The sequence below is a fragment of the Mytilus galloprovincialis genome, chromosome 8 (assembly GCF_965363235.1).
Source record: "Mytilus galloprovincialis chromosome 8, xbMytGall1.hap1.1, whole genome shotgun sequence".
Taxonomy (NCBI): Eukaryota; Metazoa; Mollusca; class Bivalvia; order Mytilida; family Mytilidae; genus Mytilus; species Mytilus galloprovincialis.
In genome coordinates, this window is record NC_134845.1 from 31,966,545 (window position 1) to 32,018,950 (window position 52,406).

General features: G+C 31.3%; 2 protein-coding genes across 3 annotated transcripts; both read left to right on the forward strand.

Moving 5' to 3' along the window:
* The first annotated feature begins 470 nt into the window (after positions 1-470).
* Positions 471-44,157, forward strand: LOC143085576 (glycine receptor subunit alpha-2-like). 2 transcript variants are annotated; one of them, XM_076262021.1, is made up of 9 exons: positions 471-694; positions 29,395-29,465; positions 31,207-31,274; positions 32,144-32,179; positions 37,253-37,479; positions 39,568-39,650; positions 39,932-40,066; positions 41,013-41,368; positions 42,374-44,157. In XM_076262021.1, the coding sequence occupies exons 1-9, from the start codon at positions 630-632 to the stop codon at positions 42,503-42,505; spliced, it is 1,173 nt and encodes a 390-aa protein (XP_076118136.1). In that variant the 5' UTR covers positions 471-629; the 3' UTR covers positions 42,506-44,157. The 2 variants fall into 2 exon arrangements, with proteins under 2 accessions (XP_076118136.1, XP_076118137.1); XM_076262022.1 differs by lacking the exon at positions 32,144-32,179.
* Positions 44,158-45,502: 1,345 nt separating this feature from the next.
* On the forward strand, positions 45,503-48,501 carry LOC143043006 (uncharacterized). Its single transcript, XM_076215502.1, has 2 exons — positions 45,503-45,650; positions 46,225-48,501. The coding sequence occupies exons 1-2, from the start codon at positions 45,636-45,638 to the stop codon at positions 48,226-48,228; spliced, it is 2,019 nt and encodes a 672-aa protein (XP_076071617.1). The 5' UTR covers positions 45,503-45,635; the 3' UTR covers positions 48,229-48,501.
* The last annotated feature ends 3,905 nt before the right edge of the window (positions 48,502-52,406 follow it).

Consider the following 52,406-nt stretch of genomic DNA (forward strand, 5'->3'; position numbering starts at 1 on the left):
ACACATTTTACGGTCATCCATTTGGTTCTTATGTGACAAATTAAAGAGGAGTTGTCGAAAGCACTCATGAAAGAGAAATCATCATTTTGAGACTTCGTGCAGTCTATCATGAACCAAAATAAGTACTCATGTACTATCTCAAAATTTCAAAACATTTATCAGAATGACTCAAATCAGAAATCTTAGTATCCTACATTGAATCAACAGTATTGTTTGTTAGTCTTTATTTACCTCTGTTTTTGTTTTACTTTTTAAGACACACCGGAAACATGTACACAATACCACTCGTATTTATTATTGAAGTTTTGCAATCATAGTTGGATTCAATTATGTTATTACACGAATCATATATAAGCAGTGCACATGTGACGTAGCAACCTGAGTGTTTGTACTTTGATTTTCAGCCAGAGACGAAACAACTTTTATACATAGTTTGTTATATGTAACAGCTCGAGCGACATGACATCAACTTTTCGCTTAACTTAATGCTATTATTGCATTATTGGCGATCAATACTTAAATTGAGTGTGAGAACTATACACTACAATAGCATATACAAACGGTCGATAATACTATTGAAGTTATAAGTATGTCTCCTCGCAATTAACTTCAATTACCGATTGAAGAGGATGGATATAATTGTTATAATTGTTTTCTTTGTTGGCTTAGTAAATGTAGAACCCAAGCTATCAAGGTAAGTTATAATTAATATAATTATTCAATTATATTGTTTACGATACACATATAAATGATATACAGTAAATGTAACAGATGCTATGAATATTACATATATATCTGGAATGTTTGATCCATATAATAATTCACATCTCTTGTTCTTCGCGCTGTAGTAAGCTGTGTGCGTAATGTGTGAAATAAATTGAGGTCGAATACTGAAAGAAAATTTCACGTCTAATTATCAGAATGCATATCTAACCTACAAAAATAGACATGACTATAGCCTTGAAACTCCTCTTAAATTTATGATAGTAGCTGCTACAAACATTATAATACACTTAGCTTGCTTTCTTCATACTAAAAAAAAATGTCCTATGCTGATGAAAACTCTGTTGTGGAGAAAGCCAAAGTTCTCGTATGTTAAAACGGGACAACAAATTTGCTGTCTTGTATGCAGGCTACGTACTATTTGACACAAAGTAAATCGACATTCCTTTCTAATGACATTTAAAATTGACTATTTCTTTACCAACAAAATCATACACAAGTGTATACACATTTTATATGCTATGTAAAAAAAAAGTATTTGTTTCTTGAAATATTTTCTAGTAGATGTAAAACAAATTAAGGCCACACCAAATTAATTTCTTGTTCTACGGATTTTTGGACTCCAAAATTTGGGGCGAGCGAGCGATTTGAAAATTTTAATAAAAAAATATTTAATTTGCAAATTTTTGAGGCGAAGCTTGAAAAGTAAAGGCGAGCGATTATATTTTTTTTTTGTAAACATAAAATAGTAGGTTTTGACAATAATAAAACTTGATTTATAACTTGTACTTTGACATTTCTTTAATTTCTGAAGTATTTTTTCCCTGTTCACCAAGAAATAATTTAATCTGGTTTATGTATGTGTGACTGACAATGAGACAATTCTCAATCCAAGTCATAATCAGTTTGGGGGCAACCCCTTAATGTTATAAATATCCCTTTTACATGTTTTATGAGGGATCAATATAGGTTATTATATATTTGTTTGTACAAAAGGGCTCATATTTTCTAAAAGAACTATATATCTATCTAGTATTAAATGGTCAAAACATGTCCAAGAATTTTGTAATATTCCTGGACTATAACCATGTTAAATTAACACATTTACTTTAACAGTTTAATATTATTCAAAATAAGTGGACCCCTCTTTTAGAAAAAGTTGTTTAAAATATGATGCAACTCTCCTCTTTTTGAGTACCAGATTTTAAGTTTTCAAAGGTTTTGTATAGAAGAACTATACAAATCCTTGGTAGTTCTATTTTCTTTTCTACATCAGTAAAATGACCCTTTGTCAGCTGAGGGAGGGTTGTTCTCAACCTGACAATAACAAACACAGGTCAAAGTACGGCCTTTTACACAGGGCTTTGATACAGACCAAGCTATAAAGGATCCCAAAATTATTAGCGTACACAATTCGAACAGGAAAACCAAGGATCTAATTTATATATCCAAACGGGAAAATACCATTGAACAACATCAACAAACGATAACTGCTGAACCGACGACAGGCCCCTGAATCAATCAGGACAGGTGCATAAACATGCAGCGGTTATAGATAGTTTTGTTTTGCCAGCATACAATATAATTGCAGTTGAAGGCAAATCCTTCAGAAGTTCTTTGTACTTTATTCTAACAACGTACATGTTTTGATAGGGAATATAAGTAAGGGGGAAAGAAACCAATGTTGATATCTTTTTATAATATTTACAAAAAAAACGGTGCGGGAAATAGACATGATTACATTTCCGGAAGCGGGAAGCGGGAATATAGAAAAAATAAAAAAAATCTGTTTTGAAAAAAATAGATGCGGGCGGGTCCGTCGAACAAGGAATCAAATTGGTGTGGCCTAAATATCAATAAATTAGTAAGTGTCCACTATATGAATGAGATACAAATACTGTTAAGATCGGTTTTAACCTCTTTTAAATATAACAGTAGAATATTTCGCATGCCACCTTGAACACTGTTTCTGAAAGGAGCTGTTCTACACTACAACATGTTATGACACTTTCACTCTATAGTAGAATTGACCATTTACAATAGAACAGATCATGAAAGTGCTATCCTAGAATATTTTCTGATAGTTCTACCTGAAAACATTAAAGACTGAACAGTTCTTTCATTTTTTTTTTTTGTCTTTCATTGGGCTGTTTTAGACAGTTTTTCCACGATATCAAATTTTGGCAGAGTGACCCCAAAACAGATTTTGTCAGTTGAAGCCATGATAGACAGTTCTACCAAATAGAAATTATATTTGTAGGTTGCACTAAATCAATTTGAGGAAAGAAAGACATCGCATGACTTATATCATTTTAAATGTAAATTATGCATGTATGTATTGCCATTGATCTTCAATCTTTTTCTCAATATAGAAGAGTAATATTGAATACGTTATTTATTCATGAGTCGTCATTTACTTAGATGCATATATCGACAGTGAGCTCTAAAACCAGAAAACAACTATGAGAAAAAATCTTTGTTAAAATAGTAAACAGATTATAAGACAAAACACCTAATCAAAATGTTTAAAGGTCCAACCATAAAGGGTTTTACATTTGTAATTTTGGGACCTTTTACAACTGACTGTACGGTATGAGCTTTGCTCATTGTTGAAGCCCGTACATTAACTTATATCTGTTAATTTCTGTCTCCTGTGAGAGTTGTGTCATTGGCAATCATAGTTACAACATCTTCTTTGTTATATGCAAAATTGATATAAATCAAATCGATCTAAAAAAAAAAAAAAAAAAAAAAAAAAAAAAAAAAAAAAAAAAAAAAAAAAAAAGCAGCTTAATATCTCGATAAGAAATATGTTGAACCATTTAAAGAGGGTTACATGATTTGAAGATGGAGCGACCTCTTTACAATAAGCGCTTACTTAGACTAAATTCAAGTATTTAACACTTGAAACGAAAATCTTCAGTCAAAATCTTAAATAAAAAGTTACCAAAGATACCAGGCTTTTGATTTTGGACGCCAGACTACTTGCAGAATTATCTATAAACTATATGGCAAAACAATTATAATCCTAAAAAAAGAGCAATGATTCTAATGAGCGTTTAACACAAATATGCAAAAAATAGAAATGAACAAATAGCTGACGCCGATATATTTGTTATCAACTCCCTAGGTGACGGTGCATGCATGATACAAAGAGGCGGGCAACATGAATTTAACCTAACGGGAGCGATGTATTTATTTATCTCAATCAGTTGCTATTACAAACAGTCACGAAAAGAGTTAGGCTGATCTCACAATTATTCATCTATAACATTCCACCCTTCGGGAAATTAATTTTCATTGGCATCAGGATCAATTTTAAAATATTACTATTCTTATTTAACATTTATAGACAAGACTCGGAACTATAAAACCACTGTTTTTGTTCTTAATAATTATCAATATCACATTTTATATATGAATGTTTTTTTTCAAAAACAGACTGAAATTTGACATTCTTGACACTATTTTTTATATTTTTTCTGTATCGTTATCATAATGTTTGCAACGGGTACATTGTTTGAAATCTAGTACACGAGAACAATGTATTCGTTAAAGCATAATTATTTTATTTCTTTTTATACCAGATTGATTGACTATTTAAGGAAACGTATGCATGACTGTCATAGCCAAAGTCACGGGAATTCATTGTGATATCGTTTACACAAATATAATAACGATAAAGAAGAGTATACCTCGAAAATAACATTTACTAGTTTATTTTGTACATTTGATTTCAATTATCTTACGACATAAGAGGATAATAATGTTATTTCATGGTCCTCGTTCTTGAAGGAAACAATATTTTTATGAAAGATCGTGTCCTCTGCAGCAACTATTTTAAATTTAAAGACATTAACATAATGTAAAGCATCATGTGTATTGTTATACATCGATTATAGTGAATACATATCTATAACAACTGCAGAATAAATGTCTTTCTTATCAGGATACAGAAATTTCCAGTTATCTCTAAAACATTGTAAAATTAATTTCTTAGTTTTATTACATGATTCATAATTTAGGAAAATAACCTCTAGATTTTTTATTGAGAATGTCGACTTTTTGCTAGAGTGTGGGTTTAAAAAAAACATAATGATCGATGTTAAAAATGGTACACAAAACATGTATATGATATTTCCGTTACAAGGCATAATGTATCCATGGAAGTTACGACAAGGGCTTCTAATTGCATAAATTCGGTTCCTTGTAATGTCAAATATACAGCATTCAACCACAAACTATAATAAATTATGCTTGTAAACATTTTAAAACGTTACTTGTTAATTTCAATATAAACACAAGATGTTGCACATAGTTATTTCAATGAACTCACGATTCAAAACTGAAATATAGCTAGAGATCAGCATTTTCAATAACTGTTTATCAATAGTGGACATGTCTCGTCCTGTTCATGAAGTATTTGCCACTGGGCATTAACTATAAGTAACCAACAATTATTTAGTGGCCTAACGTTTTTTCACAAGCTAAGTGTGTCTCCTGTTTTTGTATCAGTAGCTCCTTCTAACATCGATGGGCCTGTAATATTAACTTGCTTTAATTTTAATTGATTTATAAAGATGTAAGCCAGGGTATTATTTGGCTAGACGGGACATAATACCAATAGGTATAATAAACGCGTTGGAGCGACGCTATATTTCTGTATCTCACTATGACGCAATCTGAAAATTGCAGAGCGTATAGAATAATTAGTTTACATTATCAATAATATATATTTTACGACCTCTACCAATAAGCAAATCATTATAAAAAAAATTGCACTGACTGTCCTAGTGATAATTGCACTATTTTCTTCTTGATTTATACAAATTATCTTGAAAACCCTATATTACGACAGCTCTACAAAATGCATAATTTACATGATAATGATATAAACAGTTTATCATTAATAGTCGATTCAAACAAGAGACACAATCTTACTCTACCACTATAGACGATTTAATTTAACAGCTACTGAGTAAGAATTTATAGAGAACAAAACAATACAGCAAAATATTAATTAAAGAGGCAAGATCGTCAAAAATGACATTGTTATGGTTAGTTCATGATTAGAGAGAAAATCTGTTTCTCGATATATTGAATGCCATCACGAGTTGGTTGACCGTTTTTGAATATCTTTGTCAAATGACCACGGATATGTTCCAATTGTCTTTCCAACAAACCCGTCCTCTTTTCATTGAGTGTGACTTCACCAAACGAGACTTAGCACCGAATAGTTGCTTAACACGAGCTACATAACAGATGCATTAGTGCAGAAGGATTTTCTTTCCCTTCCGGAGTACCTGAGATTTACACCAGTTTTGTTGAGATTCCTGTTGCCCTGTCATTTGGGTTTCTAGGTGTTTCTTGGACCTGTTTTTTATTCGTTTTGTGAGATGACTTTTAGATTTTAACGAACGTATCTATGTATTACTGGTAAATTTCTAAGTCAGGAATTTCGTACCAACACATTACTTAAAACGCTTACTACATTCTTCCATAGATATAAATGTTTGGTTTTGAAGTTCGGTTGTACCTGTAGAAAACTTATTTCAAAGCACTTTCTAATTTGCATGGAGAATTTGTGCACAGTGCCTGGAAATTTCGAAACGATCTTGGTAAACGTATTGATCCTTTAAATAAACTTATTCTAAAAGGTTACCAATTCAACACTGTTATTTAATCTTTGAATATTGTTTTTATTGGTAATAATATTAATTTTGTCATCAGTACACTTAAAGCACACTGAATATTATTGTTATGTACATTTGCACTTTCATGGTTCTACAATATATCGTCTCCTGTATCTTGGCATTGCACATGGTCAGGTTTTTATCTGACCGTGTATGACGTTTAGACATCACATCTATTGGATACTGGATGTGTATTAATTAAAATAATTAAATCTTAGATGTATGATTCTTTTAAAATTACTTGGCTTTAGACTTGCTGTCCGTAACTGCGAGTATTCTCCTATCTGTACTTCGTGTCTTGTTATTGTAAGAACGTACCATACCAAATCACTTCCACTCTATCTTTTTGTTCATGTTTTTCTATCCATCTGATGAGTTGAGCCTTTTTCAACTGTTTTATATAATTCGTTTATTGTTGTACTGTTACACCACAGGTTAAGGGGGGTGGGGGTCCCGCTAACATGTTTAACCCGCAACATTTTGTATGTATATATGCCTGTAATTCAGTGGTTGTCGTTTGTTTCTGTGTTGCATATTTGTTTTTCGTTAATTTTTTGTACATTAATTCGGCCGTTAGATTTTTCGTTTAAATTGTTTTACACCTGAAAATGTTGTCTGAAGGCCGTACGGTGACCGTAAGCTGTTAATTTTTGTGTCATTTGGTCTCTTATGGCGAGTTGTCTCATTGGCAATCATAGCATATCTTCTTTTTTTATATTGACAGTTTCTTTTCGAATGATGAGAATTTTTAAAGCCTCCTTGGTGTCTTTTTATTCGTTTGAATATACACAATTACTTTGACTCTGACCATTTTTAAAATTCCATAAGTTTTTGACATTATTTTGATATATAGCAGTTTATAGTTTATTTCTTAACAATATCCTTTTAACCCCACATGGCCCAAAAGGCCAAGTGAGCTTTTTATCACTTGGCGTCCGTCACCTGTCGTCTGTCGTCTGTCGTCAATCGTTGCGTCGTCGTCACCTGTCGGCCTCGTTAACTTTTACAAAAAATAATTCTCTGAAACTACTGGGCCAAATTTTACTAAACTTGGCCACAATCATCATTGGGGTATGTAGTTTAAAAAATGTGTCCGGTGGCCCAGCCAAATAACCAGGATGGCCGCCATAGCTAAAAATAAAACATAAACATGGGGTAAAATGTAGAATTTGGCTTATATCTCTGAAACCAAAGCAGTTAGTGCAAATCTGACGAAGTTGAATTGTTTATAGAACATAGGAAAAAAATGCAGTTTTTTACTTTTATCATTGAAACTAGAGGAAAAAATATAACAGTGACATTATTTCATGCATCAATATATGCAGCAAAAATATCATGTAAGCGACACAGGCTCATTGGAGCCTCTAGTTTAATTCTCCTGTGTAATAATGCGAGTTAATGAAATTTGTAACAAGTGCAAATTGTTCATGGATTGCTTGTCATCAAACAATGACTCCCGGAAGATAAGAAATGTGACAAAGTTCGAATATCATGAATACTGAACAGTACTTTTACATTGTACATATATATCAATGTTATTGTACAATTAATAATAGTTAGTAATTAAAACATGTACATTTACACTAAAGACACTGAATTCATAAACAAATGATTTTGATTAGGGTACGTATGCAAGCTGGATATTTATTTATTTAGTAAATGTTTATGTGATGTTTGTGATTAAACTTATTTTGTCTTTCGATTTGTTGTTGTTGTTGTTTTTTTAATTTGGTATAAATTTGTTTTTTGGTTTTTTTTTGTGTTTTGATTATTTTGGTGGTATTTATTCTATTTACTGTCAACGAATTAGGCGTCTTATGAGGTTGTGTTGAATTGTGAAATCCTATAGATACTTAGTTTAAAAATCATATGTGTTTCCACTAAGAATATGAAACTGACAGAACTATTTTCACAGGTTTCACATACACATGTGCGCTCCGACGTTTGTACTTTTGGTATTGCTGACCTCTCCCATATGTTTATAAAAAGCTGTTTTGTTTGAATTTGAAGAGTCTAAAGGACAAATAAGCTACATTTTAAAGCTTTAAATTTTGATATGTTTTATCGTCACAGGAAATCGTTTTGGTGGTATTTCTTTTTTTTTACTGTCACCGATTTATGTGTCATAGGAAGTTGACAATGTGTAAAATTGTGAATTCCTATAGATATTTTTTGTACAAATGTATGTACGTGTTTCCACTAAAATTTGAAACCGACGGAACTTTTTTCACAGTTTTCACATACACATTAGCGCTCTGAATTTGTACTTTTGGAAGTGCTGACCTCTGCAATTTGTTAAAACAAGCTGTTTTGATACATATTAAAGAATTTCAAGGATAAATAAGCTTAAACCTTGCCACACACACACACATTGGTACGTGTATAGTTAAAGTTTGTTTTAACGTCACAAGAAATCGTTCGAAACTGATGGAAACTTTTTTCATAGATTTTTCATTCACATGTGCTCTTTGAAATTTAAAGTTATTGTATTGCCGATCTCTCCAATATGTTTAATAAGATCTGTTTAGATATGTATAGAACAAATCAATTTTTCGAAAAACTAAGGATTTTCTTACCCCAGGAGTAGATTACCTTAGCCATATTTGGCACAACTTTTAGGAATTTTTGATCCTCAATGCTCTTCAACTTTGTATTTATTTGGCTTTTTAACTATTTTGATCTGAGCGTCACTGATGAGTCTTATGTAGACGAAACGCGCGTCTGGCGTATAAAATTATAATCCTGGTACTTTTGATAACTAATTAAATATTAAGTTCATAAGTTTATTGTCGGCATGAGAGTGTAGACAGCTCGCGTGTTAAGGGGGCTCCTGGGTATAAATCAATTTTTTTTTCTAATATAGGATTTCGCTATATTTTTTTATAAATTAACTTTATCATATACTTAAAGGAAAAATGAAATAAAAAGATGGAGTCACCGTTCATTTAAGCTCACAATCTGCCTCTGGAAGAAGCATACATTTTTGTTAATGTCCTTTTTTTCTGTTGAACTAATAGGAGAAATAGATGTAATATCGAAATAAAAAAATAACCTAATTACAGAAATCTCTTAAATTTTACAATTATTTAGTCTATGTACAGCTTATTTGAAAACAATAATAAAAAATATAGGTCACCGTTGAGTTAAAAAAGTTATTTCAAATTTAATGCCAAAAAATGGCATTTTTGCACCAAAGGGAGATAATTTGGAGCTTTTTCAATGATATAAACATTTTAAAAGTCATCTGGGGCCAAACTGAATCAATTTTTTGGGTTTATTTTTGTACCATATCATAAAGTAATAACTAATAGTGTAATAAATAAAACTTGTAATGAAAAAATAAAGGTTTAATTTTTTGCTGAAATTTTTGTACCCAGGAGCCACCTTAAAGTATTGTTTTGCATTCTTCACAAATGAAAAAAAAATAAGTATAGTCTCTTTACAATATACAATATGCTATTAAGAAGAATAAAGAAGAATCGAATGCTGCAATTTGAATTGTTTTACATTTCATATCATGTTACCATTCAGTGTAAGAAAATGCATACATGTAATGGTATCCTAAATCCTACGCCAATGAAGGTAACCCGTAGCCTGTGAAAGATACTACAAGTCAAACAACAATCCATTTAGCAGTACACACTTTTGATAGGTTAAGATTCAGTCACATACCCTCCCCCTTTTCCCAACATTTGCTGATAAAATGATATAATGTTGTTCTTTCACCTGTAACCTATCATGAGTTAATGAAAAAAAGCAAATTGTTTCATGGATTGCTTATCAGCTAAACATATATCTTAGAAACATTCCAAGTTCGTGAAAACTTTCACATAACAATATATCAATGTTATATGAGTCTTATGTAGACGAAAAGCGCGTCTGGCGTACTAAATCATAATCCTGCTACCTATGATAACTTTTTAAACCACTGCGTTGATGCCACTGCTGATGGACGTTTCGTCCCCGAGGGTATCACCAGCCCAGTAGTCAACATTTCGGTGTTGACATGAATATCAATAATGTGGTCATTTTTTTTTATAAATTTCCTGTTTACAAAACTTTGAAAATTTCGAAAAACTAAGGATTTTCTTATCCCAGGCATAGATTACCTTAGCCGTATTTGGCACAACTTTTTGGAATTTTGGATCCTCTATGCTCTACAACTTTGTACTTGTTCGGCTTTATACATATTTTAATATGAGCGTCACTGATGAGTCTTATGTAGAATCCATTAAAGCAAACAGGACACAATGAGAACCAAAGACATACCTGGAAGAGCCAAACAATATTTCTGATCGAAAGATACATGTATATATGATCACATATGTTTTTACGTTCATTTGCGTTTTTGATTTAAAAAAAATTGAGGTGCGTATAAATGTTGGATATTTTTTTTTATTATTTTATGATTTTTTTGGGATAACAGATATTTTTTTTCCTTTCGATTTGCGGATGTTTTTTTGTTATGTTGTTTGTAATTTGGTACTTTTCTTTGTGTTATTGTTCGGTGATATTACTTTTTAATGACTGTTCAATAAAATCTGTTTAGATAAAGATAAATGATTATCAAGGATAAACTAAGGACATAAGTTTTTGACAGCATGACAGTGTAGACAGCACGCGTGTATTAGAGATTTATGAGTTTGACTGTAACCCTTTGGTATCTTTCGTCCCTCTTTTAAAGGTCTTGTTAAGCGTTCTTCTAAAAAAAAGAAAAAAAAAGAAAGAAAGTTAAAGTCTCTCCTCGACAGTGTTAACAGCACGCGTGTATTAAAGTCTTGTTAAATGACAAAATCAGAACAAAGTTTAGTCTCTAATTGAAAGTACAATTATAGGTTTGTAAGAAGAATGAAAAATCAAATGCTGAAAGTTATATTGTTTTCAAAATATTTTGTTTCTCCCCGAAATGTAAGAAAGTACACATGGTATTCTAAATCATACACAAAAGAAGGACGGACGCATTTAAAATCAACCAACTATTCATTACACAGACGAAATTGTTGAAATATTAAGATTCAGTAACATACACCAACATACATGCCAACCAACCACTTCACACTTTTCCAAAATTGGCGAGTTAAACGATTTATTAATACTGCGCAATAAAGGCATGCGTCATGTTCCTGATGACTATAAAGAACCAGTGAACAACAGCCTTTTGATATGTTATATACGAGAGAAGGTAGTCGATGTTAAAATGAATGATATCCTATATTATAATATTTGTTATGAATATTTACATATGTCATATTTTACTAGCTTGATCATATACAATGTACTGATAAAAACTAAGAATCCTTCTTTTTATACACGGCTATTTATTAATTATCTTCGAAACACCCTAAGCCCTCATTATCTGGTCCTCTTTAGATTAATTTCACTGAGAAACATTTCCCAATTCTAGTGATTGATGACTTGCGTTATATGAACATTACTTACTTAAATACCGAAATCACGTATGTAAAAGTCAAATTAGAATGGATTGATGATGTAATTGTGTGCATTATTGTTGTGATAGCTATAATTATTATGTCGGAACGATAGATATTAGGTATTACATAATTCGTCTTGTGTTGTTTATTCTCGTCCTAGCTCAATAAACTGCCTGGGTGATTATATACTTGGAAGTGTGTAGATACTTTGTTTTAATCAAAATATTACTGTGTAACATAATCGTTTTTAATGAGTTTCACTAGGGTGACCATGGTGATCATATTTGAAGTTGTTAACATTTCATTCTTATTAATAGGAGGGTATTGAATCAAAGTTTACATTTTTTTTTACATCATTTGTATTAGGGGAAATCAGTACATCAATGAATTCAACGTTCATTAATTAAACTAGTAGACATGTATCAAGTATTAAATTAGGTTTATTTTCATAACATAATTTTCTTGGTATTCCTTATTGGAAGATTTTATATACACAAAAGTAGTATACCTAAAACGATAAAGATATTTTTCAGTTACCTGTATATATTATGAAACCGTTGTTTTTCAAAAGTGATGATTTACTAAGGGTTGTTAAATATTTCGCGGTGGTGTCTTGCCTTGTTTTTAGGTATCGTAGATCAAATTTATTCGTTCATAGTGTGTTAATTTGTGTTTTTGATTGAGTTAAGCCTTCCAATTGATATTTTATTGTGTGTTTTTCTATGTTGTTATGTTATACTATTGTTGCAGAAAAAAGAGAAGGTTTGGTACCATTAAAACGTTTAATGCCGCTGCAAATGTTTGCACCTGTCCTAAGTCAGGAATCTGATTAACAGTTGTTGTTGTTTGTTTATGTAGTTTATACGTGTTTCTCGTTTCTCGTTTTTTTATATATAGATTAGACCATTGGTTTACCCGTTTGAAAGGTTTTACACTAGTAATTTTGGGGCCCTTTATAGTTTGTTGTTCGGTGTGAGCCAAGGCTCCGCGTTGAAGGCCGTACATCGATCTATAATCCGTGTTTAAGGCCGTACATCGATCATAATGGTTTACTTTTATAAATTGTTATTTGGATGGAAAGTTGTCTCATTGGCACTCATGCCACATCTTCCTATATCTATGGACCTCCGTACAGTCTTTTTTTCAAATAAAGTGCTCTCTGATTTATTGAAAGGAATAAGCTACGTTTTTGAACATAGTGTGTCCCTATATAAAAGACCAACTCATATTCCCTCGTCAAAAATCATATATTAAGAATGCATACATATTTGATTATGGGTGTGCTTTTATTTGTGTATGTTCTTTCTTCCTTATTGGCTTGTAGTTTTATCAAATTTGACTGAAAACAAAACCAGTTCAAACAAACGGCTTTAGTTCATATTTGGACGGAGTTTCAATTTAATTATCGAATAAAACAAAGATGAATTTAGAAATATTTCCGTTATATTTAAGAAAATATCATCTTGATATGTCTGTATAAATATTGGTGTGATTAATAAAGGAGAAGTAGTGCAAATTCAAATGTGTTTCTAATTATAAAACTATTTCTTTTCTGTATGTTCTTTTATTAGTTTCCAATGTTCCACTCCCATAATAAATAAATTATATTAAGTTAATGTTCAACATTAATGCATTAAAATAGTTGAAAGTAAAATCACAAAAATACTGAACTTAGAGGAAGATCAATTGGGAAAGTCCATAATCACATGGCAAAATCAAATAACAAAACGCATCAAAAACGAATGGACAAAAACTGTCATATTCCTGACTTGGTACAGGCATTTTCAAATGTAGAAAATGGTGGATTAAACCTGGTTCTATAGCGCTAACCCTCTCACTTTAATGACAGTCTCATCAATTTCCGATATTTTTACATTGATGCGTTAAATAAACAGACACAATAAATATAATAGTCAAAATATGGGTACATCAGTCATCATCGTTTAACAATTTTAAAAGGAACAATTTAACAGAACACAAAAACATCTACTATCTACGAACACATTTATTGAGTGTCTGACGTCAGAAAATTTTATACGTCACATAAATTTGTCGTTCAATGTGCGTACAAACAATTTTAAAATTTTCATGGGAATGTTAGCATACAGGGTTAAAAAATCAAAAGTATGTAAGAATAAATTTAAGAAATAGACCGAGATTTAAACTAGTCCAAAAGTTATATATAGAATTTATAAGAATCCAAAAATAGTTTATTCCACTACGCGATTGAATAGTTTTGACGTTTGTGGTTCAACGTATATTGTAATTCATAATAGAAATATATCATAATGACATATAATAGAACAATATCATACTGACGGGATCTTTTAAAGTACAGAGTCACGTTATAAGAACAAAAGAAATACAAAAAGTCGCAAATACAAAACAAACCACAAAAAAAATGAAAGCCAATACAAACACATTGACGAGATGTATAAGTACCGAGCCACGTGAAACGGATATCACATGAAACTATTCAACAGTAAAAGTAATATTAATAATAGAACAAAGACAAATGAAAGAACTATAAAACACGTTGTTAAGATGATACACAACATCAGTACGAAGAATCTATACATCAAGACCATCGTGTATTATTTGAGAAGTTGATACGGAATATTTATCAACAAGGTCTTGGTACCTTCCGATGAACTTTTTTAGAAAAAGAACGAGACGTTCTTTGACATACCCCTGTTTCATCAACTTTCTACTCAGACACTGATGACGTATTTCAAAGTCTGAATAGGAGCTACAAGCTCTTGAATATCGAATAAGTTGGGAAATATATATCCCATATGCAGGTGAAGTTGGTATATTGCTACTAAGGTGGGGGAAATTTATGATTTCAAAATTAAAATCGTCTCGTTTGTCATAGATTTTGGTACTGAGATGACTGTGTAAGTCAAATTCGAGATATAAGTCTAAAAATGAGGCGGAGGAAGCCGTGTCTGTTGTTTCTTTAATCTGTAGTTCTGGGGGATATATTAATGGAATCCAATCAGAAAAGTTCGGATTGTTTATAGAAAGAACATCATCAATATATCTGAAAGTGAAATTAAATAATCTGGCTTCTTTGATTCTCTTGTTTTTTACAAGTGTCTGGAGGAACTCCGATTCATATGAAAATAAGAAGAGGTCAGCAAGAAGAGGCGAACAGTTTGTTCCCATAGGAATGCCGACAATTTGAGTTAGTTATATTTGTTTAGGGGCCAGCTGAAGGACGCCTCCGGGTGCGGGAATTTCTCGCTACATGGAAGACCTGTCGGTGACCTTCTGCTGTTGTTTTTTCTATGGTGGGGTTGTTGTCTCTTTGACACATTTCCCATTTCCATTCTCAATTTTAATAGTTTTAAAAAGAACTGCAATCACACATAGTTATAGTATTGAAGCAGATTGATTTCCAACTATACAATGCATTGAAAGATTTACATCCGTACAATTGATGATTGAAAACATTTCGTTATAATTGATTAAGATTTGATGGCCTCATACAACCCTTTGTTATGCTTTTATGTTTATTTATTGATAGTTTTCGGACTGTCAAATGACGCCACGTGATTATAAACGACTCAAATTAGACTTTGCCAAGTTGAGTTTAAAAGTTACACAATAATCAATAGTACCTTGTACAGCAATGCACTGAGGGAGCACTAATTATTCCATTAAACTTCCAACATAAATAGGTTTTAATGTGATAAAAGAATGGTGTAGACAAGCAAAATAAAACATGAAATATTGAGTCAAGTCTGTATGACAGATTCCATTGAAGGTGAAAACGATAAGTGTTTGCATATATCATAAATTTTACAGAATTTATACGTTTTCAGATAGAAAAGTAGACAACACATATTACGTGTTGTTCTAATTATACCTAAGGGGTCTCGATGGCCTAGTGGTCTAATTAGTTCCTCTATTGTATAATAAACCAGTCAACTCTGAAAATGACGCGTAGCAAAAAACGATCCACTTTAATCTCTATGTTGTTCTCTTCGAACACTCCGTTTGCATCCACTAAAATTAGCTGTTGATTGTGACGTGAAACATCGACAGCCAACCATTATCTTGAACGTTCGCATGAGTGAAATATCTACCACTGGACATTACTTATAAGTCACTTATACTCATTTAATGGCCTTACGTTTTTTATGAGATAATTTGTTCTCCTTGTTTTGTATCAATAGCTTCTGGTATTAATGGGCCTGTGTTATGAACTTTTTGTAATTTAAATAGGACCGAGTATTAATGGCTAGACGAGGCATAATTATATAAGCTATTATTCACGTGTCATTGCGTTACTTATGTATATTACAATCTTGCCATCCGAAAAGTGCAGAGCGTATACAATAGATATTTTACCTCATAAATAATATATAAACCTACGAAAAATATTGCACTAACTGTCCTATTGTAAATTGCTCTATTTTGTCCTTTTTTTTGTACAAAATATATTTGAAAACGATATTTCTATAGCTCTGCAAAATGCATAATTTAAAAGATAATGAATTAAGGAAGCTGGCTTGTCATATTTTAGAGCGTATACAATAGATATTTTACCTCATAAATAATATATAAACCCACGAAAAATATTACACTAACATTACTATTGTAAATTGCACTATTTTGTCCTTTTTTTGTACAAAATATATTTGAAAACGATATTTCTATATCTCTGCAAAATGCATAATTTAAAAGATAATGAATTAAGGAAGCTGGCTTGTCATATTTTAGATTTTGTGTCAGATTTTCGGAATCCTCTGGTTTTATCCATTTGAATGCCTTGAAAAAATTTGCCCGGTGACCCCCATCTTTTGTTTATCTTTAAGATGTATAATGATAAGCCATATGTAAAAGTCTTATAAAAATTTTAATGACTTTTTAACAGTTTTTGAAAACTTCAACTTGTCAATGATAAAGCTATGACAAGTCTAGAGAGAATATTTTCCCGCCAGAATTTCAATGGCTAATATCTCGAAAACAAGCATATATATTTTTTTTGCTCTTTGGATTTCCTTATTAGTCCCCTATCTATATAAACTAGTATTTTGAAAAGTTAATTATTTTGAAACTGAGAAGCAAACTATTAATTAGAGATGAAAGTAATTTGGAGATGGTTTTCTTATTCTGCTTACTTTTAAATGATTTGACGTAGAATCCATTTCTCTTGCATATTGAAGGGCATTTCGAGTTAAAGGACTGTTATTGAATATCTGTGTTCTAATGGTCATTCCAACCACCCCGTCTTATTTTCCTGAAGTGTGTTTTTACCAATTTAGACTTATCACCGAATGGGTGCTTATCACGTGCAACATAACCGATAGATTACTGCAGAAGTATTTTCTTTCCATTCCAGGGTTCCTGAGATTAAACCAAGTTTTTAATGAGGTTTCTGTTGATCAGTCTTTGGGTTTCTATGTAATGTTTTGTGGAATTTATTTTTTTAATTCGTTTTGTGAGATGGTGTCGGCAGTTTCATTTCGACTGATACATTTTTAAACCTTCTTACAAAATACAGATTTTCTTTAGTTTTAACCACTTTGGAAATTCCTTTAAACTGTGACATTTGATATATAACAGTTTATGATTCATTTCTTACCAATATATGTTTTCAATTTCTTCCGTGACATATCATGAATTTAGGAAATTCGTAACAAGTGCAGATTGTTCATGGTTGCTTATCGAAAAATGCATCCAGGAAACAAATGTGACATCGTACCAATATCGTAAATACTGAACAGTACTTTCACATATAACAATCTATGAAAGGGAATGTAATTGCACAACTAGCGGTTGATTAATGAATAAATTTACACTACAGAAATAGAATCCATAAAAACTAAAAAGAAACTATGACCAAATTAAGAAAAACACATAACATACATGGAATAGCAACACATCATTATTAATCAGGAGATAATATTTGTTCAAATGTTTTTTAACTTGATTTTGTTTTGAGTGCGTATACATGCTGTTATTTTTTAATTTGTTTGAATGAAAGATTTGGAGTTATACTTATATTTCTTTCGATTGGTTGTTGTTCTTGTTGGGTTTTGTTTGTTTTTTTTTTTAAATTTGGTATATCTATTTGTGTTTTGTCTAGATTGTTTTAGGCATTTCTTTTTTTGTGTGTCCTATGAGGTTGTGTTTAATTGTGAATTCCTTTAATTACTTATTTTATAAAATTAATGTACATGTATATGTTTTCATTCTTATTAGAAACGGACTGAACTGTTTTACCAGATTTCACATACACTTGTGCTTTTTCAATTTTGAACGTTTGGTATTTTGACCTTTCACGTATGTTTTATTTGTTCAGATGAATATTAAGGAATGTCAAGGAAAATAAGCTTACACATTGCCACATTTTGCCACACTTACATTGGTACTTGTATTGATAACATTTATTAAGTTTAATTCTCAAAAGAAATTGTTCGAAGCTGATGGAAACTATTTTCGCAGATTTAACATACACATGTGTGCTTTGAACTTTGAACTTTATGGTATCACAGATCTCTCCCATATGTTTGATAAAACCTTTTTAGATAAATATAAGTGATTCCAAGGATAAAATAAGTTGATCACATGACAGTGTAGACAGCACGCGCAAATGAAAGTATTATCAAGCGTTTTCCACAATGACCCATAGTATAGTCTCTAATTGTACATGCAATATGCTGTTAAGGCGAATAAAGAAGAATTGAATGCTACAACTTAAATTGTTTGCAAATTGGAATTATTTAAACCTAAAATGTAGAAAGAAGGCACAGTGATATCATAAATCACAAGCCACAGAAGGACAAACGTAGTGATAAAAATGACCAAAAGTCAAACAATCCATTCAACAGTACACACTTTTGAGATTTTAAATTCAAAATTATATCCTCCCCCATTCCCCTCCCACTTATTTCTAAAATTGGTCGGTTAAATGATATATGGTATAATGAATTGCTTTCCTCTGTGACTTATCACGAACTAATAAATTGTTGAAAAAGGGCAAAAAGTGCAAAACGTTCATAGATTGGATACCATCGACAAATATATCATAGCAGATAAAATTAATTACCAAATTATAATTTCACAAATACTTTAAAAATGACGAGATGTGGTATGATTGCCAAAAAGAAAACCAACTACATTAGTTCAAATGAAGTGGTTGTAAGCAGCTATAGGCTACAGGACTACAATGACAAAAATCCATGCAATTTGATCAGTTATAAAAAGGTCCCGACATGAAAAATATGAATCAATTCAATTGTGACAATAAAACGACCTAATCAATTAATTTTTTGGAGTGCGTATACATTTGAATATCAATTTAGTTAGTGTTTTCGGTAGATTGGGGATAACAGATATATTTTTCTTTCGATTGGTAGTTGTTTTATGTTTTTGTTGTACATTTTGTATTTTTCTTTGAAGTTAATGTTCCGTTTTTGTAATAGATCTTTTATTCACTGACAACAATTCATGTGTCTTGTGGGTTGCTTTAAATTGTGAATTTCTGTAGTTACATAATTTACACCGAGATTCGAAACTTATGTCATCTACCTCACAGATTTCACATAAACGTTCGTTCGATGAACTTTGAACTTATGGTATTTGCAACCTCTCCATTTTATTTTAATTAAATCTGTTCATATACTGTAAGAGAATTTCAGGGATAAAATAAGTTCATAAGTTTATTGACGGCATCACAGTGTAACAGTGTTGACACCACGCGTGAATTAAAGTATTGTTTTTCGTTCTTCACAAATGAAAAAAAAAAGCTCAACAAAAACTTAGTCTCTAATGGAATATAAAATATGCTTATAAGACAACCAAATAAGAATTGAAAGCTGAAATCTAAAATTGTTTGCATATTCAAATTATTTAACCCCTAAGTGTAAACCTATGTAAAGGTGATACCCTAAACAATACACCACAGACGGTAAGCCGTGACCATTAAAACAAGTGTAAAAGTCAAACAAAAATCCAATTAAAAGTACACACGTTTTACCCAAAGATAATGTTTAGCAACATACCCCTTCCAAGCTCTTTCTCTTTCTCAAAATTTACTGATAGAACATTTAAATGGTTTTTCTTCCTCTTTGACAAATCACGAGTTTATGAAATTCGTAATACGTGTAAATTCTTTATGGATTGCTTATCATCGAAACATGAAATATCATAGAAGAGAAACAAGAGGACAACGTTCTTATTTTGTGAATACAGAATACGGAACAGTACTTTCACATAACAATCTATCAATGTAATTCCAAAATTAGTGATTGATTTATTAGAATGTACACTATAGACATAGAATCCATTAAAACAAACAGGAAAGAATGATCAATTAATGAGAATCAAAAACATACCTGGCAGAGGCAAACAGATATTTCTGATCGAGATGAATATATTAACATATATTTTTTTTTACGTGCGTATAAATACTGGATATTCATCTAGTGTTATATATATTCCTTTTGATTTGTGGATGCTTTGTGGTTATGTTTGGTAATTTTGGTACTTTTCTTTGTGTTTTTATTTCGTGATATTTCTTTTATTTACTGAAAAGGATTAATGTGACTTGTTAGGTTGTTTTTTTCATTGTAAAGTGCTATAGCTACATATTGTACAAATGTATGTGTTTCCATTTAGATTCAGAACTGATGGAAGCTATTTTCACAGATTTCACATTCGCATGTTTGCTATAGGTATAGGGGAACGGTTGAGTTCTCGAAAAACTTGTTTAACCCCGCCGTTTTGCGCCTGTCCTATGTCAAAAGGCTGTAGATTTTGTTGGTCTTGTTTGTAGATTTTTGATTAAGGTTCGTTTATATGTCAACGAGTTTTGTATGACCTCCATTTTCACTGAATTTGTACACATTTTTGTTCAGAGAGCAGATTAAGCCCTACTCCGGGTGGAGATTTTCTCACTGTGTTGAAGACCCATTAGTGGCCTTCGACTGTTTTCTGTTCTTTGGTCGGGTTGTTGCCTCTTTGACATATTCCCCACTTCCATTCTCAATTTGATTTAAACTTTAAACTTATGGTACTACAGACCTCTTACAAATTTTCAATAAAATCTGTTTAGATAAAGATAAAAGATAGTCAAGGATAAAATAAGTTCATAAGTTTATTGACAGCATGACATTGTAAACAGAACGCGTGTATTTAAGTCTTGTTAAATGACCAAAGTTATGTCTCTAATTGAAAGTACAATTATAGGTTTGTAAGAAGAATGAAGAATTGAATGCTGAAAGTTATATTGTTTTCAAAATATTTGTTTTCTTCCCGAAATGTAAGAATAAACTAATCATAGATACCAGGATTAAAATTTTACATTTACACCAGAAGCGTACGCATGGTATTCTAAATCATACACTAAAGAAGGACAGACGCATTTAAAATCAAGCAACTATTTATTACACAGACAACATTGTTGAAATATTAAGATTCAGTTATATACACCAACATACATGCCAAACAACCACTTCCCACTTTTCCAAAATTTGCGGGTTAAACGATTTATCAATACTGCGCAATAAAGGCATGCGTCATGTTCCTGGTGGCTTATAAAGAACTAGTGAACAACAACCTTCATATATGTTATATACTAGAAAAGACAGTTTTTTTAAAAGTGTATTTTATCCCAAACTATAAAATTTGTTATGAATATTTACTAGCTTGATAATATACAATGTACTGATAAAAACTAAGAATCCTTCCTTTTATACACGGCTATTTATTAATTATCTTCAAAACATCCTACTATCCTTTTATTTGGTCCTCTTTAGTTTATTTATACTAAGAAACAAACTTTCAAACTATAGTGATTGATGACTTGCGTTATATGAACATTTCTTAGTTAATACCGAAATCATAGCCACCTATGTAAAAGTCAAATTAGAATGGATTGATGATGTAATTGTGCGCATTATTGTTGTGATAGCTATGATTAATATGTCGGAACGATAGATGTAGGTCTTACATAATTCGTCTTACGTTTTCCCTTCTCGTTCTAGCTCAATACATTGTTTGGATGATTATGTAAAGGAAAATGCATACGTTTTTTGTTTTCATCGATGTTTTCCCGAAATTTTTTTTAAGTAGCTCCACTAGGGTGACCATAACGATAATTTTTGAAAGTTGTTAATAATTTGTTCTTATGAATAGGAGGGTATTGCACAAACCTAAACTAATTGGTAAAACCATTTTCGTAACAGCACACCAATAAAGTCATAGCCCCATTCTCAATAAAATTAACGGTACCAATTTTTCTTGCACCAGATGCGCGTTTTGACAAAATATGTCTCTTCAGTGATGCTCGTGGCCACAATAGTATACATGGAACAGTTAAAAAAAAATAACTGTTCAAGGCAATTCTGTGTGTAAAACTGAAAAGAATAATAAAATTTTAAATCGAAAATATTGTGTTCTTTCAAATAAGACAAACTCTTATCACAAGTTAAAAATCTAATTTAAAGAGATATAGTACGACAGTATGTATATTTAGTTCATTGTGGGGGTGTTTTAATTTGTGTTTTATTTTATCCTTACTGACTGGTTGGTTTAGCAAATTTTTTTAAAACAAAACCAGTTAAAACAGACGGAGTTATATTGTTATTATCGAAGAAAACAAAGATAAATTTAGAAATATATCATTCTAAAATAATTCCAGCTTGATCTGTCTGCAAAGATATGTTTGAGATTGATTAAAGAAGCAGTGTAAATTCATGTTTTTTTTTATTATGAAATTATTTCTAGACGAGATGTTCTATTATAAGTTTTTAATGTAAGACTCTCATAAAAAAAATTATATGCATTTAATGTTTATCTTAGAGACATAATAATACTAGTAGTTGAGATAATGTAGCATGTGTTTAATATACACTCAAGTTTATCAATTTAAACGGAACTTCGATCATACAGGGTTATGGTATTGGATTCATTTTCTGTCAATTTATTGCATGTATTAATAGATTTACAGCCGTACACTTGATAATTGAAAGCATTTCATAATAGATGTTTCAGACTTTGAAGCCATCATACAACCTTTTGTTAAGCTTTTATGTTAATTTATTGACAGTTTACGGACTGTCAAATGACGCCACGTTATTATAAACAACTCAAACGAGACTTTGCCAAGCCGAGTGTGGAAATTACGCAATACACAATAGTACTTTGTACCCTTATGTACCAGGGGAGCACTTAATATTCCATTGAACTAGTATCATACATAGCTTTTAATGTGGTAAAAGAACGATGTCGACAAGCATAACAAAACATAAAATATCGAGCCTGTTTTATAGATCTCATATTAACGGGAGTCACTTTGTGCAGATAATGATACATTGTATGTGTTTGAACACTATATTATTTCACAGAATTTATACGTTTTCTGAAAGAAAGGTGTGAATAAAATACTGCTTAAAACATGTTTATTACGATATTTGCTAAGAACAATCTCAAAGAATCGTTCACTACAACGGGCATCATTCATTCAAATTCTCGCATTAAAAAGGAGCATCTGGCCTATGTTAGTCTTGTATTATTTTTAATTTTAGTTTCTTGTGTACAATTTGGAGTTTAGTATGGTGTTTATTATCACCGAACTAGTATTCATATTTGTTTAGGGGCCAGGTGAAGGACGCCTCCATGTGCGGAATTTCTCGATGCATTGAAGACCTGGTGGTGACCTTCTGCTGTTGTCTGTTCTATGATCGAGTTGTTGTCATTTAGACACATTCCCCATTTCCGTTCTCAATCTATTAAATACTAAACAGGCTGAACATGTTAAACAGGCGTTAAACGATCTCATATTCAGCATTGTTTTGTCAATATTCCAGATCTCCATTGACTATAGTTATTTGGATCATTAATACTTTTGCAAGTTTTTAAAGTAAGTCTTAAATGGACCCAGCATTTGTCTTTTGACACCGCTAAATTTTCTTTTTCCCCTGCATAAAACCTATTAAAAATGTATCCCTTTGACGCCAGACAATTCACCAATCAAAACCTGGTACTCTATTCTCAATACTAATCTTCGTGTGTACCTGACTACAAATTGTGCCTGCACTTCCTTGTTAAGACAGCTTCTGCATGCGTTTTATTGACTATATGTGCTTCAATTTTCGGTTGGAATTACTGGTGTTTTTCCCACGATTCAGCAACAATGAAGTGTATTCCAATTACACTATTTGCAGTTTAACGTTACACTAAAAACTCAAAACTTGGTTGTTTTGTTGACTTTTCCGTCCTTCTGCTCTATAATGAATTTCATCGATACATTCAAAGTCCAGAAATTAGTTCGCCTATCAGGTAAACAGTAAAATAACAAAAATATAGAACTCTGACGAACATTCTGAAAGGAAAGTTTCCAAGCAAATGACAAAACCAAACTTCAAACACACAAAACATAAGATCGTACTTTTACAAGCGCTTGTCTTCAAGATTGAAAACTCACATTTCATGTATGGCAGTTCCTTTATAAACAACTAAAAAATAAAGGAAATATGGCGACCTCATTCAGGAAGACGTTTATTTGTACCTAACACGTGCAAAATCAGTATATAAATTTAGTACTAATGAGTGATTATTACCACAACATATCCATGTTCACGTTATGATTTGCATTTAATGTTTGTCAATGGGTGTTAAACACCAATCTATCAATGGTTATCGTTGACATAAGTAATTTGTCCGAAAAAGCCAATTTTAGAAAAAAACACAATTTTGGGCATCAGGTTCCCAATCATTTCATCGACGATCATCAAGGATAGATCTAAACGGACCTTAATTATAAAGACTTATGGTACAACACTAGATCGCTGTACAGGTCGTAAACTCGATATTTGATAGAAAAATAAAGGCAACAGTAGTATACCGCTGTTTAAAAGTCATAAATCTATGGACAAAAAACTAAGTCGGCGTAACAAACTAAAACTGAGGGGAACGCATTAAATATTAGAGGAGAACAACGACACAACATTAAAATGTAACACACACAGCAACGGACTAAGCATTAGACAAAATCCGATGAGAATAACCGATATAACATCAAAACCAAATACATGAATTTGGGATAGAAAGGTACCGTGACACGTCTTATAGTAATGTGAATTCACACTCAACTATAGGAGAAAACAAACGACACAACGGAAACACAACGTAAAAATGTTACACACACAGAAACGAACTATGATATAACAATGGCCATTTTCCTGACTTGGTACAGGACATTTTTAAAGAATAAAATGGTGGGTTGAACCTGGTTTTGTGGCATGCCAAACCTCGAACTTTGATGGCATTGTTAAATAAAACATTTAGATGACAACATAATAATACAGAACTACAATACAAATAAATAGGAGAACGTATTAGGCAAAGAAGCACATGAATAATAGATAAAAAGGCATCAGGTTCAAAATTCAATACGTCAAAAACGCGCCTCGTCCACACAAGACTTACCAGTGACGCCCACATATAAACGTTCGAAAGTCAAAAAAGGGGGTACAAAGTTGTACAGCTCTGAGGATCAAAAGTTGAAAAAGGTTGTGCCAAATACGGCTAGGGTTTTCTGCTTGTGATGAGAACATCCTTATTATATAGAACAATTTATGCTATTGCAAACAGTAAATTTTATCAAATGAATATAAAAGATTTACAGGATAAAACTGACGTCTTAACTAATTACAGAAAACAAAACCCGAATACATAATACATTGAAGATCAACACAGAAAATAGACACACCCGACTCAGTCCAGTCCTGAACGCAAAAAGTCATAACAATGACGTCACATACGAAGTGGTGAAAAGGCACAATATTACGTCACGCAGACATTTGAATTTCTGAAACAGCACAAAAATGACGTCATATTTGAAAAATTATATCTACAACATAGGATAGAAATAGGGTTGATTTAAGATTATAATCGAACTAAATACTGATATTACATTTAACCACAATGCATATTGCAATACTAATTAATAGCAATTAACTATATTATATATATGTCCGGTTTGTTTTGAATTTAACTTCAAACATAAAAATTGTACAGATTACGTTGAACAAAATCAAAACTAATAAATGAAGGCGGTGATTAATTTTGTTTACAATAAAACATGAATTTAATAGAAAAGAAACCCGTAGTTATTGATTTGAACAGTGAATGCATGATACAACCTTTGTTATGTTTTTATATGATTATGTATTGAAAGTTTACGAACGGACACTGACACCATATGGTTATAAATACTCGCATTACATTTTGCCAGCCTGAACTTAGAAGTTATACAATATACAATAGTATTTTGTACACCAATGTACCAAGGGAGTATTTAATATGCCATGACACTTTCATCATAAAGATTTTTGATTGTGATAAATGAATGAGGTCGACAAATATAATAAAATATGAAATATTAAGTCTGTATATGAACACCATGTTCAGATTTCACTGATGGAATAATGATTAAAATAAATGTTTAACACAATAGTCAAGAACAAAACAAATATTTCGTTGTTACCTCCAGTAAGCTTTAATTTACTTTTTACTGTATCACTATTCTGTCAACTCTGACTTATTTTTTACCAGATAAAGGGATACCATTTGTGTTAAGCACCAACAAAAAGTAAATCCCAAAAAAACCACTAAACTCTGAGGAAAATTCTAAACGGAAAGTCCCTTATAAAATGGAAAAATCAAATGATAAAATATATTAAATAAATGGACAACTGTCATATTCCTGACTTGGTTCGGGCATTTTCAAATGTGGTAAATGGTGGATTGAACCTGGTTTTATAGCGCTAAATCTCTCACTTGTATGACAGTCGCATCAAATTCAAATGATTATCGTTAATGTGTGTGTGTTTGGCAGCAGACACGCAATATGTGTAATAGTTTCCTTGAACATCTCTATATTTTTTAAATACGTTTTAAATGATAAACTATTTATTGACTGTCCAGTTGTTGATTTAATTCTATATATATGTATTGGTATAAACTTCATGGTATCATTACAGACAATAGTTTAATATTAGCATAAAACAAGAAATTTGTTAGTGCCAATGCGTATTTAACATAATATGTATCTTGATAAAAGTTGGGTATTATCATTCCTCAGTATGTACATGTACTTAATATCAAATGTCCCACCTCATACATTTTCACAAATAACGTATATTTTTTTTTTTATATTTTAGCTAATTTAAAGAGACATATAGATAATGTAGCAAAGAAAACATGTATACTGTGTTTATATTTTACTGCAGTTGAGGATGCGAGTGTTCCGCCACCTATAACTGCATGCATGTTACTCCTGAAAATCTCTTGACTTTATTATAATAGACAGTCCTACACTATAGTGGGAAGCTGATTGTAAACAATTAGTAACTACATTTTATCTGATATGTCAACAATTATGGTATACAGGTAATGCATCGTAATCATTTGACTTTGAGTATAAGTACCAACAAAAATATGTTTTCATCCTTAATTTGGTGTTACAAGAATTCGGGAAGTCTTTCATGGATGTTCATTTCTCACTATTTTAACTTTTCCTTAAAAATTATTTGCCCTCTTACTTTTTCCTTGTGATATGCAATAAAACGTTTTGTTTTTCATTCTTAATATTCCTCAATTTTTTTTATTATCATATCTAAAGTTTCGAATTTACTTCCGGTCAATTTGTTTTCATTTTTGATAATAAGTGTTTTATACAGTTCTCACGTACGACAAAACATCTTTCGTTCATATCATGTTTTCCTGAATCTGTATTTTTCATTTTTTTTCAATGATAATTGTATAAATGATGTATTGCAGATGACGCCATTGATGAAAACACTAAATTGAATCAGCGCGTAACGTTTGCGCGATTTCGTTCTAAGTTTTCGTGAAAACAATCCATATGTCTTCAACGAAGATCACAAGACACTTTTTGGTCATATAGCTAACTTACATTTGTTCGTTTTCAGTCTAAAAATTTATAAAAGAATGCGAATAGGGTAAATAAAGACTGTTTTTTTATAATTTTAATTAAAACAGATTATATCTTGATATATGTACCGATGCTTTATATAGTTTGTCATTTTTGATAGTTACATTCAGAACGTAAAATTAGATTAAAACTATTATAATTATACAAACCAAAATTTCAAATGATATAGTGATAGATAAAAATAACCGGAATACGTTTGGTTATTATGTAAACTCCCAATGTTTGGATCAATTCTCAATAGTTTCTCTTCTTTTGCAATCTAAATAAAGCAATAATGCGTACTTCCATTATTGATGAAGCATTATATCCGATCCGATGTTAGATAAGATGTTCAATTTAATTTCGAGTAATTAATCTAACGAATATGTTTGACATACTTTAATAAGTGGAAACTTCGCTATTCTGGAATCTGTGACATTTTATCCGAAAAGTTCCAAGTGAACACTTGAACTACATGTATTGGCGACATACAAATGTACACCAATCGTACTATCTTTTTTGGGGGCCGGACATTTTCTTTTGTGATATCAATATTGCAAAAAGGATATGTCTTTGATGTGTTGTAATCATCACCGTAAAATGATAATCAGGACTGGTGTACAAACCATTAACCATAGACACAAAAGACGATTTATATTTTAGAAGTACTTTCAATGTCTACAAAAAAGGAAATATATTATTTAACTGTTGACGACGTTTTTGATCGTATATTTGTCTTTTTTGTTTCTTGCCATTGTTTTGTCATATTTTTTTCGACTAATGAATTTTGAATGTTCCCTTGATATCTTCGCTTCTTTTTTTATGAAGTTTTTTTTTTTTGCTAAGATTGCTTTAAAAGAAGTTCATTTGACTTTCGAATTAAGATTTTAAAGAAAGCGACAACTTAATGTAAAGATACTCAAATGTTGTTCTTTTCTTATAATTTATGATAGGTGTTGTTTGTTGTAGACATATTCTAAAATAGTAAGTTTTTCATGCATAATAAGTTTTTTTGGAATGAATTTCTTGTTCGCGGGTAACACATTAAAGTTATTTTAACAGTGTACCAAGAGATTTACATCAAAGATAATGTGATCAACCATAATGTGACTGCAACGCATATATCGTTGTAAACAACGTATAAACGATGCCGGTATAGTATTTGTCTCAGTGGTGCCATTAAAAAATTGTATTATTTAAAACATCAGAACCATGCTGAAAGACGGTTTGAACTGGTTATTTCAGGATATTTCCTGATATATTGCATGTTTCTATTATTGAAAATGTCTTTATTTAAAAAAAAAAAGTTATGCAAATATAAGTTAACAAAGTACACCATTTAACACTTTTTAAGGTTATTAATATTGCCCGATCATTCCAGTATCTGTACAATGTTATGATATAACAGGTTAAAGTATGGCATTAATTGATAATTAGTTGTTGTTGTTTAAAATATAAAGAAATAAAAGTAATAGGTGACAGGGGATTGGATATACCATGGTTGTTGATCGGATAGGTATGCCATGAAATATAGCTTAAATATTAGGCTTTTAAAAAGTAAGAATTATTATATATATTTCTTTCTTAATTTTAGACAAGAAGTGCTTAAGAATTTGATGAACAACACAACATATGATGCAACTATTGCTCCAGACTTTGAAAAAGGTAAGAAGATAGCGAATCTGAAAAAAAGCTTTATATTCGTAGGAATAAAATTGAAGTTGAATTTATTTTAAATTAAAAGAACTTGTGGTAAAATACCAACAGAAAACAAACATACAATTTCTCACATTATTAAACAGGAAACACAGTTTACTAAAAAAGTAATTTTAGTTTTTTCAATGCGGTCTTCTTCAAAATATATTTACATTTAATAAAGGTGTTAGATTAATGATGTTATTGATGCTATTATGGCTAAACATTGGGTTTAGAACAGTGAAATCTTTACGAGGATACTTCGATATTTTTGGAATCAACATTACAAAAGTATTCAAGAAAAGGAATATAAAAAACCGAGAACATTGTAATACACCAAAAGCAAATTTGTGATTTAGTGCAATAGTAGTTATTTGAATTAAATTATATTAGATTCAAAAGGTAAGCGTAGAGACATCATGTCGTGCTTAAGTGTAAAAAAGCAAAACTGAACTGAAAACCATAGAAGTACAACTAATTGTTAATTATGTATATTGTCATTTTGCTTATTTTCTTTCGTACATCTTTTGACATCGGACTCGGACTTCTCTTGAACTGAATTTTTAATATGCGTATTGTTATGTGTTTACTTTTCTACATTGGCTAGAGGTATAGGGGAGGGTTGAGATCTCATGAACATGTTTAACCCCGACGCTATTTTGCGCCTGTCCCATGTCAGGAGCCTCTTGTCTTTGTTAGTATTGTATGATTTTTAATTTTAGTTTCTTCTGTATAATTCGGAGTTATTTGTATGACGTCCATTATCACTGAACTAGTATTCATATTTTGTAAGGGGCCAGCTGAAGGACGCCTCCGGGTGTGGGAGGTTCTCGCTACATTGAAGACCCATTAGTGGTCTTCGGCTGTTGTCTACTCTATAGTCGGGTTGTTGTCGCTTTGACACATTCCCTATTTCCTTTCTCAATTTTACTTTGAAAGTTAAAACCCTACTTCTTGTACATGTGAATACTGTGTTGTTTAGGACCAAATGGACAAACAAGGGTATATGGTTGTTGTCATTGGGGATGTTTTATATTACGCCGGTCAGTAAAACCAATTGAATTTCAAAGGGTCATCACTTTGACTTTGCTCGATGTATAAATACACTGCCAAGTCCGGTTAGAATGGTGACATATAATCAATGGTAGGAGAGTACTACACTCTGTATGTTAATGAGACCTGCAACAACTCTTGTTAGAGTCACTCTTGTAAGAGGCTGTAGTCACCCTGTTCCAAGGTTATGTCTTTGCTCCTATAAAACACACCCTGATGTTCCCGTTAAAGTCCAGGTTTCCCATCCTACTTTTCTTCTAGTTCGAACCAATTTGAACAAACCTTACTATTGTACTAATTGTCGATGTGTTCTCCTTCTGAATATGCACGAAGTACTTGACACTGGAGGTTTTCGCATTCATAAATCAAACAACTACTGTCTAATAAGTTGACGGTACTAAAATATGAAAGTCAGGATCGATACATTTATATTATGAATTAATTATCTTACTTTTACTCTAGGAAATGAGCGCAAAAAGAAGAACTATTATCTCTTTCAGAAATAAAAACAGAATGCAATAAATATCAATGTTTTTTTCAATAATTTACATATTGCGTAATGATCACAAAGCTCTGCCTTACGTAGAATTATATGTGTTAGATAAAAGATGATGGCACATTTTCATTGACTCAAAGATTGTTTTATCTCATTTTGTAGACCACCCTACTAATGTCACTATTCAGATCAAGTTAACTAATTTGCATTCAGTCAGTGAGATTTCAATGGTGAGTAAACATTATATAAACAACGAACTCTTCTTTTCACAAAGAAGAGAAAAAAATATGATAATAGATAACAAAGAAACGTTCACTAAAGAGACAGTATTTTATAAGAAATGATTATAGATAAATCCTTATATTTGTTTTTTAAAGGAAACTATATTTGAACTGTAATTTTCTATAGCAATACTTTTTTGGCCAATTAGGGGCTTCTTGTTAGGATATGTTTGCTCGATATACAACCAACTACCATAAAAATAATCAACAAAAAAAGACCAAAAAAACCTGACTCCATTCGTCTGTAATTATATAAAGGTATGGTAACTTATATATAGTAGTTTTTCCTTACGAAACATAATTGTTGAGTAGCTTTAAAATGGGATTTTCGTCTGTAATTTGTAAGTACTGTAATTGATTAAAAACATCGACCACAGTTAAAGAAACTACGAAAAACTGGGATTTATTGATTTCATATTAATTGTTTATGATTGTATTGATTTAACGTTAAAATTTGCTGTAAGATTCTACTCTAAAGCATAACAAACTTGCTTGTTAGTAATGTAACATTGTCATTGCACGTTGATATTTTATCGACTCTGAAATATTATGCGTCGACAGAACGAACACGCTATTCATCAATGCTGGAGACGATCTTTTTGAAAGATACATTAATCACAAATCTCAACACCATCAAAATCTTTCAGTGTTTTAAAAGATGATATTATCAGAAAGTCTTTAGTTGACTTTTCTCGTTGTACAAATCTTACCCTTTTTTCTTTTTCTATAGTGTAAGTATATTTGTTTTCAGTACGTAACAATTTTATCATTGAAAAATAACTTCATCAAACGTACTTCATACGTGTATGTCTTGCTAGGATAAAAAGAAGAAACCCATTGGTCAGCTCACAACCGTAATATTTTTACATACAATTTTAGCATGTTGTTTGACAAAAGTAGGAATAGACAATAATATACATGTAAACCAGTTTATAACAAGGCATAACACAAATGAAAACTCATTTTTTTTAGAATAACGAATACTAATATTTACATAAATTTAAAATTTGAACGAACTTTCAAGAATGTACTTGATGCAAATCTTACTTATGTCTTATAAAAGAGGAATGATACATACCAGAGGGAGAGTCAAACGCATAGATAGAAAATAAACTGAGACTCCGTGTTGATGGCCGTACATTGGCCTATAATGGTTTACTTTTATAAATTGTTATTTGGATGGAGAGTTGTCTCATTGGCACTCACACCACATCTTCCTATATCTTTTGACAAGCTCAAAATAAAAATAAAAATCAGACGAATAATAATACAGATGACACAACATAGAAATTAAAGACTAAGAAACACAAACCCAACCAAAAACTGGTGGTGATCTCAGATGCTTATAAATGCTACATAGTTTTTTTAAACTATGGAAATGTGTGCACCTATTTTTGTCTTTTATGTACAAATTTATCGTTTCGTTTTCAATACCATTTTTGAAATTCTTCGGGTTTTCGATTATTATAAATATTGCAGTAGGTATAGTTTAAAACAATCTCGGAACATTAAATTAATTAATACAAGTTAGAGGCAATCTTAGCGCATGATATTATTAACATAATAGCTAATAAATCTTGTAGCATGACATACACATTTATGCTGTCATATACACATTGTTACGTTTCTATTGATATTTTGATACCTTCCAGTTTTATTTTTCAAGTTATGCGCATGTAAATCATACTGACAAATTAATAACTTATATCTAAGATGAACAGACTTATTAAGATAACAAGTAGCCTGCATCGCTCAACGGAATTCGTTTTGTGTGGATCTTGTATACCTGTCCTAAATGAAACATCTATCAGATATTTTGAATTTCACTGACAATTTGCAATAAATGTAATCGTAGAAACTGTAAAAATCCATTGCATAATCGTTACTGATACATGATTTTAAAGTAACTTGATTACCAAATAAACGATAACACGTTTTCATGATGGTCTTGATTGTACTGATTCCTAAAGTGTGTAATGACTATTTTGTCATTAAATATATATCATTGTGTGTTTAAAAAAGCATATGAAAGATTCTCTCTCTCTACCTATCATATTTCTGCGAAGAACTAAAACACTTAGTGAAATTATCTCCTAAGGACAATACATCGTATAAGAAATCCAGTGACTATTTCGGTCATGTTAAAGTATTTTGTTGATCTTAATTTGCTCAACAGTTTAGCTGTTTCAGTTTTTCTCTATTGTAGTTTCTGTGAAAAACTAAACATATTTGTATAAAAAATATCTTTCAATGGCAAAATTTTTGTCAGTTTGACGTATTTGTAGGTCTTACTTTGATATAATTTTGATGTTTGAAGTTTCTGTCTTTTAATCAAAGTTTTTAAGAAGAAAACAAATTAATAAAAAATAGTATTTTTTAAAAGGACAATAACATGAACATGATAAGATATCAATTTTCAATTTCAGTCATGTTTACTAATATGTAGCTCTTTGTTTACTAAACCATGCTACCGTTAAAGTTTCTCTCTATCTAGCATAGTTTCTGCGAAAATATAAAACAAAACGGTACACATTATATTTCAGGACAATAAATCTAATAAAGGATCAATTGGCTAACTGGTAGGTCGTTGAGGTTTTCACACATCTATAACAGTTTCAAGAAAAAAACTTTATAAAGTTTTTTAAAGTTGTCTTTCAAGGGCCCAATCTACGAATTGCGTTCTTTGACTTCTTAGTAGGTCTTTCTTTGCGGAACATGTTTGCTGTATAAATTTCATTTTAACTGGTATAAAAACAATCAAGACTTAAACAAAAATGCTAAGAAATTTTATTTTACGGGCAATAACTCGAACATGGGTTGACCTATTCGTGTAAAAATTTACTTCCTTGATTTTGACCGGCTGATCATGTTTACAACCTATATCAGTTTTGCTGTTTTAGTTTCTTTTACCCCTATGTTTAATTGTCAACCATAGCGGCCATGTCTGTTGAAACAAACAAAAATTATAAATTTACAATTTGATTATAGATACCACAGAGTATCTAACTTTGGTTGAAATAGCTTCAATAGTTCCAGAGAAGAAGAACCATGAAAACGATGACACAGACGGTCAACGACGACGGACACCAAATAATAAAAGTAGCTTACATGGCTCTCTGAGACATGTGAGATACACATGCAAACCATTTCTGTCTTAACTTTGTAAAACTGAGATTTAGGACAATCTTTAAAATTGACATTTCAGTTATCAATATAGATTTTAAGTAAAACACTGTTTGAAATTAGATTTAAACACATCTTCATTATACAAATTCGTGTACAGCATATAATGAAGCTACATAGCATTTCTTTTTTGACATGAACAGTTCCATTTATGTTTACCTTTTTCATAGCTAGAATACATGATATCTGCATACCATTTAAAAAACATAATTGTCATTTTTTTAACAATTTATAGCAATATTTTATCATTTTACAATTTCAATAGGATTCTACTTATATAATTTATTTTACTTTCAACATTCTCTTAAAAATATAAAGATTTTCACTGTAGATTACTTTATGTTTTCCCCACACTTCACTACCATAATGCATTAGTATGCTTGAAATATATGTATTAAATAAAGACAGTCAAGTTTCTCTGTGAAGTAGCCGTCTTGATTTTTTTTTATAAACTGAAAACAGAATTATGATAAATAGATTCATAACATTGTCCAGTAAACTCTCAATTAACAAACAATATTTTGTTTTTTTTGGTTTGAGAACAATTTTGTTTCTTAATACAAAAATATTTGTTTTTAACATATTTATTTACAACACATACTCGTAAGAAAATATACGAACAATGCCTATCATTATTTGAAGACCATAGATATAAAAAAAAGATTTGGTATAGTGCCAATGAAACAACTCTCCATACAAGTCACAATTTGTAAAAGTAAACGATTATAGTTCAAAGGGCGTTCTCATGGGCTCGTACCGAACAGCAAGCTACTAAGGGTCTCAAAAAATACTAGTGTAAAACCATTAAAATCAAAGGTTTCATCTATATCAAAATCGACAAAAACGAGATACATTTATGAACCACATCAACAAACGACAACCACTGAACATCATGTTTCTGACTGAGAACAGGTGCAAACAAATGCAGCGGGTTTAAACGTTTAATAGATACCAACCTACATCCTTACATTAAACAATAGTGTAACATCACAACATAAATGTAGAAAGACACCCCATAAAATATCATGTTTTATATTTTCGCTGAATATCATCAGCATTTATTGAAAAACAAAGATTAACCATCCTCATGTCAGATGATTTACAACCCTGGTTTATTAATTATATTTCAATTTCATAAACATCATATAACAAGTCTATAGAGATTCGCCTTCCATTAGAATAATGCCACAATTAAAACAAAACTAGAAAAATTCCATCATGTTTACATTGACACATGTACACATGAATTCAAAAAGATTACAATGATTTGATTACATTTATCAATTTTCCAGTTTTTACCTCATTTAGCTAATTTTCCATTTATTGATAATTTTAAATCTTTTATGGTTGACAGAAAGTCAAGCTTACGTCTATTGGTCTCCAGTGGATAGTTGGCCCATTAGCAATCGTACCACATGTTCTTATTCTTATTTCTAATCCTTCATTTTAGTATACTTTGTTTGGTTTTTCTTTGTGTTTATTCGATTGCGTCTAATTCATCTTCTTATTCATTTAAAACAAAATTATCTTAGCAAGGTCTCACAAAAACGACTACGCGTCTGATTGTTCAAAATGCTTGCTTCTTAGGCTGAATGATAAATTGTACAAAAGATGCACTTAAGATAGACACATATCTCTTGTGAAGAATGTTAAAAAATAAACATGCAGTTGCATGTTGTATAATTGTGTGTGATATATACTGTTATTTATCAGGTGATATCGATTACGAACATATGTATGTGTTTTATCATTTTTCAAGAATGCAATTTCTGCCAGATTTAATCATAGATTTAACCGTTATTAGTTGCATGTGAAATATCCATGACAGACGAGCCACCTTCTGTACTTGCAATCCTTTGACATTTCTTTTGCAAGTAATATTTAATGACGTAAATGTTACATTTAATTAACAAGAAATAATAGTTTTCACATGCAAACAGAGAAAAAACCTAACATCAACAGATACATGCACATGCAGTTGAAGAGAAGTATTACAGTGCTCCCTAACGAAACACTTAATAAATAACTATAACAGATATGATGCATGAAAAAAACAGAAAGAGGACGAGGCGTATTCCCCTTAAAACAATATACAAATAAGAAGCATGTAATTAATCCTTTTACTGAAATTGCAACTTTTATCTTTATACAAGGGAATACGAAGTTTAGCTGTTGTTAAACTTCAAATAACGTCATCTAGTCTAAGATGTTTTTTGTGTTTTGTGTCAGATGGTCGCTGTTTTGGAAACTTATACAACACACGTGTCAAATACCTTATTTTAGCTTTCCAAATGCTTTAATCTAATCATACACACCGAACATGTACTTCATGTCTTTGACAAGAAGACAAAACAAGTCATATTTGATACCAGGTCTTACGTTAAATGCTATACCGTACTCAGCATCTGTATTCAGGAATGATTTCTTTTTTTTTTTTAAATCAAGAACTTTATAATGGTTTACATGTTTCTATTGTATCAATACTATATATGTACCTGAAATACCTCACGTCAAGTATAAATATACTATAATTTGAAGAAAAAAAAAAGATTTTTTATTTTTTTGTTGATATTTTTCATGTGTTCCTACGTAAGCACTTGTATAAAAATTAGAAAGCAAAGATAATTTGGAAGTCATTTACACATGACGAATCATAAATTGTAAAATATTAATTGTTCAAGTTGCCTATAAAGTTTTTGACTTGAATATTAAATATACAATCATATATCTTTGGATCCTTGCAGGATTTTTCAATTGACATATTTCTAAGGCAAAAATGGGTCGACGAGAGGCTGTCATTTGAACATTTAACAGATGATAAATCACTAGAGCTGGATCAAAAAGTAATGGACAAGATATGGGTACCAGATACTTATTTTGCAAATGAAAAGAGGGGATTGTTCCATCATATCACTGTTCCGAATAAAATGATGCATCTTTTCCGAAATGGCACCGTTTTCTACAGCTTGAGGTAATTCGAAAAAATAAAAAGTGAAATACTACATGAGCTGGGTAAAGTAATATGGGTTTAATGTACTCGCTAGAAATATTTTCAACTCACAATACAGCTTAGAAATGGTAAAAATTATTCCAATAAATCGTATAACACCGTAAAGATGCATGAAAATATAACATTGCATGTACACGCATGTTCTTTTTGTATAAACTATCAGGGAAAGTTTTGTAATACAAAATGAATATATATCACAATAAAGAAAAGTGGCATAAGGGGCCTTGATTGAATAGGAATGTCAATTTTCCTGGGCACTCTGGCTTCCCTTCCACCAATAAAAACTGATCGCCACGAAATAAACCAAAAGTGGCGCTTAAAAGGGACGTTAAAACGCCCACCATCAGAAGTGGTACGCTTGCTAATGAGACAACTATTCAATAAAACGCAAATGACTGGGCCATTTATAATGCGTTTGTCCATTTTGTTTATTTCTGAATATAAAACAGTTTATGTATTTTGTTTCCCTAAATTCTGTCGTACCTGGAAAAAGACAGATTTTACAAGCATAAATTTCACACGATCAGAGTTATACGCTGAATATAAGTATCATGGACTACGATATATTAAACTGGAGTGAGTGATCCTTTATTATATTTAACATCTACAGGGTGTATGAACCCAAGGCATGTCCCTTGTTATAGAGCTTTCTTACAAATTGACGAAAGGTACGTACGCATTACGAATCATACGTAAGACTCGTTTTAGGGATCCTTAATTTTGACATATCTAAATAATAGTCATGGAACCTCAGACAGACCATTACCCTATATGCATCGACATTTTTTTCCGATATATAGGACATATAGGATTTCGGGACGTACGATAGGTTAACATATAATACCACCAGGTGGAAGGAGATAACTCTATAAAATATCCTAAATATAGGGAATTCAGACGAAAAAATGCCCCTAAAAACAAAAACAAAAAACCCTTAAGCTGGGGTCACACATTCACGATTTTTACTGCCGTCCTTGACAGGACCGTTCCCTATTAAAATTTGTCAAAAGTATGATCAAGATCCTGTGAATCGTGGATGTAAATTTAAACTTCAATTAAAATTTGTTAATCAAATAATTTAAATAATTTAATCACAAACACATATTGTGGTCATGCAGATTACAAACAAAAAATTCTGAATCCAGATTTTCCCTTTACCCTTTAATGTTAAAATTTTGAAAAAAAAAATCAATTGCTTTATAGCGTCGAAAAACCAAGAAAAGAAAAAAAAACATTACCCCTCCTCTTTTGAAGTTGGTTGCTCCCATAACTTGTTTTTCCCCTATTTTATACTTGTTTCACAGTGTGGACTTTGTAACGTTCATATTTAACTGAATTTGCAATCGTAACTTAAAGTTATAGTTTCAGATTTATTTCACATTACTTTTTTTAAAACAATGCAGCATTATTGTTTTGCAAATCTCGATATTTCACGTTAACAATTTGCTGAAAGTGTAATATAAAAAATAAAAACTAACGTATCTCAATAATGCCATTAAAATTTTAATCACGAAACTCGTGCTTAAAATATTCCCGCGGAAATTTGTGTACTCGTGGTTTACGCAAGTAACGTATCGGACGTAAGTGTATTTGACACTATTTTTCTTTGTTTTCTTATATTAAAAGCTTGTATTATTTGCGATATGTTTATTTTTGAAAGATAAATTGTTATTGTGGAAATGAAATACGTGCTCCCTTTACGTTCGTTCGTACCTTTCGTCATTTTGTAAGAAAGCTCTAATAAAACATATTATACTAGACTATATTAGAGTGCACATGGTGATATATTAAAATCAGTATATTGCCTGACAGCCGAAGTGATATAACATTAGTTGTATCTAAATAGATTTCTAATTAGTTTTTGTTTATACATTTTGTATTTTCCTTACTTTTCTAAACTTAACGTTATCTTAACATTTTATTTAAAAAAATATTCGTTTAAAAGAAAATATAAGATTATGAATTTAAGAGACAATTTCTGAAATCAGAATATACTATTGTAACTTTTGTATATAAGAAAACAAATTATGTATACCATATGTTGTTTAGGGTTGGATTAACTCTGAGCTGTGTTATGGATTTGTCCAAATATCCCTTGGATTCACAGACATGTCCTATACAGATAGAAAGTTGTAAGTATAGACATGATGTTTCATAACCATATGTTTTAACTGTGAATATACGTGTTTTCTATAAAAAAAAAACGGACTGCTAGCTTACAAACTATTTAGGTTTAAGATATAAGCCAATAAATAATCAAAGCATTATTCCATTGAAAATAAACATTTTTCCAATTGACTTTTGCATGTTACCTCAGATGGACCTTGACCTGACATACATGTATGTCTTAGAATTGTATTGTTTTAAAACTTGAATTTAATTTATGCAATTTGTCTTGATTTGTACTTTTTAGATGGATATACCGTTGACAATGTCAAATTTAATTGGGAACCCATTGAACCAATCGTATTTGATGAAAAAGAACTTGCACAGTTTACTCTTTTTGACGAATATGATATTAAAAGCTGTTTTAGGCGTAGTAATACTAGTAAGTACTTTTTGTCTCTCGACATTCTTGTTAAATATTGTAAGAACGACAAGACACCGGAAGGCTAATAATGCAAAAGTGCTGTTTAGATATAGGCATGTTTTCTTAATATAGAGTTTGAATTGCTTATTCCTTAATATTTTGAAAGTTATTCTAGAAGAAAATAGTTGTGGCTTTTTTATCCTTGATAGCTATTCAGTTGTTTAACGTGCATTTAATCTTTTGACAGTAGTGAGATGAGATGGGAAATATACTAGTATAGAACTAACTTCAAACTCGCAAGTCGAAAATAAAATGACAACACAATGGCAATAATAATAGACAAACAACAATATACATGGAAATCTTAAGATTAAGCAGCACAAACACAAACAGAAACTGAGGTTGATCTGATGAGGTGCTCCGGACGGCTAAGCAGATCCTGCCTTTCCAGATAATTTTTAATTCCTGATATAGCTTGAAAAGAAGTTTCCTTTGTAATCATCTACTTGACTTAAGTTTTTTAAATAGAAAAAATATATATGAAGGAACATCCAAATAAATCATAATTCAAGACCTGCTTTTGTATATAAATAATTCGGTTTCTTATACGAAAACATTTGATTGTCGCCCTCTGATTTTTAATACTGGTTTAATCAAGAAGCAGATACTGGATGCAATCTGTTGATTTGTTTCCCATTCCCTACAACGTTCTTTTCTACCGTGTTAAGGAGAACTGTGTACAGAATGCACATAATTTTATTGTTTCAAACATATACGGTCGTATAGTATCACACAAACTTATCTCATAGATACTTTGTAAATTGACAAAGAGCTATATATATATGTCCGATACGCGTACGGTCTGAATATTCATATGGTCTGAAACATAACAATTGATATTTAACTTAATTATTTTCATTTGAACTTACTTACATTTTTTTCTCTTGCTTTTTTTGTCTTTTAGCTGGAGAGTTTGCATGTCTGTTAGCCGAACTGCATCTTCAAAGGAACAGGGGATATTACATCATACAGATTTTTATTCCCAGCATTCTTATTGTCACGTTGTCATGGGTATCATTCTGGTTAGATATTGATGCTATTCCAGCACGAATCTCACTTGGCGTGCTGACTGTTCTCACCATGACAACACAAAGTGCCGGTGCACGTGAATCTTTACCAAAAGTATCATATGTTAAGGCAATAGATGTCTGGATGTCAGTATGTTTAATCTTTGTGTTCGCTTCATTGCTGGAATTTGCATACGTGAACGTCCAAGCAAGACGAAAAAACAAAGAAAATAATTCTACAGATAAGAAACATGTAAGTATATAGAAATATTTCATCTTTTTCTTTATTCTATTTTTAGTTATACATTTGTAGTCTGAGTTGTTATTCTAATTGTTTGAATATAATTAAATTTCATATTGAAAGAGGGGACATTTTACATCATTTTTCATACTTTTCCTGCTGACAGGTTAAAATAGATACTTGTGTGAAATAGAATATAGAATCAAAAGAATGTAAAAGTCAACCCATTGGTGGCCTTCGGCTGCCTTCTATCCATTGGTCGAGTTTTTGTCTCTTTGACAAATTCCCCATTTCCATTCTCAATTTTAGAATGTGTTAGCATATTTTCGACAAAAATAATGCGATGAATTACTAAATACTCGTGAATAAACAATATACTATACTGAAATGAGGAAAAACAAATCACCACGCTATTTCAAAATTGAATTGTAAAGTTAGGTAAATCCTCATTTAATATAATATAACTTTATCAGTTAAGCCTATTAATGTACACATTTATCAAACTGAATATTTTTGTTATTTAGGTAATATGTATTTTTGAATAATAAAAAAATAATAATAAAAATTATGTCATATTCTTATTCTATAGTTTCGATTAAAAAATGAAAAAAGTTGAACTATAAAATCTAATGACAAATGTCTCCTCGTGTAATATTTTCAAGTACACACTGTAAATGAATGAATACTAGTATTTGTTTTAATCTTATCATAAGTAATGTGAAGTAACAGAAAATAAAATAAAATATATGGGGTATCATTAATGACACAAATCAAATACAGGCACAATTAAAAAGCAAAAGAACAGCACTGTTATTGCTGTTCTTCATCACAAAGACACAGTGATGCTTTCAACACAGAACCAAAAAATCTCTCACTTCAATTATGTGAAATATTAAGAAATAAATTGTACACACATGTGTAAAAAGAGTTATAATCAACAACTTTGATTGTTTAGCAAATGTTTAATATACCACCATTTAAAGCGTTAATTTCATACTACTTCTTATGTCATTTCAGTTCTGTCGGAGTGATAGTGTACTAACGGATAGAGTAAAGGCACGACAAGTAGACAAACTATCAAGGCTTATATTTCCATTGGCATTTATTATATTTAATTTAGTGTTTTGGATTTATTATTTGGTTTCGTAAATATATTTTGTATTCTATATTTAACATTCCATGTTTCATTTAGAACGGTGCCAAAGATGACGAGAAAGATTAAAATGAAAATATAGGTGTGTAAACTGTGATACTTTTGCTATAATTTATTTGCACTTTTGTATACAATTGATTTTATTAAAAAAATAAAATGCACTTTAGAAGTAAACAAATGTATGACATAGTTTTATATTAGCATATTCAGTGTATTTTGGTCTGATTTCAGTGACGGCAATGTTCTCGTTCTTCTGGATCACCCCATCTGATTTTTTCATTAGATTTCATTTTGATCATTTTTTATTTTAAATTTTATTATGCGTCTCTGCTTTATTGTTAGTGTCATAGTGGAAACTTGACAGTCAAATCTGACCTGTCTAGAGACTAAAAAAGAGGCAAAAGATACCAATGAGTCATTCATAACTCATTAGCCGAAAGTAAACTGACAACGTTGTGTTGCTCACGTTTGTTCAAAACCAGTAATAAATCATATGCGGTAGGCCACTTTAAGGTAAAAGAGGACTAGATAGTAGTTACGACAATTGGAACAGTTGTCATTTTCAAACAGATATTCCATATCAGTCAACCAAAACATTATAACGTCTGTAAAATTTATGAAGGGTAGATTCTGAGATAGATTTAATAGCTTCCATATGAGCAACCCTCTATCAAGGAAATCATGATAGGAAATAAAGCCCCTAAATAACGTTTCAACAAGGAGATATATATACTCTACTCCGTATCAGGCACTTGGAGAATCTGGCTACATAATAAACGACTTTATAATTGGGAAGCTGCAATCATCTCTTGTGTAGTAAATTGTTGTTTTAACCGACTTGCATTGTCAATTTCTAGATGTAAGTCAAGATACAAAGCAGACTTAACTTACTGTTGCATTCTGTATCTAAAGTCCAATAGTTAAGCTCAACATAGTCACCTACTTTTGAATCATATCTTGAGAGAATGCATGTACCATATTTGTAGAGAAAGATAAAGTTAACAGATGCTGCTTACTTCTTTCCTTAATTCAGCTACTTCTATTTTCTTATATCGAACAATAGTGCTTACAGTAGTTTTGGTTACCCCTCGATAAGATTACTTAAGCTGTAATTGGTAAAACCTTTCTGAATTTAGGTCCCTAAACATGCCTAAGCTCTTGAACTTTGTTCTTAATTGTACCCTTTTATCTATGATTGTAGCTTCATGATTTAGTCTTTTGTATAAAAACGCACGTTTTGTGAATATTATATTATGCATTGGTCAAGTGTTCTTTTTAGTGTACATGCTCTGCTGAAGATATTTGTAATGGCCGATGTAAGTTCTACTTACTGATTTTGATATGGTATTTTATCCAATCAATTGGCGATTTGACAATACTATTGATAAAATAAAGTGCCAGTGAAAAAGATATAAAAGTTAATTTAGAAATAATCATGGTTTATATCTCCTTCTTGCTTCCCCTTAATAGATAGAACGGTTGCTTCCTTGCCTTAAAAATGAATGTTTATTTCTAATGCGAACAGAAAACTCATCTTTATAAAGCGTCAAAATGTTTGTGTAACTGCAAAGTGATATTACAAGCTCACGTCTTTTTTGCATTATCTATGTCAAATTGAAATACAACATTAAAAATGTCTATTACAGACTGTCTGCATAATTGTTTTGATTTCCATTATAGAATCGATACTAATTACTTTATGAATGCTTCGTGATATAGCTCAATGTTTATGTTTTTAAGTAAAAACTGCTTTCATAACAAAATGGATGCGTTATAAAGGTAAAATAACAGAAATACAAAACTCAGAGAGAAATTCAAAACGGCAAGTCCCTAATCAATTGCAAAATCAAAAGCTCAAACAAATCAAACGAATGGAAAACAACTGTCATATTTCTGACTAGGTACATACATTTTTGTACGTAGAAAATAGTGGATAAAACCTTGTTCTTTAGCTAGTTAAACCTCTAACTTGTGTGACAGTCGCATTAAATTCCATTATATGGACAACAATGTATGAACAAAACAAACAAACACAATAGAAAAATGGAGAACAGTAGTCAACATTGTGTTATAATTTTTATCACTATACAAAAATATTTCATAAAAAAAACCCAAAAAGACGTAAAAACAAAGCACTATACATATTTGTACTCGCTACGAATGAAAATAAAAGCTCGGCAACTTTCTTTTTTTGTTATATCTAAAACTTACAAAATAAATCTACATTTCCTACATTGTACGTTTTATTCATCTTTTAAACATAGCAAACAAGAAAACTAATTAGAAAGAATAACACATTTGGTTTCTGAATTATTGATGACCTAGACTTTCCTCTTAATAATTGATGAAACAAGATAAGAAAGAGTAATAAAGGTTCAATCAATGTCGTACCATGTATCTTAAAATTCTTTAATGACAACAGGATGTTTTCTACATAACCAAATTGAAGTGAATTAGTGTTAATTTTTCTTGTTTCTTGTTAAGCTCGCAGATTAATAACCTTTTTGTTTTACTTCCAGAAAAGGAAAAAGTGAAATGAAAAAAATCTAACGTCTTCAACATAGTTTAAAGACATTTATTCTATAAGTTTATTAATCACCTGAATGACACCTGAATGATGAAGTGAATTATTTTACAAAATATTTCTAAAACACCGTTTGTTCTGTTAGGTTGCATTTTTTCTGTAAATATGAATCTGTGATGGGTCAAACCAACACTGGAACTATTGCTAAATTATTATTTCCATTGCTGAATTAAGATACGGATCGACAGTGTAATATTATTTTGCTTGTTCAAATTTTGAGAATATTGCAATACACTACTATCTTGGTAGGGTCTTCGACTCCGGCGCAGAAGCTGGTCAAAGGGTCGAAACCTCGACCGGGTTTCACCAAAGACGATCTTAAATAGCAAGTTCAAGTTCTGCTCATCGTGTCGTTCTAGTACAAGCAATCTAAATATATACCAATTACAGTATCCTATAGTAATCTATGATCGTTCATAATGTCATTCCGTTACTTTTTTTGGTTGCATTTATCTCGTGAATAAACTACGCTCTGACGTCACTTTTCACATTTCACAGCGTACAAGTAAAAGCCACAATCGCTTCCAACTCGTTTGAAAAACATGAGATTCCTAAAGGTATGTATGATTAAAAATAAATAATTAGTTCTTAAAAGTGCCATTTTCCTTAACCTCTTTTGAAAACATTTTTCAACAAGTCTAAAATCGTATTTATAGTGAGGAACAGACCCAGTGCGGCCATTCACCTTTTTGTTTACATATTTTTCAAGGTCAGAACTCATATCCGTTTCCTGTAAGGCCAACCAAATTGTTTTTTACGGCTTTTGAAAAAAGCAACCACCTTACATTATTCTATAAATTTTACGGGAAAATATGTCAAACTGAGATGAGAAAATCATGAATAACAACTAAATCAAAATGGTGGAATGTGCAATTAAAACCGAACATGAAAGTACTTCAATAAAAATAATTGTAGAAAACATGTACTAAAAAACGTACATTGAAAGTAGATATAATATTTAAATAAATAAAAATATTTCCATTTAAAACATTTTTTGAGTTTTATCATGTTTAAAGGCAAATTATACCTAAACACATATGAAGTCAAATGTTTTACTGATTTTTTTCTGTCCTTTTTTTTTAAACACAAATAGGGAAGTTAAATTAAAAACTTTTTGTATTATATTTGTAGATCAACCCAGTTCATCAACCAGGGGGAAAGGCAAAATACAGGACTTATAGTCCAACATCTTTAATTAATGCCTACACTGCAGTTAAGGAAGATAACGTATCAATTAGAAGAGCAAGCATTACTTATGGGGTACCATTTCAAACATTAAGAGACCGCATAACTGGTATTGTTGACCCAGAGTGTTGCACAATGGGCAACGGACCTTTTTTTACTTTAGACGAAGAAAGCAGGCTGGTTTCACATCTGAAAGAAATGGCCCAACTTGGGTATGGTTACAATAGACAAGAAGTGGTTGACATAGCAACTGACTACGCAGTTATGCTAGATAAAAAAAGTAAAAATGAAAAACCCTTAACCCTTACCTGGTTTTATGGAATGCTTGGACGATGGCCCGATCTTAAAGTTGTAAAACCAAGGGCATTGGAAGTTGCAAGAGCAAAAGCTGCCAACAAGGAGAACATTACTAAGTACTTCAATGAACTTGAGAAAGCCCTTATTAAATATGATCTGATGGACAAACCTCATTTGATTTACAATGTTGATGAGAAGGGTGTAACCATCAACCACAACCCATCAAAGGTAGTATCAGGAGTAGAGACATCACCGCAGGAGGTTACATCTGGAAAGGGTGACACCGTGACTATCTTAGGGTGTGGAAATGCAATTGGCAATGCATTACCCCCTTACTTTGTCTTCCCAGGACAGAGAATGAATGATCAGTTGCTGGAGGGGTCTACACCAGGAACAGTTGGCACTGTCTCTAAGTCGGGGTGGTCTAATTCGGACCTGTTTATGGATTTCCTCAGCAATCATTTCAAGAAATTTGTTCCAGGCAATGGGCATGTGATGTTATTGTTAGATGGACATAAATCTCATGTTGCTGTAAGCACAATTGAATGGGCAAACCGTCACAACATTGTAATACAGTTACTTCCAGCACACACCAGTCATCTTTTGCAGCCATTGGATGTAGGTTGTTATGGTCCTTTGCAAAATATGTACAACAGCATATGTCACAGAACTATCAGAACAAAACAATGTGCACTAACTCGTTATGATGTTTGTAGCATGGCATGCAAAGCTTACGGAAATGCCTTATCAGTCAGTAATTTGCAGTCAGCTTTTAGAAAAACAGGCATTTATCCATTCACAAAAGACATTATTATGGAATTACCACTGACACCGTCAGAGGCTTTCGTCAGTGATATTGTAGACAATGAAGAAGCGTTAAACAGTGCTGTAGTTGAGAATGTGAATGATAGTGGAAGAGAGGGAGTTATGAGTGAAGAGGAGAATGTGGGTGTTGTAATTGAGGGAGAGGTTGGTTTGGAGGTAGGTAGGAGTGGTGTGAGTGATAGAGATGAAGTTCAGAATGATAAGGAGAATGACAGTGTTGTAAGTGTGGGTGATAGAATGATAGATGTGGCAGTGCAAGAGAAAGGAAGTAAGAGTGATTTTTTTGTACAGAAAATAGTAAACATGAAAAGAGTGAAAGGTGAGAAAAAAAAGAAGAGAAATGTGTTAAGTAGAATCATCAGTGGCAAGACTGTGACAGAGGATGATGTGTTAGAGAGGATGAAAGAGCATGTGAGTAAGAATCCTAGGAAGAATGTTAGTGAAAGTGTGACTGAAAGTGGTAAGAAAGGCCAGAATGGATCTGTGGGAAGTAAGAGGAAGAGAGGGCCTGAGAAGAAACAAACAGCAAAATCTTTAAAGAGTGGTTCTCAGAAGCCAGGAACCAGTGGAGTGAGTAGATGTGTGAATGAGTGGGCAATTGACAGTGAGAGTGAGAGTGAGAGTGAAATAAGAGAGGATGAAAAGTGCTGTGTGTGTAAGAAGTTTGTTCCAGAGCAGGTGAGGCAGAGTAGCAGTTTGATTTTTACAAAGTGGGCACAGTGTGAGAAGTGTGAGAGGTGGGTGCATCTAATTTATTGTACGAAAGTGAGAGTGATAAGAAGGGGTGATAGTTTCATGTGTGTGTTTTGTGAGGAAAATGTGGATTAATTGATAAATAGAAAAAATAAAAATCATATTCTGAAACATTAGTGTATTCATTTAACAAAGAAACTGTTTTGATATTAATTCCAAAAAATCATAATTGGTGAACTCTCTGAAAATTTTCATTGATTTTTATTTTCATGGTAATAAATGATGTTCCAGGTTACATCAATTCCCAAGTTATTGAAAACAGTTTTAAAGAACTGTTTTACAAACAAATAATGTAATTGCCTTAGACTAATAAATCCCCTAATTGACAATAGAGCAATTTGATTGGGTATAACGGAATGAGGCGTCACGTGGTTTTGACGCCATTGGAATTTGAATGTAAACAAACACGATAAGGAGGGGTAGCATGGAACAACATCGAGCATTCAGTGCCTGATAAACAATTATGAGTAACCAAGCTTGACGATGCACGGTAATAAAAAGACAAAGCTAGGTCTACAGAAAAAAAATATTAAAAAATGTCCTTAGGATAACGACTTACCATTACTTCAGGATATTGTTTCATTTAATAGTGCAGGATCGATACACCCCGTTGATGGGCTATACGTCCACGAAAATATAATCAGACTAATAGTCAGGTTTGTTCTGAAATTATTTGAAACACACTTTATATTTATAAAAATAATCTCGTGGATAAATTGTGTTATTTAAAATTTATGATCTGAGATAAAAAAAAAAATCCTTCAGGCAAAATTTACCTTTAATGAATTTCATATACCTTAGTAGCTCTTTTGATGTTTGTGTGTTGCATCTACATAAGCGTTTCGAACGCTCATGTGTTACCTAGAACATATATTGTTTTCATATTTCTTGATATAGCCTACTATGAATGTAAACAAAACAATCATCATTAACGCATTAAGAGTATTTTTGAATCATTGCATAACAGTTGATAGGGTTATTTGGGGATTTAAAATCAAAATAAGACACTGGAGATTTGAAAGTCTTTTTTATGAGAATCATCATCTGATTTGTGTGTTTTATCCTTCAAATCAAAACCATGGTTTTAAAAGGGTTTCTTATTAACAATATTTGTTTGGATAAGTTTTAGTTTTAAACAACGTTAACATTACGTTTTATTTTATCTTTAACAATCATATATCCATTATTTGTTTTTAATGGCCTGCTTTCATGTTCAGACTTATTTGCATGTGATATATAATTACTTTCTTCTTTTAAATCAACTCATTGTAACACATCTAGATGGAAACGTCAACTTTATAGATTTTCAAATGCTATCTTTCCCACATGGATAACATTTGCTATAAATGAAAACATTCGTTATTTAAATATCATGAAAAATAACCAACTGGAACAAAGTAAACTATATCTTATGTAAGAACTTATCTGCTATTACCACGTATAACACCTCCATGTTTTTTTTTCACATTAGAAAAGTAAGACAAGATAATCCAACAGACACCACAGTTATATAATTGATGTTAGGACCTCACATACAGACTTATTTTTATAAAGAGATATACCTAGACAACTTTATAAAATATTGTTTCATATCATATCGGCATATTTCGCACTTGAAAAAATGGAAATATTTAATGTTTTTTTTCACGCAATTGAATGTGCCTGTATTGTGGATGCTTCGTTTGTTCCCCGTGAATTCGCTGGAGGCTTATGTAAAATTCCTTGCATATTCAAACATGAAGTGCAGTTGATATACATTCCATGCTTACATTCAGTATGAATGCAAATAAATTCTTACAATTTGCACAACCAAACTGGTATGAGGTAGCAATATGGATACTATACGAAGAAAATGTTATAAAGTCATGTTAAAAAAATTATATTTAAACCTTTAGCGAGGCTTTTTACAGTGTCCGTGTATCTATCAAATCTTATATTATACATTATGAAGATACTTTTGCTATGCAGATTGTACACGCTGAAAAGTCTCTTCTATCTATTTTTAATCATAATTGAAAAAAGGTCAAGGTAAAACAAACCTACCAGACAGACATGTACAGCTTACTATCATTTCATTCCACAATAACGTTGACATGACGCTTTTAATGTGCCTGATCAAACCAACAAACCATAAAAAAGTAACATTAACCAATGAACCATTAAATGAGGTCGAGGTCAGATGAACCCTGCTAGACAAACATTTAACAAAATTCATAAATTACATACACCAAAAATAGTTGACCATTAGTTATAATATCTGGTTAACTGACAATACCATAAACAAATAGCATTGATTAATGATGCATACTACAACAAGTATTAAAAGACATGATGATTACCGATATCTCAAAAATACCGAACTCCGAGGAAAACTCAAAACGGAAAGTCTCTGGTAAAATGACTAAAATCAAATGCTCAAACACATCAAACTAATGGACAACACCTCTAATATTCCTGACTTTGTACAGAATTTAATTATGTAAAAATCATGTATAATGTAATGTGGTTTTATAGCTGTCTAAACGGTTCACTTGCTTGACAGTCGCATAAATATTACCAAAAAAAAAAACAATTACTACAACAAACCTTTCCATTCTTAGTAAAGTTCTTAGTAAAGTTCTTCTGTATTCATTATGCCTTAATTATAAGATTGCCATTTTATTTGGAAAATTTAGAAACTTCAATATTATCCAAAGTTCAAGAAAACATCCACGTACTTGGATTCCAGCCTTAACCTTGCGTCTTATATATCCAGTCAGTCATTTTACGACAGTCTAACATTTACCAAACACACTCTAATTTACGCTAGGACCTGGCAATACCATAATAACGAACTACTAAACTTAACGTTAATCTCTCAAACGAGCTCCTTAAGTAATACTTAAGGTGGTATGGGTGTCTTTCGCCATCTTGGATAGTAAGGCAAACAGTGAATTTTCATTTAAAAGAACGAATTTATAGGAGTATTACTTATAAATATATTAATAGTTTTACAAGTGTAAATTATTTTTGTCTATTTTTTTATGTTCTTCAATTTGCATTTTAAGGGAAGGTAACTCTGGAAGAGTGCATTTTCTGAAGAAATCTACATGGTTATTTGCTATCTGTATTTTTTGCAGGAAAAAACTTACTCAAAGCATTTTTCAAAAGCCATCTTCTCGTATTTTGTTTTTTCATTTTAAAGTTTAGTTAAGCTTCTAAGCAATCACATAATGAGGATTTTACCTGGATAATCCATGCGAAATGTGTCATTTTTTCACAACCTGTAGCTTGAGCAAATGCGCGGTACCTATCTTTTTTTATTATTATAGTGTTGAACATATACTAGTCAACAAAAGAAACGATACAAGACTTTTTTTTCAAATTAAAGATAAAGTTTTCCGTTCATTTGACCAATATTGAAGGAAGTAATACTTAATCATTATGGAAATATAAATCCGTTTAAAAAAAATATTTTTTTGCTTTTGTGACGTTTTTCCGCGATTTTTTTTTTTATATAAAATTTACATAAAACGACAATTTAAAAAACAGAAGTTCCAACTAATGATGCCAACCTCTCATTTAAAGGTAAAGACAGTGTTTGCCATCGATTTGTTTTTTAAAATCATACATAAATCTTCGTTTATTAGTTAAGCAAAGTTCGGCCCCACGAGAAATAGTTAAAATGTATACATTATCAACTGATTTACCATAAACAGTATGTGTAAAGTGATATTCAAAAAGCGGTAACAATCTTAAAAATATAAAAAAAAACAATATTTCAACCCATTAGTTACAACATGAACATAACTTGATTAGCATATTGAATATTTTTAAACAAATTTGAAATTTTATTTAGTACTTAGAAAATTATGTGTCGATTTTTTATTTAACTTTCCGCAAAACTAATTTACACCCTATGATCGTTTATACGGAATTTAGATACTTTCCGAAAAGTTTTGATTTTCATTATCACATGTGCATACATTGGAAATGAAAGCTTTTTAAAAAAGTGTATATCATTTTGTTTTATATGTAACACTTTTTGATAAATTTTATTTCAAAGTCGTGTATCGTTTCTTTTGTTGACTAGTATATATCAATTTAAACTACGTTTTAACAAATCAGGAACACATTCTATCATTTTGAATTTTTACTCCTATACCACCTTAAGACCGCATGTGGAGCAGGATCTGCTTACCCTTCTGGAGCACCTGAGATCACCCCTAGTTTTTTGGTGGGGTTCGTGTTGTTTTCTATGTTGTGTCGTGTGT

Coding starts and splice junctions, on each gene's coding strand:
- LOC143085576 (XM_076262021.1), top strand. CDS start 630: ATGGATATAATTGTTATAATTGTTTTCTTTGTTGGCTTAGTAAATGTA. Junction 31,275..32,143: donor CAGTCAGTGAGATTTCAATG/GTGAGTAAACAT, acceptor ATGTCTTGCTAG/GATAAAAAGAAGAAACCCAT. Junction 40,067..41,012: donor TTTTAGGCGTAGTAATACTA/GTAAGTACTTTT, acceptor TTTGTCTTTTAG/CTGGAGAGTTTGCATGTCTG.